The 72,089-nt window shown below is 37.8% G+C and overlaps 5 protein-coding genes across 5 annotated transcripts in view; 3 read left to right on the top strand and 2 right to left on the bottom strand.

Moving 5' to 3' along the window:
- LOC121374621 (beta-1,3-galactosyltransferase 1-like) overlaps positions 1-154 on the top strand; it is a 765-nt gene extending 611 nt beyond the window's left edge. Inside the window, exon 1 of the mRNA XM_041501726.1 lies at positions 1-154. This exon is cut by the window's left edge and continues 611 nt beyond it. Within this exon, the coding sequence (XP_041357660.1) occupies positions 1-154 (154 nt within the window).
- An 8,719-nt stretch (positions 155-8,873) lies between these two features.
- On the bottom strand, positions 8,874-11,566 carry LOC121373985 (beta-1,3-galactosyltransferase 1-like). Its single transcript, XM_041500839.1, has one exon. It carries the CDS (start codon positions 11,414-11,416, stop codon positions 10,265-10,267), a length of 1,152 nt encoding a protein of 383 aa, XP_041356773.1. The 5' UTR covers positions 11,417-11,566; the 3' UTR covers positions 8,874-10,264.
- LOC121373984 (beta-1,3-galactosyltransferase 1-like) lies at positions 11,459-17,626 on the bottom strand. The gene is made up of 2 exons (XM_041500837.1): positions 15,484-17,626; positions 11,459-11,581 (listed from the first exon to the last, which is right to left on the bottom strand). Exon 1 carries the CDS (start codon positions 16,743-16,745, stop codon positions 15,486-15,488), a length of 1,260 nt encoding a protein of 419 aa, XP_041356771.1. The 5' UTR covers positions 16,746-17,626; the 3' UTR covers positions 11,459-11,581; positions 15,484-15,485.
- Positions 17,627-28,174: 10,548 nt separating this feature from the next.
- On the top strand, positions 28,175-32,056 carry LOC121374619. The gene is made up of 2 exons (XM_041501725.1): positions 28,175-29,296; positions 30,102-32,056. The coding sequence occupies exons 1-2, from the start codon at positions 28,175-28,177 to the stop codon at positions 31,719-31,721; spliced, it is 2,742 nt and encodes a 913-aa protein (XP_041357659.1). The 3' UTR covers positions 31,722-32,056.
- Positions 32,057-43,201: 11,145 nt separating this feature from the next.
- Positions 43,202-70,012, top strand: LOC121374618 (leucine-rich repeat-containing protein 74B-like). The gene is made up of 13 exons (XM_041501724.1): positions 43,202-43,448; positions 45,158-45,209; positions 49,921-50,158; positions 56,404-56,514; positions 58,121-58,214; positions 59,020-59,069; positions 59,684-59,765; positions 61,008-61,093; positions 63,696-63,890; positions 65,529-65,624; positions 67,341-67,634; positions 68,498-68,583; positions 69,868-70,012. The coding sequence occupies exons 1-13, from the start codon at positions 43,202-43,204 to the stop codon at positions 70,010-70,012; spliced, it is 1,776 nt and encodes a 591-aa protein (XP_041357658.1).
- Positions 70,013-72,089: the final 2,077 nt, after the last annotated feature.

Genomic DNA, 72,089 nt, shown 5'->3' with positions numbered 1-72,089 from the left:
GTGCTATCTTGAATCAAAGAAATGTTCGTACCTGGCGGTGATCGCTTGGACAAAGGAAAAGGGCTACTTCGACCAACTGTGGTACGCAGCATTGTCACAGCTGAGTCCAGCAATGAAAAAGGAGGTGAATCCTTTACTATTACCAGAAGGGTGAAAACATATCCTTGCTAAAAGGACAGACCCTAGTTTCAACTCGTGAAAATTAACACTAAGTTTAGTTAATCTACAAACCTGTAACACATTTGGATAAAGTTACAATTGAGAGAAACATGAGTCTGTGACTTTGAAATGGTGAATACCTCTAAAAATAGACTAAAACTCGACTTCATAACTGTTACTTCTCAGAAATGTGAGAAATGCATTTTGTGATATTAAAAACACCAGGATGACCAAAGACACTTCGAATTTACAGACATTGATAATCTAAACCATAAAATCTAAGTAAAGTATGATATCGGTTATCAAAAGCGACTATAATAGTCAAAAACATGTCTTAGTGTTTAAAAACTAGGGTATGTCCCTTTAAATGGTCACACTTTAGTTTTTAAAAAAAGCCATACGAAAACTATTATGACAAATTAACACATTGTGAGTTGTTTGTCAGACTTGAAAAACCAACATGAACAATTTTTGAAGAAAAAAAAAACCCACGTTGAGTGTGTACAATTTTTACTCACATATATTGACTTAAATGTTTTATAAATTCATAAAATAAAGTTCATATTTGAATCGGTAAGTATTATGTTCGTGGATTTTTCTATTTTTTTTAATGATATTTTAGATCAGTTAATGTTTAATAAAATTAGGCAAACAACTTAGGCGTTTACTTACCGGCATTTGTGGCCAGCTGTCCAATATTTATGTCAATTATTTCCAATAACAACGGTTTTCTGACCAGAATCTTTTTGAAAAACGAACTACGATTCATATCCCAATATTTGGTGATTTTCGTTGTTGGCAAAACGATCAAATTTATTATCAAATTAGGTGTCACAATTAGTTATCGATCCCTGAAAATGATCGCGACGTGCGCCCAGTTGTTGTCAAGCGAAAATACTTGCCGAAAAAAACACTTTTTCAACTAAGGTCTCGCTACACAGATGTCTCTGCCATTGAAAACCCATTTTAATTGCCCAACTTCAAACTAAGATTGCCAATAGAACGGGAACTCGTTGGCACTAACAACATACACCAATGCGAACATACATTTAATAAGCATTATTTTCACTCCAAAATTGAGAACATTTTTGTCTCCGTTTTTTTGCTAGATGACCGCATCTGGCTGTAGTACTGGTCCTAACAGGTGGTTCATTAACCGATTCACTCCGGCTGTCACTTGCGCTATATACCCATGTCCCGAAAGGTCGATGCACAATATTACAAAATAACATGGGCAAAATACAGCCAGAAGGCTTACCATTAAACATACATATTGTTTTAATTCTTCACCATTTCCTAGAAGTGAATATGTGAACCATAACATGTGTCACAATTAGGAACTATAGAGGACCGTGATCAATGAACTCTCACCCGGAAGTCATCTGTGTAGTGAGACCTAAACATTCGAAGGTATTGTCCATTGATAAACCAAAATCTAAAGACACAGGAAGCGGAGTTGTCTTTCATTTCCTGTTAATAAATCGATTCCGGTGAGTGTCGTGTACAAAACGGCGGGAAATGCACTGTACACAGTGTACAGTATGTCGACTGGCGAGACGTTGGGTGAGATATCTCGATTGCAGTAGTCAGACGATTAAGCACCAACACCTCTTCTCGTGAAATGAGCTGGTTCCTACACTTGACTGTATTTTGTTTGACACTGTGCGGGACTTCGAATGATGACAACAGAATGAATCTCTTTATACGCTAGACAACGCAGTCTGATTAAACTAAGCATTACGTTTTATTATGATTTTCATGCCTACATCCAATTGAGGTTCATGGACCGGCCTCGATGGTGTCGTCGTTAAGCGATCAGACATAAAGCTGGTAGGTACAGGGTTCGCAGCCCGGTACCGGCTGCCACCCAGAGCGAGTTTCAACGACTCAATGTATAAGACCACTACACCCTCTTCTCTCTCATTGACCACTAACAACTACCCACTGTCCTGGACAGACAGTCCAGATAGCTGAGGTGTGTGCCCAGGACAGCGTGCTTGAACCTTAATTGGATATAAGCGCGAAAATAAGTTGAAATGAAATGAAATAAATACGGTTCAAGCACGCTGTCCTGGGCACACACCTCAGCTATCTGGACTGTCTGTCCAGGACAGTGGGTTAGCTGTTAGTTGTTGGTGAGAGAAAAAAGGGTGTAGCGGGATGTCTGTCCAGGACAGTTGTGCTGATGGCTGCTAGTGATTGGTGAGAGAGAAGTCGTAGTAATTGAGTTCAGTTGTACCTCCCAGTTGAGCCGTTAAACCCATTCTGAATGGGAGCCGGTGCAAGGGTATGAACCCAGTACGTACCAGCCTCAAGTATGATGGCTTAACCACTACCCTACTAAGGTTGATGACAAAGGAGTGCATTGTTATATTCATTTTATACCCAATCTGGAACACATTGATTATTGTTAATTAATAACATCAGAAACTTCATATAGAATACACGTGGGACGTAGCCAAGTGGTAAATCGCTCCCTCGATGCGCGGTCGGTCTGGGATCGATTCCCGTCGGTGGACCAATTGGGCTATTTCTCGTTCCAGCCAGTGCACCACGACTGGTATATCAAAGGCCGTGGTATGTACTACCCTGTCTGTGGGATGGTGCATATAAAAGATCCCTTGCTGCTAATCGAAAAGAGTAACCCATGAAGTGGCGACAGCGGGTTTCCTCTCTTAAGACCTGTGTGGTCCTTAAAAATATGTCTGACGCCATATAACCGTCAATAAAATGTATTGTGTGCGTCGTTAAATAAAACATTTAATTTTTCTTTTCTTATCACCGTCTACACGTAGATCCTGTCCCTAATAGCAGCGGTCGTCCCGTGGCTTTGTCGGTAAAGTTATAGGGGTATTGAATTTCTCACTTTTATGCTTTAATTAATTCGGAAAGGTGGACCATTATTCAGCGGTGTTTTTGTGTAATTGATAGTATCTAGCTTGTCATTAACATAGCTCTGATCACAGTATGAAGTCGCCAGTTTCAATTTGTTATCGCTCGGGTGCATTATATTCTTTTAAGAATAAAGAAAAAAAACTTGAAAAAGGTTTCTGGTATATTATAATGTTGCAGTGTTCAGTGTGTCATTGATATAAACCAAGGCATACGATCGTTCAAATCATTATCCGCATCCCGTCGCTTAAAGGTACAGTCTCTGGTTACCATATTATAAAATCATGTACAAATATGAAATGCATATAGAATACCATACGAGTTTTCGCTAGATATCATTTTTACGAAACGAGTGAACTTCCCAAGGTATCTGACCGAACGAAAGTGAGGTCAGATACCTTGGGATGTTCACGAGTTTCGTAAAAATGATGTCTAGCGAAAACGAGTGTGGTATTTTATTTATTACCTACCTTCAAACAATTGAATATTTGTCATAAAAAATAGAAATTCCTGCATTTCGAATATGTAAACATTTTGCACTGTGGCGGAATGATATCACAAGACTGTGCACTACGGTATGTCCCAAAGGTCGCTGCTTAACAAAATAGTTTGTTCAATTCCGGGGTTTTTTTAAATCCATATTTCGTCCCCAAACCAGTTCGCTACCTGTCTGGTCGTCCCAGTTTTACATATATACATGTATATTTTTATTACAGAAATTTTTTTAATGAAATATATAGTAAAAGTTATGGAATGTTGACAACGTAATTTTTCATGAATGAAAAAAAAAGTCCCGGTAAACTTACTGTCCAACCAATGAATCCGGTACGGCCCTCGTGGTGCGTACCGTATTTGTACGACACCGCTATACGTTCACCAGGTGGGTGATAAAATCTCAAATGTACTTTCAAAAAACTTTCGCTATCAACGGTTGAGCCGTCAGGTTAGGCCCCCCCCCCCCCCCCCCCCCCCCCCCCCCCCCCCACCCCCCCCCCCCCCCCCCCCCCCCCCCCCCCCCCGTGAAGCCATGGGTCGCCTGCTCCTTCTTGTACTTGTTAACAACGCCGTGACGATCGCCGAGCCTCCATTGTGCTCCACGCGGTACTTAGACAAAGGCCCAAGTACCCGCAGCACAGCTCCTGGGGGATCTCCACATTCGCACAACACAACTTCATCGTACGAGATTTGCTAGTAGAATCCAGTGGTAAAGCGCTCTATCGATGCGCGGTCGGTCAGTACATCACTACTGGTATATAAAAGACCGTGGTGTGTGCTATCCTGTCACGATGGCATTGTACATATAAATATCACTTGCTACTAATGGAAAAATATAGCGGGTTTTCTCTAAGACTATATGTCAAAATTACCAAATGTTTGACATCCAATAGCCCATGATTAATAAATCAATGTGTTCTAGTGGTGTTGTTAAACAAAACTTCATTTTTCATAATAGAAGTATCGTATAGTCGGGTTCGCAGTTATCGCAGGCTCGCAGACTCCGTGGACTTGGTTATTTTCTTAATAAACATTTGGAAGCGCCAACTAGCGTTTGTTAACATATGCAAATGCATGTAGACAGAAGGAAATGTGTTTTTGACAAGTGCGAACAAATCTTTGTGAAATGTTCCGTTCTCTTGTAAGTTAAAGAAACAAATATAAATCATGCGTCATTTTCACAAACTTTGAAACAGTAATTGACCCCCGTCCCATCTTGTAAAAGTGTTTATTATTTCCTTCCAATCCATTTTCCAAAATTGCCACGTGTCCCAGATCTGTCGTCTGCTATTTGAGTTTGTCAGCTGACCAGCCTAAAATGTTTGTGCGCGAGTGCGAATAATTTTTACATGCTCATATACCACTAGAGTTTCGAGCATGTCCGTCCCGGGGCCTGTCTCTGGATAGCCAGGGGCTTGTCAATCTAATTAAAATTAGCTCAACTATTACACGTGGATCTAACACCAGCCAGTTGGAGCTCATGTCCACCAATCAAAACCTTACTTGCAGAATCCTGTCAGTGATTTAAAAATAATTTGAAAACATTCCGAATTATCCTGAGGGTATACGATATGTTTCATGTGAATTACGAATGCCTTATTTAGACCAGTAGAACTAATTTTAATCGGATTGCTAACAACACTGCGTAGTCCCCAATGTCCAGGTAACATTTCGTTTGTAAATAATAATTTAAATATTGACCAATCACACTTCGCCTTTTATAAACAACAAAAGTGAAGGATCCCCAAGTCGAGCCACGAAAACACGTACAGTGTGCACAAACACGTCTTACCGCGTCGAGCTCCAGACTGGGAATCGAAAATGTTTGTAATGACGTCTTACATTTTGTATGGAGGCATATAAAGGCCACATGATATTAACACAAATCTCTAACGTCACACATTGTTGGTTGACTGAATCACTTAGGGAATGAGCGAGAGCATCAAAATATTTGTTACTTTAAACATATTCTGGTTTTTTTAAAATTATAAACTGAACACAAATATAAATAATATGGGGTACTGATAATAATATTTAAATAAATAAATAAATAAATAAATAAATAAATAAATAAATAAATAAATAAATAAATAAATAAATAAATAAATAAATAAATAAATAAATAAATAAATAAATAAATAAATAAATAAATAAATAAATAAATAAATAAATAAATAAATTAAAAATTAAAATAAATAATAAATAAATAAAGCACTGAGAAGAAATATAATTGGAAAATAAATAAATAAAATAAAATTAAATTAAAATAAACAAAGCACTGAGAAGATGATAATTGGAATGAATACAAAAACGTCCCCATTCTAGACCATCCACCTTATTGAAAGCAATTTAATTTTAATTTCCCACGAGGAAAGTGAAGGGTCTGATTTAGAGGAATCGAAATGCTGTGTAATTTGAAAACAGTTTTCTCTACCACCACACATAGGAAATGTAAATCTTGCGAGTGTCAAGTGGGTACAATGTGATAAAGGTGATCACTAGAAATACACTATTTAAGAAATTTGATGAATGTTTTTATTAGCAACCCTCATGTTTGCTGATAATCGCAGATCTATTTTTGGGGTACCCTGCACTGGTTTCAATCTCTTGAGACGTCTGCATAACAACTGTATAGCACAATGGATAACGGTTTTTGCACACATATTCGATGTTATATTACTACCAATCAGATCCGCATCTGTTTTTTACTCCGTAAATCTTTGATATGATACTTTCTTCTTGGGTTCAGTGCAGTCCGTGTTTTTATGACTGTCAGAATCTTATGTGTTCTGATATAATATGACAACCTAATTGAAACTGTTGTTTCTACATTGCAGCCTGATATAATGTACAACTTATAAAGCATCTGTGATTTAAACATATTATGTTTATTGTTTAAAAAACAAACCCACCCAAAACGAATGGATTAGTTACAGGCATCGGTGGCGCAGTGGTTAAGCCATCGGACTACAGGCTGGTAGGTACTGGGTTCGGATCCCAGTCGAGGCATGGGATTTTTAATTCAGATACCAACTCCAAACCATGAGTGTTCCGCAAGGCTCAATGGATAAGTGTAAACCACTTGCACCGACCAGTGATCCATAACTGGTTCAACAAAGGCCATGGTTTGTGCTATCCTGCCTGTGGGAAGCGCAAATAAAAGATCCCTTGCTGCCTATCGTAAAAGAGTAGCCTATATGGCAACAGCGGGTTTCCTCTAAAAAAAGTCTCAGAATGACCATATGTTTGACGTCCAATAGCCGATGATAAGTTTAAAAATCAATGTGCTCTAGTGGCGTCGTTAAATAAAACAAACTTTACTTAGATATAAGTTAAACAACTTATTAGGCCTTCTCCATAATACATACACGTCACGACAGTAATAAACAAAAATTAAAATGATTGAAAGACAGAAAGAAAGAAAGAAAGAAAGAAAGAAGGAATGAAAGAAGGAATGAAAGAAAACAAGCACAATTGTGACAAATAGTAAATAGAGAAGATTACACGACTTTCAGTTTAATCGCTCGCTAGATACCATTTTGTAATGTACGAGTTCATAAAACTGGTATTAAACTGAAAGGAGTGTAGTATTTTATTTATTACCTACCTATAATTATTGCTTAGAACTCATCTAACAAAAGTAAACATTCAGAGCAGCTGGTGTCAGCATATGCCCCGCCCACAATCGAGGTTAACGACCCAGATTTTGATTTCACAAATAGATTATTCGACGGAGCTTTTAAAACTAAAAAGTTCAGCTAGCCGTTTATCGCTAACGTTTACGAGCTATTTTGACTGGTTTCTGAAATGGTCATTTTTTTTTAACACGAAGCGCATAAACCAGTTTCCCGGACGTTTTTCAGCTCGGTCTGGCTGAACTGCTTTCAATAAGTAATGTATCAAATTTTACGTCACATTGTGTTGACCCCATTCTCCCTTAATGTGCTTTTGGCGTTAGCGTTTATATCTTTGGTAAGGAAAGCGATATCTCACAATGTGACGTACGATTTTGTTATTAAATTTCGTTATCTCTCACAGGTATGTAATAAATAAAAACATACTACTATACTCTTGAAGGTACTTAATATGGGCTGATTGTGTAAGCTCAATTATATAAGAAGTGTGAGCATGCATAGTTAGTCTCTAATGTCCAATAAATCATTCCCTTAAATCTCATTTACTGAACGCACCATGTTTTGATAGCCTTTAATGGGCATGGTAACTCTACTACAAAGGGTATATTACACGTGACAAGTGAAATGAACACCATTGCGTCTATAAAGAGTAGTGAAGTAATGCGACACACGTCACGGTGTGAAAATACCCCCAAACAAATCCAAGATGTTGAGATGCTTACAACTCAACTCACCGAATGCAATATTTTAAAACCTCAAGCCAAGTTAGTTTTCATATTTATTAAGTACTATCAAAACCGCTGGCATCTACCTACATTCCTGTTGATATTTCCTTGCTAATCTCCAGTCATTGTGGGGTTCAGTCGTGTGATGCTTTTGCATATTAGAGCTTTTATTTGTGATAAGAAAAGCACATTTAAGCGACAAAAGTTTACAAAAATATATTTTCTTTAAAGGAACATTCCTGAGTTTGCTGCAGTTTTTAAGATGTTATTGACTAACAGAGACTTTTTAACGATTGTAATTACATATCAAATATATGTTTCTGCCTAAAATATTAGTGGCTGTGTATTAAACGTGTTTCTGATCGTTCTAATATTCGTACTAGGTTACATTTAATTTTATTTCCTAAAATAAATTTTTGAAGACAAAATTAAGTTTGGGCTTCTTACGAATATTATGCCGACCAGAAACACATTGAATATACAGAAACTGATATTCTAAACAAGAAAATATATTTAATATATAAGTTTAATCGTAGAAATATTTTATTAGTCGGAAACATCTTACAATGCAGCAAATGTCCCTTTAATAATGTTTTTGTTCTAAATGAGTATAACTTTGGATGCTTTACTATAATTCTGTAATGTAACAAATCATTTACATAGTAATATTGAAAACTAGTGAAATATAACATCGACAAGTGTGGTAATAATGGAAGAAATTACCAACAAACTATTAGGCAAGATTAGCCGATCTGCCAAAATTGTTCTTGTATCTAGTACATAATTTAAATTCCCTTTATTATAGAAAATTCAATGAATATGTAAACATGATTTGATGAATAGACCTAAAACTGTGATAAACAAGCTTATATTTGTGTACAAAAGAAGGAATGAAAAAATGGCTACACAGAACGCAATTTTGTCTTTTCAAAAATGTTTTTTTTTGTTCCACAAAATTACAAAAACATTATTTCAAATTCTATATTTTTCAAAAACATTTTAAATATAAACAAATAATTTATTACTAATATCTTATTCCAGCTTGCCTAAATTTATTATTCCAAATAAGAATTCTTTTTTACTGTCCCCAGAAAAATATGGCCATACCAAGGTTGGGGTGCCTTGGGACCATGACCGTACAATGTCAAAATATCATCACATATGTATATGGAAAGAGTAATAATAATATCTTGATATATAGTATTAACATAATACAATATTGTTGAATATCTAACATAATATGGGAAGTTACATGCTCCGAGTTCGACATGAAAATGACGAAAAGAAGAAGGAAAGAAAGCAAAAGGAGTAAGGATTAAAAGAAAAGGAAAGAGGAATAGAAGAATCTAGCTGAAAGGAATATAATTTGTACTGTATCTGTATTTTCAAGCAAGCTGTGTTTATAAAAAAAATTCACTCATTGATATTTATTCCAGCTTGCCTAAATTTATTATTCCAAATAAGATTAGTTTTATATAAGATGTCCATCACCTTGGATAGATAAACTTGTAAATATAAAATAGGAGTCAAAAGGTCCAGTTTATCAACATTGATTTTTTTGTCAAACTCAGTTAAGAGCAATGCACAGTTTATGAATGCCAAGGTCAAGATCATTATGAACACCTCGTCAGAGTGTGACCTAATTAAGCAATTATTACGGTCTAATAACCGTAAATGACATAAAATGTAAAATATTGATTATATAGTGAACATCTCACATTGAATGTACCTGCAAGAAAATGGAGCGGGGGGGGGGGGGGGGGTTCACATACTATGTAAGGAATTTGTGGAATGTTTGTATTAGCAAACATCATTTTTTCTGGACGTCACAGTTCCATGTTATGGGGGTACCCCACATTGCTTTCATCCATTTGTCTAGACTGCATAACAACTGTATAACAAATAAAAGTGTATTTTTAAAAATGCAATGGGCAGTAGTAGTTGCACTTTTTATTTCCTTACACCAATAGAATTTTAGTTTTTATTCGAATCTCAAACGAAAGAAATTACATATAACAGTCCTTGGGCAACCATTAATTATTGATGGAATTCAGTCCCAGGCTGTCAAGCGATAGACCACTGTGTATACCAGTTACGCATCTTTCAAATGACGTACAACGGAATCCATTAACTCCGTTCTCAACTGTGCTGGCGTGTCGCTAAACAAATATTCCTTGATTTTCCATTTCTATGTAGATAAACTACAAGCACGGCGGAGCAGGGGAGGGGAGGGGGAGGGGGTTGGCTCTCTCGACGATAGACATTTGCGCATGTCAGTTAGACATCTTTCCTTGATTTTCCATTTCGACGTAGAATAACTAGATTATAAAAAATATGTATAACGCTGATACACGTGTCTCATGGCGTTTCTGGTAATAGTAAAGGATTCACCTCCTTTTTCATTTTAGGACTCAGCTGCGACAATGCTGCGTACCACAGTTGTTCGAACAGGTGTTTATTATCTTTCCAAGCAATCACCGCCAAGTACGAACATTTCTTTGTCTTAAAATAGCACTCGAGGCCCTTATTAGTTTTTTTGTCCAGACTGTATCTAATATCTCCGTACTTAACGCCTCCCACCTTGTTCGGTAGCAACCCGTACAAATACACATCGTCTACCCAAAAGAACGGCGTCAGAAAAGAGGCTCGGTACATTGGTCGGATAAGATCACGTGATATGAGCACGATGTAACCCAGGCAATGGTTGACGGGATAGAAGGCGAAGCCAGAAAACAGATGCTTGTCCACTATCCATTTGGTTCTATTCCTGTGAATGGCACTTTTATTTTTCCTGACGAAATGACATAGTATGGAGCGATTGTTAGATTGAAACTTCGGGTAATACGTTTCCAAGAGAATAAAGACATTGAGGAACACGTCGTCGTCTACTTTGACAATCATCTCGGCCTGCTGACAGAAGTCCTGAGTCCACCTGTACGCCAGCACGCCCTTGTGGGTCAGGTTGTGGTAGGTGTCCAGGAAATCCCCCTGAACAACGTCGCCGTAGACGATACTTTCGTTCTCTATCAACTCCTGGGTGGTTTTGTCTTTTGTCAACCCAAAGAAGAAAACTATCCTCAGATTAACAGTTTTAAATATATTCTTATTGGCCCACGTCTCTCTCATTATTCTTCGTCTCTGAAAATGGTCCGTCGAGGTGTGGACGATTATTAGGAACTTTAAATTGCTCACGTTCGTACATACATTACGACTGTTTATCACATAAGGAGAGTCTATTGTTAGAGGATACAGTGTGCGTTTTGCAATTTTTCTGGTGTATTGTCTTTCATGGGCTGTATCCGCACTTGTCGAGGGACGGTTGAAGTCTGCTGTGAGGTCTTTGGAGTCATAACCTGCATCCGGATTGGAAGCTGACCTGCTGACTGTATACGTTACAGAGAGAGTGTGATAAAGAATAGGTGTCACCAGTAATAAAACCACGGCCGAATAGCAGATGCACGTTTTTAATCGAATATTAAAGTATTGCTTCATGTCTACACTGGGTGCCATTTTGCTTTTATTATGATTACTCTACGTTTTGCTTGCAAAGTACCTTTCGCTACTGGAGACTTTATGAGTAATTGACCAAGTATCCTTCCAAAGTTCTCATCGTGTGATCAATTTGCCATCGTGTTTTTTTCTTTTAACAGTTTGGTTGATTTTATAAGGTTATTCCTGCAAAAAAAGAAAGAAAGACAATTGTATTTATAATAATAAAATAAAAATTAAAACAATATTTGCTTTTAATAAAGTGTCAAATACATTACATGATGGTATCGTATGTAGGAAAGTGACTCTTGGTGAAGGAAGGAAGGAAGGAAATGTTTTATTTAACGACGCACTCAACACATTTTATCTACGGTTATATGGCGTCAGACATATGGCTAAGGACCACACAGATATAGAGAGAGGAAACCTGCTGTCGCCACTTCATGGGCTGCTCTTTGCGATTAACAGCAAAAAATCTTTTACATGCACTATCCCACAGACAGGGTAGTACATACCACGACCTTTGTTACACCAGTTGTGGAGCACTGGCCGGAACGAGAAATAGCCCAATGGGTCCACCGAAGGGGATCGATCCCAAACCGACCGTGCATCAAGCGAATGCTTTACCACTGGACTACGTCCTGCCCCTGACTGTTGGTGAATAATCCAAATCTCCAGGGTGGTAATAAATACTTACAGCAGACATGCAATTGTAATTATTTGTGTGTTAAACGTACTCCGCCCTCAAAATAATTTGATTAACGGTAATATTCTTACAGTTCTTTACGTATATGTATATACATCCGTGTGCACACTGAGAAGTACCTTTTGTTACGCAGGCTGTAGTACAGGCCTCTGAAAATTGCAAGAGCGATCGCTCGCGGAAATCTAACTTGCGTAACCTATTTTTTCATTCGCGCAAAATTTGGAGTACCATTTACTTGGATATAACGGGTTATACAAAAATAAATTGGTTACCTGGATTCCGTTTATGCGTAACCGATAAATGGGTTACGCAGATTTTCAGTTCTCATAGGCCTGTGTAGAATTTTTTTTGGCATCTACTTGTACGCGTTATAAAAGTGGCAGTCCTCCTACAGACGGAGTTGGAACCATATATAGCTACATTGTAGTCACGGTAAATTATACACTGTAAACAAAGCACCCGACAGTGAACTATAATGACGCTATCATAACAGGGGCGGGACGTGGCCCAGTGGTACAGCGTTCGCTCAATGCGCGGTCGGTGTAGGATCGACCCCCGTCAGTGGGTCCATTGGGCTATTTCTCGTTCCAGCCAGTGCATCACGATTGGTATATCAAAGGCCGTGGTAAGTACTACCCCGTCTGTGGGATGGTGCATATAAAAGATCCCTTGCTGCTAATCGGAAAGTGTAGCCGATGAAGTGGCGACAGCGGGTTTCCTCTCTCAGTATCTGTGTGGTCCTTAACCATATGTCTGACGCTATATAACCGTAAATAAAATGTGTTGACTGCGTCGTTAAATTAAACCTGTCTTTCTTTCTTTTTCTATCATAACATCTTACAGATGTTACGGCTTCTGTTACACACTTTAAAATTGTATACTGTTTTGACGTGTTACTGGTATATTATCGTCACTCCACCAACTTCTTTCTCACAACCCACTGACATTTATTCTGAACAGAAAACTGTGATAGGTGAATTAAGTTGAAGTTTGCTTTTGTTTAACCACACCACTAGAGCAAATTGATTTATTAATTATCGGCTATTGATAATTTTTCACAGGAAGTCTTGCAGGAAACCTGACTTAGTAATAGTACACGACACACCGCCATCCCATGTTGTTCCTATATGTGAGGCTTGATGGTCCTGTATGCATCTGTATGTAAAATATGGTCCGGACAAGAAAAAAATAACAGACGGACGTATGAACGGATGGACGAACGGACAACGCCATACCATAATAGACGGGCGTATAAAAAGCTGCAGATGTGGTTCAGTCATACTATTGGTGTGGAACACGAAGAGAACATATATTAAACACAAGATTACGACAAGGATGTCGACCTACTACAGATCCTTCGTGTAAATGTGGATATTATACATAGGATCTTATACTGAAAACAGTATTCACTGCTTCTTTCAATGTGAAAAAATATGAGCAACAGAAGCAGGTTCATTGTAACTCGTTACATGTACAACGAATACATTTACAACTGCCTTTTATATGGATGAACGAAATACCGTAAGTGATCTCAATAATAATTTAAAAAAAAGAAAGAATTAATTGTGTCCAAACATTTATTAAACAAAAATATCGTTTTGGTTAAAATAGTCTTAATAGTTTGACTGCACATGTACTTCTTTGTGCTGAATTTTTAACTTGATGATGTTCATCACTTACGTTTTGCCTTTAGGGTGTATACTACCAAATCAATTCCCATAGACGACAATAGTAACATATGCGGCTAAAACTCCTACCTGCAACGTATCAACCGACATAAACGCCACGGATATAAATACTACCACCCCTTACACTTAAAGTGAATAAGAAAAAAATGGGGGTCAAGCTGCTCGTTTCTGAGATAACGGGTAGCGTCTATGACTACCCTAGTTTCGCACAAAATTTGAGTACTTTTTTTTACAGGTACCCCATACATGTTTCAAGCACAAGGCTACTTGACACATTGGTACTAGATGAAATAAAATTGAACATTTATTTTACCCAGATGAAACTATTATTTTTTACAACCAACACACTCACATTTATAACCAATCACAGGACTTGTGGTGTTCACTTCTCTATCAAAAGTTCGGTGCACCTCGAACTTTGACCCAGCCGGAAGTTATTTGGTATAGTACTACCTATACCATAGTTTGACACCCACTTGCCGATGTATTTCTTTTGTGCTGGGGTATCGTTATACATTCATGCATTCATTCATTCATTCATTCATTCATTCATTCATTCATGTACTTCTTTGCTTCTTTTCGTGTATCTATAGTTTTTATCAAAATCCAGCTGAATACAATACTCTTATCCTCAATTTGATTGTTATTGAAATAAACATATAAATTTTATATGAATGAATTAATGTTTAACGACACCCCAGCACGAAAAAATACACCGTCTATTGGGTATCAAACTACGGTAAATGCAAAAATGATATGTTATATGTAAATATATGTATCTATTAAAGGGACATTCCTGAGTTTGCTGCATTGTAAGATGTTTCCGACTAATAAAATATTTCTATGATTAAACTTACATATTAAATATATTTTCTTGTTTAGAATATTAGTGTCTTTATATTCAATGTGTTTCTGGTCATCTTAATATTTGTAAGAAGCCCAAACTGGATTTTGTCTTCAAATAATTTCGTACGTACGAAAAAAACGTTTTTAGGAAATAAAATGAAATTTAACCTAATACAAATATTAGAACGATTAGAAACATGTTTAATATACAGCCACTAATATTTTATTCAGAAAAAACCATATTTGATATGTAATTACAGTCGTCAACAAATCTCTGTTAGCCCATAACATCTTCAAAATTGGAGCAAACTCGGGAATGTCCCTTTAAAATTATATAATAATTGTGTAACAGTCGTCATTATATCGTATTGTCTGTATATAGAAGACACGACTGTCATATCAAAGGCCGTGGTATGTGCTATCCTGTCTGTGGGGTGGTGCATCGTTTTAAAGGTACTTAATCCTCGAAAATCAATGCTCGATGCGTCTGATACAAACCTACTATCTATTGATCAGAATGTTCAAGTCTATACACCCGGTGTGTTTATAATATATAATTATTCAAATACCTGTAGGATCTTAAAAGAGTTTCGTGATATGGAAACTGTGGCCCAAACAACACTTTTGATAATGCCTGATTTCTGAAAGTATCTTTAGAAATAAATCTCACTATAATGTCAAGACAGTTTAAAATTCAGAACACTTCAAATGATCACCAACATAAGCATTTACTCGTCTCCCGATAATATTTTAATTTAAATTAATTTAATTTAATATAAACTGTGAAGAAGTTACTATTTATGTAATCGACTGACTTTTAGCATCAGTAATGTAAGGGGTCCAAGTACCTTTAACACACGATAGTTTGACACTTGTTTTGCCTCAGGTTTGTTAACCTGGATTGTCTGGAAGCCCACGATGACAGTTTGGATATCGCCGCAAGCCAATAGGCGTGCATGTTGCCATCTTCCCAGGCGTTTGCCACAACATACGTGATCTCTGACGTTGAATGTTGGTATTGTTTCAGCGCTACTTCCTTATTTAGAGTACAGTTTTGCTTTATGTCAATGTATTGTAAGGATTTAAAAAACTGTGGCAAGACACCGAATATGTAGACGTCATCGATGGGGATAAACGGAGCCCTGAAGGATGCCTCGTACAGCTTCGGTATGACGTCACTTGTGAAAATCACCGCATATCCAGTGCAGAAATCTGGAAAGTGTTTCTGACCAGGAAACACGTCATTTGACACGAACCATATACTCTTTTGATCTCTAACAATCACACTTGTTCCTTTTTTCTTGAAATGACACGCAACTGTTGTATGTTTAGACGATAACATTGGCAGAATATGTTCAACTACTTTAAAAATATTGACAAATATACTGTCATCGGCTTTGATGACATATTTCGCATGTATACAGTAATCATTGATCCATTTTAAACACGTCAGAGCTTTCATTGACTTATTTTTAAAACTGTCTATAAAATCTCCTTGGACTATATCACCGTATGCCGCTGCCTCTATTCGAATCTTTTTCTGATCACTTGCAGAGTTTGGCTTTCCCAAAAAGAAGACGGTCCTGATGGTCAAATTGTGAAACGTATTTACACTGGCCCAAGTTTCTCGTAGTAATCTCCGTTTTTCACAATTGGTCCAAGCACTGAAGAAATATATTAACAAGTCCACCGATTTTTCTCTACAAACATCTATGCTTGATATGAGCAAGTTACGTAAATATGGATGACGTTTTGTCGACTTATAACCGACAGCTGTTAATCTGTTATCAAATAAGTGTCTGATTTTCTGGTCTGTTTGTATGGTTGAAACTGTAGTGGTACTAAACGTCAAGTTTGATGTTGTGCCATTTATGAAAAGAATTCTCTGTTTGAGATCGAATATTTGAATTCGTGTCTTTGACCGCCAGTTGTGTACGGAAGTTTGATATACAAGAATAATAGAGAATATATAAACACAAGCTACAAGAGAACATAGTATTACTGTTCTACAGGGTAGCAATAGGACTATGCATTTCTTTATCATCCTCACACACATTGCTGGAAGGTGAACGAGGTTTGAAACAACTATGTTGTTCAGTTCATTGGTCATATGATTGCCCTTGTTTAATTAATGGTAGGACACATTACTTCTTCTTTGAAACATTTATATAGATACGCAGATATATGTGTATAGAGGTCTCCTAACAACAGCCGTTAGTGGGACGTCCCAGATTAAAATTAAATTGCTCAATAAATCAATTGATATTTATCCAGAATATCCCTGATTAGAATCATGCCATTAATATATCCGGTAACTCTTGTTTCCACTCGTATGATCCTACAAATCTAATAATTCAAGTACATATCTCTATCAATGGTTTGGTTTGTAGAAAATATGTTATTAATTTTTATGAAAGAATTATAATGTTAAACGGAAATCGGTTAATATAAGACAGAGTAGACCTAAGCATTAGAAGATGCACGAAAAAAGCCTTCCATGTGGACACAGTTGTTTTCATAACTTGGAACCAAGAAGTAAAGATATTTAGGTTTCGTTTTATTATCCACGTACAACGACGTCCTGCAATCCGTTGAGTGTCGAAATTCCCAATGAGATGCCAATGTTATACTATATAAACAGCAAGGACTCTGGCAGTGATATTGAAGGACATCCTCATCATCCAGGCTTTCAAGGCTCCGGACTCCGGACTGAAAAAGAACGTCCATGTCAGTCCAACGTTGATCAGCACAGAGGAAAAATCACTAATATATATTCTTATATATTTATATGTTCGATATTACTGATGCGAGTGATGCATTCTGATATGGTTTTATCATTTAATTTAGGTTTATTAAGAACATTATTAAATAGTTCAGAAACACCTCAGTAGGAAATTGTTCTTCCATATTAAAACATTTGTATGCATTCTGTCTGTGTGTCTCTGTCTCTCTCTGTCTGTCTGTCTCTGTGTCTCTTTCTTTGTATCTGTCTGTCTGTCTGTCTGTCTGTCTGTCTGCCTCTCTCTCTCTCTCTCTCTCTCTCTCTCTCTCTCTCTCTCTCTCTCTCTCTCACACACACACACACACACACACACACATTCTGTGTGTGTGGGTGTGTGTGTGTGTGTATGTCTGTCTGTATGTCTGTCTGTCCGTCTCAACATTCTCAATTCTATTTCACAGTATGTATGTTCAACCTTAAAGTAAATCAGAAAACAAATTGGGGATTAAGCTGATCGTTTTAGACATAACGGTAAGTGTCTGTGACTACCCACTGCGGAGCAGGGAGGGGGTGGTGGGCTGGGAGTATTTAGCCCCCAATAATTCTGAAAAAAATAGTATTATTATCCTTTACCTGCCTTTGCCATGCAGACAATTTCATTTTAGGACATCTAGTTTTTAATATTCCTAGAATTATTGTCAGTGAGGTACCACGGGAGTCAACTCAGTTCTGTTGAAATTTTAAAATAGAAAGCGCTATATAGTAACTTTAATATCCATTGCAAAATGAATGGGTTTTTTTGGTGGGGTTTTTTTTTGGGGGGGGGGGGGGGGGGGGGGGGGTATTATTCGTGATATTTGCGATTGTTATTGTAACGAATTACTTTATTGAATATTACAGTTGTTTATTGTTTAATTATATATTTAATTTGATCAAACAATTTGCTACATGGCTGCGTTATTTCTATTTTCAAATAGATATATAGAATAGATGTTTAACAACACCCCAGCACGAAAAATATATCGGCTATTGGGTATCAAAATCTATATTCAGCCAACACAACTTCTATATCGTGAAATATGCATTTACCTGCATTTGACTGTCATGATGAAAACAGTTGCTTTTGTTATTTAACGCCACCATTAATCATTGGCTATTAGTTAAGTTTGGAGAGGATCCCCGCTAAAGTTTTCCATTAGTAGCAAGGGATCATCCCACAGACAGGATAGCACATACCACGGACTTCAATATACCAGCCGTGGTACTCTGCCTAGATCAAGAAATAGCCCAATGGGCCCACCGACGGGGATTTATTCTACACCGACCGCGCATCAGGCGAGCGCTTTATCGCTGGGCTACGTTCCGGCCGCAAGTTAAAGGGACATTCCTGAGTTTGCTGCACTTTTTAAGATGTTATCGACTAACAAAGACTTTTTAACGATTGTAATTACATATCATAAATATTTTTCTGAATAAAATATTAGTGGTTGTATATTAAACGTGTTTTTGATCGTTCTAATATTTGTACTAGGTTATATTTCATTTTACCTCCTAAAAAAAGATTTTTTGGTACGTACGAAACTATTTGAAGACAAAATCTAGTTTCGGCTTCTTACAAATATTAAGACGACCAGAAACACATTGAATATACAGACACTGATATTCTAAACAAGAAAATATATTTAACATGTAAGTTTAATCGTAGAAATATTTTATTAGTCGGAAACATCTTACAATGCAACAAACTCGGGAATGTCCCTTTAAGAGGAGAGGTTGTTTTAATACCCATGGTCAAAGGTGAGAATTGTTGATTATTTAACCTCGAACGTTTCCTCTCAAAATTTAATGAAATGAATTGTTTACAAAAGTTGTCTTTAGATATTTAGATAATAAAAAATGGAAATTATTTACATTCAGATTGGGACTCTTTTTTTTTATATCAACATTGGGAATAAGAAACGACATAGTCTTTAAAAAATGACGGGGAATGGTGCCGATGAAATTTAATCTAGTACAAATATTAGAACGATCAGAAACACAATATACAGCCACTAATATTGTATGCAGAAAAATATATTTGATATGTAATTACAGTCGTCAAAAAGTCTCTGTTAGTCGATAACATCTTAAAAATTGCAGCAAATTGAGTTTGCCGCAATGTTTTAAGATGTTATCGACTAATAAAATATTTCTACGATTAAACTTACATATTAAATATATTTTCTTGTTTAGAATATTAGTGGCTGTATATTAAACGTGTTTCTGATCGTTCTAATATTTGTACTAGGTTAATTTTCATTATATTTCCTAAAAAATATTTTTTCTTACGTACGAAATTATTTGAAGACAAAATCCAGTTGGGCTTCTTACAAATATTAAGACGACCAGAAACACATTTTATTAGTCGGAAACATTTTACAATGCAGCGAACTCGGGAACTGCCAGTTCAACCAGTTGGCAAACAACGGCACAATGAGCTATAGAATCGTTACGTGCCAGTTCGTTGGCACCTTCTTTTGTGTTTGGTCCTATTCCCATATGCAACATACGATCGAATTTCATTCCTGTAGGCAACTGAGCGGTTAAACTATAACTTATATAAAGGGGGAGTCCCTAATATATAGGCAGATGCATATTGGCAGCTCCCGGTAACTAATGGCGTTTAAACTATTTTTAATAAACGTGGGTTGTTTTTTGCATCTTCTTTGTACTGAATTATTTTATTTCCTATTACCTATTCATAAAGGCGTACCTAGGCTTTAGAAATGTGCACTCAGTAGCCTGAGTCATGTTTTAGAGAACTAAGCAGTCCACAGTAAAACAAGAAGTACACGTAAGCGTTCCCCAGTAAAAAATTTTGTTTACAATAGATATTCTAAAAGATTTCTCCCCAATCCATATTATATTATATGCACAATTTTAAACTCCAGCAAAATCAGTCATTTTGTAAATAGTTTCCTTCTTGATTTCCCAATTACCGTCCATTGTTGGAGAAACACGCTAATTCTTATGTTTGAAAACAAAACAGTTTTGGGTTACGAATATTTTTTTTTTTTACTGGTACCACTGGTCAATAGGCACTCTCCCCCCCCAAACAAATTTAAAAATCCCACCAAAAACAACAACACCACCCCCCCCCCCCCCCCCCCCCCCCCCCCCCCCCCCCCCTAAACCAACAACAAATCCTCCGGCACCCAAAACATTAACAAAGGAACATGATTGTTTTGATTGATTGATTGACTGATTGGTTGATTGATTTCCAGGAGAACGTAAAAAATGTTTTAAAAATGTACAAATATAATATAAATGATAATATTGAAGTTATGAACTATCAAGACTTAGATGAAATGATGATTTAAGCTATAATTAGCAGTTGGGTTTTCCCATTTATTTGTATTATTTTATTTTTATGTTTTGCTATCTAACCATATAGGCCTAGTTTTTTAAAATAATTATTAACGGTTTAGGAACAAGATGTAGCTCAGTCGACAAGGAAGGACATTTTTATTTAACGACACACTCAACATTTTATTTACGATTATAAAGTAAAGTTTGTTTTATTTAACGACACACCCAACATTTTACTTACGATTATAAAGTAAAGTTTGTTTTATTTAACGACACACTCAACATTTTATTTACGGTTAAAAAGTAAAATTTGTTTTATTTAACGACACACTCAACATTTTATTTACGGTTATAAAGTAAAGTTTGTTTTATTTAACGACACACTCAACATTTTATTTACGGTTATAAAGTAAAATTTGTTTTATTTAACGACACACTCAACATTTTATTTACGGTTATAAAGTAAAGTTTGTTTTATTTAACGACGCCACTAGAGCACATTGATTTTTTTATCTTATCATCGGATATTGGACGTCAAACATATGGTCATTCTGACACTGTTTTTAGAGGAAACCCGCTGTCGTCACATAGGCTACTCTTTTACGACAGGCAGCAAGGGATCTTTTATTTGCACTTCCCACAGGCAGGATAGCACAAACCATGGCCTTTGTTGAACCAGTTATGGATCACTGGTCGGTGCAAGTGGTTTACACCTACCCATTGAGCCTTACGGAGCACTCACTCAGGGTTTGGAGTCGGTATCTGGATTAAAAATCCCATGCCTCGACTGGGATCCGAACCCAGTACCTACCAGCCTGTAGACCTATGGCCTAACCACGACGCCACCGAGGCCGGTATTTACGATTATATGGCGTCGGACATATGGTTAAGAACCACACAGATACTGAGAGAGGAAACCCGCTGTCGCCACTTCATGGGCTACTCTTTTCGATTAGAAGCAAGGGATATTTTATATGCACCATCCCACATACAGGATAACACATACCACGGCCTTTGATATACCAGTCGTGGTGCACTGGTTGGAGCGAGAAATAGCCCAATGGGCCTCCGACGGGGATCGATCCTAGACCGACTGGTAACCAATGTTCTTACGTCTGTATTAGATATCCCCCCCCCCCTCCCCCCCCCCAAAAAGGATTGGTGTCTGACCACATACACGGACAGAATATATGGCATTGCTAAACAAATAGCACAGTAGATGTTTGAACATGAGCTTATAACAGAATGTTGACCAGCCCCACCCTATATATATATATATATACTATATATCCATAGAAAAAGCCGTTTAACCCAGCCATTATATTCCTTGTTGGTAGTTCGGATTCAAGAATGCCGACTCGAGCTCATTATCCTTGTACGCTGTATTGTGTCAGCAGTAGTAAATTTTCCCTGGAATGAATAAATACAACGTTCACACGCTCTAAGAAGCTGTGAAAAAAACGTTTTTTTTCTCTCTCTCAATACCCTACACTGTGAAACGAATTTGAATCCGTTATCTAAAGATATTATGATTTGCCGAGCAACCAACACCTGGTTTCATAGGTATTCCTGGGACGTGTTTTCAATACTATTGACCTCGGCGGTGTCGTGGTTATGCCATCGGACGACATAAGGCTGGTAGGTACAGGGTTCGCAGCCCGGTACTGGCTCCCACCCAGAGGGAGTTTTAACGACTCGGTGGGGTAGATGTAAGACCAGTGGAGTAGATGTAAGACCACTACACCCTCTTCTCTCTCACTAACCCACTGTCCTGGACAGACAGCCCAGATAGCTGAAGTGTGTGTGTCCAGGACAGCGTGCTTGAACCTTCATTGGATATAAGCACGACACTAATTTAAAAGAAAGAAAGAATGAAACACTGTTGTTGGAGGTGGTCGAAGTACACGAGAGAAAACGAGTAACTGTATCTCTAAACAATTTTGAATATCCATAATTAAAACAATTAATATTCTTGTACCGCAGACTAGTGCTTTGATCTGGTTAATTAAAATATATATATATATATATCTTACAATGGCAATGGAAGTATCTTTAATATTATTAAACTCTCTATCTCTCTCTCTCTCTCTCTCTCTCTCTCTCTCTCTCTCTCTCTCTCTCTCTCTCTCTCTCTCTCTCTCTCTCTCTCTGTGTGTGTCTTATACACACACGCGCACGCGGATACATACACACACACACACATACACACACGCGCGCGCGCGCACACACACATTAAAATACAACCGAAACTGAGCTAATTTATGCAAAAAGTTAGTTTGTTTTGTTTAACGACACCACTAGAGCACATTGATTTATTAATGTATTTATATATATATATAGCTATATATTATGTTTAAATAGTAAACGTACGCATTAACAAGAACAATAAAGACACACACAGAATGTAAATGCATTAAATTACTCCTTTTCTTGGTGTTTCTGCATTAAATATATACATCCAAATCATATAATTGTTGTTAGGTTTTTCTGCAATAATATCACAAAATAATTACTCCGAGATGGCAGGCAACACTTGCACTCAACACATTAATTTTGGCTATATGGTATTGTAATCGGCATGCAAACATATCACTGTAGTCTGAATTCTTTAAGTTAACTCTTCATTTTCTTGAGCGTTATGTAACTTATTAAATATTAAATTGTCCCTATGCGTGAATCAGGAGTATTACTAAGAAGATCTTATTTACAAAATGTATGTCATTTGAAATGTTCCGACCTGAATGCTAGATATAAAATATTTTGACACGTTTCTAAATAAAACTTCATTTTAATTATATATAAATCTAAATTAACTTTAACAAACAAAGTATGCCACAAAAAGCAACTGAAATTTTAATTTCTAAGTAGATGAAATAACCTGAAACATTGATTTAGCCATTCATTCATCCATCCATTCACTCACTCACTCACTCACTCACTCACTCACTCACTCACACACTCACACACTCACTCACACACACACACACACACACACACACACACACACACACACACACACACACACACCAAATCCATTTGGCCATAATATTATCCGTTATCAGTTGAGTGTTATTGTATTTGACAAAAAAAAATTCTATTGAATTCTGATATCTTGACAAGCGCCGTTATTAATGTCTTTCTGTTAAGACTACGCGCAAAGAAAAACGGCAACTTCATCCATACAGATATATACACATGCATATATATATATATATATATATATAAATCCTGGCCATACTACTAAAATATTATACGACTGTTTGGCATATTTAAAACAGTTTAACTTACCTTTAAAGTTCGGTTTGCCACACTAATAAAAACAACTTTTACAAACTTCATAAACAGTTGGTCTATCCGTCTCTGCGTTGAACGAGTGCGCCTGCGCCTATATCGATTTCCGCTCGCTGTAGTCAGCAGACGTAGCTAAAGAAAAGCGGCAGACGGGCAGTCTTTCAGAGCCACTCGTATCAGGACTGAAAGAAAGAAAGACATGGGTTTTTTTTTTAACGATGCACTCAACACACTTTATTTACCGTTATGTGGCGTCGGACATATGGTTAAGGAACACACAGATATTGAGAGAGGAAACCCGCTGTCGACACTTCATGGGCTACTCTTTTCGATTAGCAGCAAGGAATCTTTTATATCCCACAGTCAGGGTAGTACATACCACGACCTTTGATATACCAGTCGTGGTGCACTGGCTGGAACGAGAAATAGCCCAGTGGGGTGCCAGGAACGTATCTAGCCTACAGTATGAAAAAAGGAGTAGGTGGGTGAATAAGGCATAAGACAATATATATGTATGCATGCATGTATGTATGCATGTATATATGCATGTATGCATGTATGTATGTATTGATGTGTGGATATCTATATGTTGTATCTATGTCGAGCATGACTGTTACATACATAGATATTAACGCACTGGCGCAGGGGATAATTAAATCCTTTCTGGCCTCACAAATTGTCCCATGCCGTTGCTGGGACTCGAACCTATGGCACAGAATCGTCCGCAATTTGCAGACTTGCCACGATACGTTCTGACCTATCCAGACATCCATGTATGTATTTATGTGTGTATGTATGTATGTATGTATGAATGTCTGTCTGTCTGTCTGTCTGTCTGTATGTATGTATGTGTATTTATATAGCTATACAAATAAAAACCAACAAACACACAAAACAGGGCAGAGTAATATAATCTAAGGCAAATAAACGTGCACTTATTCATGTGTTTTGTTTATCACTCGTAATATTGATCCATTCATCCATCCTCCAATCCATTCATTTATTAAATTCATCCATTCATATCTTATTTTCTCTGTGTCTGTTTATCGGTCTCTTTCTGTCGGTCTACTCTCAGAAGAAACAAACCAAAAACAATAATAAAAACAATTACCCACAACAACAACAAACAAACAACGAAAAGAAAACAAGGTAATCACCACCACCAAACCAAACAATAAAAAACACAAAGCAACAGCAAGACCACTCCCCCACAAAGAAACATAAAAACTAACAAGAAAAAGAAAAAAGAACAACCCAACCATTTACCATTCGAAGGGGACGGGATTTAGCTCAGTCGGTTGAGCGCTCGCCCGAGGTGCTTGCGTCCCAGGATCGAACGACCTCGGTGGATCCGTTCAACTGTCTTTTTTTCTCGTTCCAACGAGTGCACCACAACTAGTCGAAGGCCGTCGCACGTGCTTTCCTGCGCATGGGAAAATGCATATACAAGATCCCTTGTTGCATTAGGAAAATATAGCATGTTTCCTTTATTGACTACGAATCAGGATTACCAAATGTTTAACATCCAATAGTCCGTGATTAATTAATCAATGTGCTAGTAGTGGTGTCATTAAACAAAACAAACAAACAAACAAACAAACTTAACATCCAAAAACCCTTCCGTATATCAATACATGTATTCATCCATCCTATGTCTTATTTTTGTGTCTATGTCTCTCTGTCTCTTTTCCCTCTTAAAATGAACAACAAAAACACAAATAACAACAACAACCAAACAACAAAAAGCAAAATAACATAGCATCAACACACATACACACGCACGCACACGCGCGCACACACACACACACACACACACACACACACACACACACACACACACACACACACACACACACACACAAATCACACACACAGACACACACACACACACACACACACACACACACACACACACAAATCACACACACACAGACACACACACACACACACAGACACACACACACACACACAGACACACACACACACACAGACACACACACATACACACACACACACACACACACACACACACACACACATACACACACACACACACACACAGACACACACACAAATCACACATACATACAAAACACAAAACCCTACCAAAAAAAATAAATAAAATAAATAAAAATCCAAAACAGTAAACATCCAAAATGATCCAAATTAGGAATTTTTAAAGAAATTAGACACCCCCACCCACCTGCAACCACACCTGCATAACATAGTATGTTGTCCCAAAACAACAAACAAACATCCAAAATAAGACAAACAAACAACAACAAACATCCAAAATAAGACAAACAAACAACAACAAACATCCAAAATAAGACAAACAAACAACAACAAACATTCAAAATAAGACAAACAAACAACAACAAACATTCAAAATACCAAACATCCAAAATAAGACACAAACAAACACAACAACAAACATTCAAATATTAAGACACTCTCTCTTTTATTTAACGCCACAACTAGAGCACATTGATTTATTAATCATCGGCTATTGGTTGTCAAACATTTGGTAATTTTGACATATAGTCTAAGAAAGGAAACTGGTAATTTTTTTTCCATTAGTGGCAAGGGATATTTTGTATGCACCATCCAATAGATAGGATAGGACATACCACGACCTGATATACCAGTCGTGGTGCACTGGCTGGAACGAGAAATAGCCCAATGTGCCGACCGACGGGGATCGATCCCAGACCGACAGCGCATCAACCGGACGCTTTACCACTGGGCTACGTCTTGCCTCTATTAAGACTAGGGTCTCCACGGGTACTGGAGTACTCGGGCACGGGCCGAGCCAAGCAAGACTTGAGTCCGTACACAGGACAGGACTCGAGTACCTGTGAAAGGAAGAGTACTAGATTATTTAATTATATTTGTTGCATAATACTATTTTACTTTATTCCTTAGTCTCATTATCGTCTAGTATAAGTGTCGGGTACTCGGGGTCCGGTCGAGTTTGACCCTTGAGTACCCGAGTCCAGTATAGTAGGTGCCGGACTCTGGTAATATTTACTAATACGCTCACATCAGGTGCGAAGAGTCGCAGGATCGATTGCGTTTAATGGACTTTGTTTTTCCCGTTCTAACCAGTTCACTACGACTGGTATATCAAAGTCCGTACTGTCTTGTTTATGAGATAAAGCATAAATACGACCCTTAATGTTGTTTTGATGGGGATAACCTACCTTGCGCAGCGGGTTTCCTCTTTCTTTCCCGACCAAATGTCAAAATAACCTAGTATATTACATACTAAGAGTTTTAATTTCAAATGTACCCAGATTTGTTTAAATATATATTCCTTTTTCTTTTCTTTATACGCACATACCCACCCCACCCCACAAAAAAAAAAGAAGAGCAACAAAACAACAACAACAACAACAAAAACACCCACATTATTTCTGAAACACTCCATTTTCATGAAATACCCAATCGTTTCAGCAAAAAAAAGAAAAAAAAGATGACTTAATCACAATCTGAGGTTCACAACCCACTTGTTGTCCCACAAGAGCGCATTTAATGCAACTCATCATAGATATATTTACCCCATACTGATTTATACCAATCGTACCTCATTATTTATCGGCTCGGAGGAACCGCAATAACACTTGATATGTAATGAATTTGCAGCCATTAATGGTTTTTTCCTACATTTAATCATCTCTACATTTCCAGTCCTGATATAAATATCCAATTGGTGTTATTCGTTTTGTTAATAATACATGTACTTGAGGTATCAACAAATAATGGTTCATGTGTTGCCAGTGTATCATACTAAAACTTTTTCTGGTGATTAAAATATTAATGAGCCGCAATTTACGTAAGTGACAAACATTTGCAACTAGGTATAAAAGATTGCGTTTGAAATGCTACATGAAAAGAGCCAGACATGAATATTCTGCGTTGCATGCAGACATACATTTTTGGTAAGATTTAAGAAGTAGAAAGAAGCATCGTCTGTTAAACACCGAAGGCGAAGTTTCGATATTAGTCTCAGAGCATGATTATTCTGAGAAACTGGAATAATTGTTTTTTTCTTGCCTGAAAACATTTCCTTCTAGAAACCTAGACATCTTTGCGAATTCAGCAACTGTTCTAAGGTGATCATAAAGTACGAAAGGACACAACGCAAAAGCGGCCACATCCAAGAGCAAACCAGAAGCATGTCACGTGGGTGGTTTGGAAAAAACCTATTGTGTCTACTTCTTGTGACTTTTGTTGGCAACAAATGCTTGGCAGAGGGTGAAAAACTAAACAAACCAACTTTACCTCCGTGTATGCTTTCTGAAGGTTCAAGTACGTCTGTTCTGGACTCACAATCGTACGAGTTTCAAAACAGACGTGTTCGCGTAAAACGGGACTCTCCAAAGTCGTATGCTTCTCCGTTTGACAACGTCACTTATTATTTCGATGATTTCAAAAAGCAAATGGCCGCCATCGACTCTATGTACTGCGGGAAACTGTGTACGATGACGTTTCCTCACGCTGCCTACCCCTCGAATGGATACTGTGCGAGCTGCAACTGCGACGAGTATTGCCAGTGGTACGGCGACTGCTGTGTCGACTTGAAGTTGGCCCAGACTCGCAATCAGACGACAGACATGCCACTGGGATGCGAGACCGATTCCATTAGACCTGCCAATTACGAAGACTTCTACATGATGGTTAATGCGTGTCCAGAGACGGCAGAGAAACCAGAGAAAGATAAGTGTAGCAGACGTCAAAAGTGGGACTGGCTGTCCAATATTCCGGTCACGGGCAAAGATACCGGAATGACTCTTGTCTACAGAAACGCGCACTGCGCAAAATGCCACAATGCCGATGACGTCATAGCTTGGAAAACGAGAGTCGTCTGCAGTAACACAGTAGTGTTCACAAATACCTCTTCGGCAAAAGCCGTGTACAAAAAGGCAGCGTATGACCCTAGATGCAGAGTAAGTTTCTTTACAAACGCAAAGCATAGGAAACATTTGCGCTTTTGTTCCGAAGTACGTGAACCACTCGTAAAGGAGTGCAACATGTCTGGTGTTTGGAAAACGTACGACGAAAGAATAGAAACCGCTTGTCACAGTTACAAAAACGTCGTGCATAAGAGATACTGGAATATTTTCTGCTATCTTTGCAACATCGATGTTGACTGGACTATTGTATTCCTGGAACGGCCAGATGCATCAGATGAGGTACGCGTCGCATCTATGATGGCTCTACTGGAGGTGGAAGGCGACTCGGGACCATCCACGGACAAGTCGCCGTGTCCGCCACACGAAGTATTTGATCCGTACAAGGTATGTAGACTCAGTACTTGTCGCATATTCACGTGAATACTTTATAGCTATGCCATGAACTGAAAGCATTCGTACACGTACCACTAGCAGTCCAACAGCCTGATGTCGGTGGCGAAGCAGTAGGTATCTCAGGTGTGTGGACAAACGGTGAAAACAATAATATAAGTTATGTATGCAGTTTGTTTACCATCAATCTAACATAACAAGACTTTTGCAGCATGACCTCATATAATAATAATAATAATAATAATAATAATAGTAAAACCAATGAGGTCTCACAACACATATGCTATCTACCATTGGAATATATGTCAAATCACCCAACTTCAAATAAATATTGCTAATAGAACAGATTATCCTTAGTATATTATACCATTGCTAATATATATATATATATATATATGAATTGATTTTCACTCCAAAATTGAGAACATTTACACATCAGTGTTTTACTATATGACCGTATCTTGTAGTATGAGTCAGTATTGGTGATGCAGGAATCAATTCACACATACCACCTCTTCCGCTTTACACCCATGTCCCCTAAAAGTCAAATTACAGTATTACAAAATAACATGAGCATTCAAAATTCAGCCAGAGAGCTTACTATTGAAAAATACAAATCATTTTATTTCATAGCAAGTTGCTTGAAGTGAATATGTGAAGATATATCACAATTAGGAACTATAGTGGACCATAATTAATACTTACTCGAAAGTGTGTAATGAGACATTGAAAAAATATCTCACTCTAACCTTTTTGCAGTCAACATTTTTATTAAATTCAACTTTTATGTGCTTTTCAGAAAGTATGCATACATCTTGAGTGTTCTATTGGAAAGCAGCTTCAGAATAACCGTTGTTCCAGTGTCGTCAGGACGACCAACATATTCAGCTACAGGATGCTCCTTCTGGTCAGAGTGTACCCACCTCACCCTCTCAATGCGGAGGACGTAGAACAAATGGCAGTGGGCATATCACAATCCCTGAGGAAGCACATCCCCGAAGATGCACGGAGACTAAATACAACCCTTGAAATTCTGGATCTAAGAAACTGCGAAGGAAGCGATCTCCGCATACTGTGGAAATTACAAATGTTCTTGTACCTCCCAAACATGGTAAAAAGAGACGAGTTTGAGAAAGAATTGCTCAATATTACACGACACGCGAGAGACAGTGTTCTTCATTTGTATAACAGATCCGACATTATTGCTAGTCCGATTTTGAACTATGAGGTTTTGAAACCTGCACTATTGTGCAAGGCTCCATTTACAAACACTAGGTTCATTTTTAAGGAAACTATTCCACCGACATTGAGTGACACCGTAGAACAGTCGATCACTCTTGATGTTAACGATTTGCTAACCTGTCCTCACATCCACCTACAAGAACAGGAGGTGCATCCACCATCTCTCGATCTGGGTACTTCCTACCCAACATTAACCCTTTACATAATAATCAGCGACACCATAGTGGAAAGCAACAATTACGTCATCCTGAACGACCGTTCCGTCCGCATGTGCGTGCGCAGCTACATAGGTTTACTTATCGGGCGTCCTTCAGGAGATTCCACACTAACAGTGGTATCCATAGTCTCCGACATATGTACTTATCTGTCACTGTCCTTTCTGACTCTGTCCTTTGTTCTGTACTGCCTCTTCCCACAGCTCAGGACGTCCAGTGGCGTGTCCAACATGGGCCTCATCGTCACACTGTTCGTCGCCCAGGCCTTGTTTCAGTTCGGCATGGAAAGGACTCAGATCGTCTACCTCTGCACGGCTATCGGCATCTTCATACACTTCTTCTGGCTCGCCACTGTGTGGTGGATGAACGCAGTAGTCATCTACCTCTTCTACACCCTCTGCTTCCCGTTGAGGTCCATCTGCCTAGCGCGGGCTGTGAGGGAGGTCTTTCTCGTGTCTCTCCTCTACGCCTACGGCTGCTCGGCCCTGGTGGTTCTGTCCACCATCACGGCCAACCTGGTGACGTTCGGCGACACCGGATACGGCTCGACCGTCTGCTACATGAAACGCGACCGCTTCAGAATGTTTGCCTTCTGTCTCCCCATCGGCGTCCTCGTCTTCTTCAACATTCTGATCTTCACCATCACTGTGTGGAAACTGCGCAGTCGCAAGTCCATCAGCTCCTCGAAGGAGCACAAGATCAGCATGTTCGCCTGCGTGAAGCTGTCCACCACCACGGGCCTGTCGTGGGTGTTCGCCTATCTCTTTCTGTCCACCAGACTGCAGGCCTTCTCCACCGTCTTCTCCATCCTCGTTAGCTCCCAGGGAGTGCTTTTCTTCGTCGCGTTCTTCGCCAACAGACGAGTCTGGAGTCTGGTGCAGCAGAAGTGTAAAAGGATGAAGCATCACCAACCGAAGTCGGATTCGTCGTCTCCGCACAATACTAAATCCACTCATATGTGATTTTCTTTTTTTAAACCGAAATAAAAATCTAATGATGGAAATGAAATTAAAGGAACACATAAATAGTAGCAGCAAATATTATCTAAGACCTGGCCAAGAAAAAGAAACACCTGCGAGTAGTGATTAATTGCTCCTTTAATTTTAGTATGGGAGTTGCAGTCCTCTTTTTGGCGGCGCAAGAGGGATGAAATCTCCAGTAAAGGATTTCCTCGGAAGTGGCTGTCCTCCTGTAGACGAGACACTAAATAGAGTTAAAGTGTTTTTGTTTTATTTAACGACCCCACTAGAGCACATTGATTTTTAAATAGAGATTCATGAAAGAAAGAAAGGTTTTATTTAACGACGCACTCAACACATTTTATTTACGGTTATATGGCGTCAGACATATGGTTAAGGACCACACAGTTTTGAGAGGAAACCCGCTGTCGCCACTACATGGGCTACTCTTTCCGATTAGCAGCAAGGAATCTTTTATTTGCGCTTCCCACAGGCAGGATAGCACAAACCATGGCCTTTGTTGAACCAGTTATGGATCACTGGTCGGTGCAAGTGGTTTACACCTACCCATTGAGCCTTGCGGAGCACTCACTCAGGGTTTGGAGTCGGTATCTGAATTAAAAATCCCATGCCTCGACTGGGATCCGAACCCAGTACCTACCAGCCTGTAGACCCGATGGCCTAACCACGACGCCACCGAGGCCGGTAGAGATTCATGAAGTCAAGTACTATTTTACCAAATGCCCATTCGTATCATATAAATACCATATAAATTCATATTCTAAGGCGAGTTCAACATTACTCGCCCTGAACTAGTCTCAGAGGAGTGATTTGTAACGGCAGTGATAGCTTCTTTAAAGTGACATGCCCTAGTTATTAAACAATACCGGCCTCGGTGGCGCAGTGGTTAGGTCATCGGACTACAGGCTGGTAGGTACAGGGTTCGCAGCCCGGTACCGGCTCCAACCCAGAGCGAGTTCTTAAGGGGTAAGGCCACCACGCCCTCTTCTCTCTCACTAACCACTAATCCACTGTCCTGCACAGACAGTCCAGATAGCTGAGGTTTGTGCCCTGGACAGCGTGCTTGAACGTTAATTAGATATAAGCACGAAAATAAATTGAATTGAATTGATACGGTTACCGAGACGAGCTCTAGTTATTTTATAGACGGTATTGCCCTGTTTAAACATCATAGACTTTAGCTTGTCATTGTTATAACTTTATCCAAATATGTGTTGCAGGTTTGTAGATTAACCAAATTTTGTTTTCTATTTTCACGGGCTGAAACAAAGGTCTGCGCCTTTAAACGGCGAGATCTGTTGACTGCAACCACAACCAACATCCACAGTGTCAGGAGTGTTAACTGTGTTACTGACGATCAGTCCCACACTACATCTCTGTATGACTGCAACCACAACCAACATCCACAGTGTCAGGAGTGTTAACTGTGTTACTGACGATCAGTCCCACACTACATCTCTGTATGACTGCAACCACAACCAACATCCACAGTGTCAGGAGTGTTAACTGTGTTACTGACGATCAAGCCCACACTACATCTCTGTATGACTGCAACCACAACCAACATCCACTATTTAATTTATTCTGGCTCCTGGAACTTGAACACAAACAGCTCCAACCAGCATGCCAGAGCAAGCTATTTTATAAACAGTTTTTCTTACAGCCCAGCATATGTGACAAATTGTGTAAAATCTAAGTCAAGAATAATGTTATTTTGCAGTGAGTCCACGTGGCATACAGTAAATGTTTAATTTCGCAGCAGCTCTGAGACACCTAATTGGGTCTGTGTTGTTAATACTTTGAAAATGTACTGGCGGCAGGAAGACACTGGAAATGGTCATGGGTGTTTCCAGCTGTGTGCACAGTAACCTTATCCTACACTGAGATGGTGAATTGGGGTCCTTGGTATTGTAGCAGGTTGCTAGAAGCTCTTAACAACTTTAGAAAAACAATTTGTCAAACAAAGCAAAGCCTTAAAACCAGTTATAACAGATACAATTGTTATACTAATTAAATACGAAATGTAAGCTATCAGAGTAAACTGCTCCATCTGTAGTGTTGAGCTACTGACTGAATTAATAATCAACCGTTAAAATAAGTTAATACGTTTAATGATTTTTAATACACAGTAATTTAACAAAACAAAATGAATACAGGGCCAGTAACTATATTCGGCATTTTTCCTTAAATGTTTTCATTCGTTCTAAAGTGTCTACGTTTTGACAGGTTCTAAAACAAATGTTCTTCAACTTAATGATTTAAACAGCAATTTAGAGATAATAAAATGACAAATATATTTACAATCAATGTGTAATAATTCCTAGCAGAATGCGCATTTTCGTAGGTTTTACAAAAATGCACAAAAATCTCATCGTGTGTAAGATGTTTGCATGTAACATAGGTCAGATGTTACTGAAACAATGTTTAGAAGTTATATGTGATAAAAACTTACTAAAATAATATGACATTAGCAAATAATTACCACAATTCTACTGTCCTTTAATTCATTTTGTTGAGTACATTTTAAATATGCAAGTAATACTACTAAAGGTACCCGTGTTGAAACCAAAATCTGTTGATTGATATACTTTAAATTGCACAGATATGCACTGGCGTATCCGGGTAGCCAGGGATTGGGCACAAGAAGACCTTGCCTTCTCGAATATACCTCTTTTTTCACAATACCAACTTTTATAATGCATGTCACCCCATAACATGTGTAAAAGCAGTGCCCACTATCTCCACTCCACCCCCAATAAACAATCCTGGCTACCCTAATATATATATATATATATATATATATATGCCCCGTTAGGGTTTATTGACTAGTTGGATATTGGCATGGACGGGAAAGAAATATTTAATGACACGTCAGCACATGATATTTTTAATGCCTTCTAGCCTGTACTTGAACAGACAAAAACGATTCCTAATAAAACTCGCCATATTATTGACACTGGTACTCAAACATGTGTTATTCTTAGTAATACAATGTAAGCGAAACGCAAATGGTCAACAGTCAAATTCACAAAATTAGATTTCATTGTTGATAATGTAAACATTTTGTAATAAAACATTTATCTGGTCAAAACAATGTATCGATTTACTCAGGCAAAACATATAACGTGTGGTACCTTGCATTTTATTTTACCAGCAAAACGTAGGGTGTCTCGTGGCATTTAAGATAAAATAAATGTGTTAATTAGAAACCCCCAATTTTGTAGAAAGTAAAGTTTGTGTTTTTAAATGTTGTCTTAAACAAATGTCAATCTCAGGTGAACTGTAGATGCATTGCAATTGTACATTAAATGGAATTAATTTACTGGGATAGTTTTAACATGGTATGTGCACAAATATTTCACAAATTGCGTGCTAATTATTAGAGTGATTATAAAAGTGTTTTCGTCATGCTGGATTCTGGTTTTATGTTCTACTTGTAGTATTATTAGCACCAGTGTACAGTACACACAGGAGAAGGGCTGGTAGGTGTTTTACTATGGCTAATGAATTGTTAAAATCACATATTCCATGTTCAGTGCATTGTTTTTTTTAAATCCTCAAACTCTAGGCGTTTGGTGCTTGTGGATAGTTGTGTATCAACTTTTAACTGTTATTTTTGTTCCCCTAAGAATTCAATTTGGCGTAGGTGGGAAGGTGTGTGTGTCCCGCCATGACCATGACTATGTGGATCTACAAAACAAAGCTGGCTATGACACAGCACAACTCGAAACGAATCCGGCAAGTGATATCTTAAAATCTGAGCTGGATTATCACATCTTAAGCCAGTGTCTTTCCGCAACGTTATTTTTTAATCCAGACCCCGGCAACCTGATCTGGAAGTTGTTTAAACCATAGTTATCACGATCTTAAATGTACAAGTCCTGGGCACTGGTTGAAGTAAGATAAAAGGCGATCGGTCCACTAAGGGCAATCAATCATATATCCCATCGCATCTACCTGTACCCCTGAGCTATGCTGACATGGGTGATATACTGTATACAAGAATGAACTATTCTACTAGTCTTATCATATATAAATTGCAAATACATTGCGGTAAATGTAGATTAAAAATAAGACATGTTCAGGTATAGTTTCAAGTTTTGATTGTCAATGTTTTGAAAACATTTTAATTTGTTAACTGAATAAAGACATTAAGTACAATAAGACCAGGTGTAAAAAAATATCTAAATACAGTTTAATGCATTCGTCATCAGCATTGAGCTGGTGCGTGATTAAGTATAATGTTTGTCTAATGCGCTCATAGAATGATATACATGTACACACACATTTTATTTAAATAGCAGTAACCACTTTGTTATAATGACCAGAGATCCCTCATCATTGGAACATCTGAAATGTTACAATTATTCCAGTTAATGTAGTAATATCTAGATATTTTAGCCCAGAAAATATGAATGTGCATACATTTCAACTACTACAATGAACAATATTTATTATTAGTATGCATATTTATTTTATGCCATTTATATAAAGGGGTCGCTTCTTCTAACCAATTAGTAATATATGAACTACCATGAACGGACTCTGATTTAAAGAAAAAATACTTGACCTTTATCTACTAATTCATGTTCAACAATATGTCAAATAGTATATAATGTCTATAAAATATACAATGACTAGAAAAGTTACAATCATGTGATGAAAGAAAGAAAGAAATGTTTTATTTAACGACGCAATCAACACATTTTATTTACGGTTATATGGCGTCAAGCATATGGCTAAAGACCACACAGAGTTTTGAGAGGAAACCCGCTGTCGCCACTACATGGGCTACTCTTTCCGATTAGCAGCAAGGGATCTTTTATTTGCGCTTCCCACAGGCAGGATAGCACAAACCATGGCCTTTGTTGAACCAGTTATGGATCACTGGTCGGTGCAAGTGGTTTACACCTACCCACTGAGCCTTGCGGAGCACTCACTCAGGGTTTGGAGTCGGTATTCGGATTAAAAATCCCATGCTTCGACTGGGATCTGAACCCAGTACCTACCAGCCTGTAGACCGATGGCCTAACCACGAATCATGTGATGATGCCTTTGAAATAATATAAACTAATTTCCCTCTATGCTAAGTAAATTAAAATATTTTATTGCGTATGGTCATAAAACATTTATCATCTTTGGGCCCGCATCCTTTTTACAATAAACAATTCCCAGGCATTTTCATTTTAAATTGCAACTTAAATTTATTTTTTATATAATATTCAAATTATCGACAAAATACAGACATAGCTCGACCATAATTTTTAACTAAGGTTGTTGCATATGGGAACCATGTTTAAAAGAAAGAAACAAAGAAACAAAGAAAGGAATTTTATATTTAATGATAAACTCAACATATTTATTTATTTATTAGTACTGTAATACCCACAACGTAACCAGCGATATGAATTCGTACTAGTAGGTGCGGTATTAAGCTCGATCGGTAGAGCGTTCGCGTGGGATAATTGACACATAGGATCGAACCTCCTTAGTGGACCCATTGGGTGTTTGTGTGTGTGTGTGACAGTGGAGGCATTGAAGATGAATTCCATTTTGTATCAAAATGTTTATTTTATAATGATATTAGAGTATAATTTTTAAAGAAATATTTGTATACAAGACCATCTACTTTTAACATAATCAATCTTTTGTCTTCAGAAAATATAAAAACTTTAAGGAATCTTGATAAATATGTAATTTAATTTGTAACTACATATATATAACAACTATATGTTTATATTTTTATTATCCTAATTCTTACGTTTATTTTTTTTCTTCTGTATTTGTATACTGTAACCTATTACACAACTGTTTCTGTTTTATAACTATATTCTTGTCTGTTGTGTGTGTATAGTCATGCTCACTTTGGCAAATAAATAAATTGAACTGAAATTGAATTGTAGTAATAGTAGTAGTAGTAGTAGTAGTAGTAATAGCTGCGGTACAGTATCATCTCGTTGTTACCTTTTGACTGCGCACACCGTCAACCAGGTAAAACGGCAATTTTGTTCGGCAACAGTTTTCCTACTTGAACCAATCAAGACTTTTATTGTTTACAAGCTTATACACTTAGAGAAGGTGCTGACCGTAGTTTTTCCTTAATCCTCATAATTGTTGTAAAAACCGAAACCGAAACCAAAACGAAACGAAATTTGAAGGCACAAGCTACTAGTGCTCAGTAACTGAGTTTGATTGGTAACAATACTAGTAATAAATTGCCGTCAAAATAATAATTAAAAACGATTTGTGATTGGCTAACAGGCAAACTCTTTAGTGTAAAGTCTCGACGTGCATTATGAATGTAGCGCTTACATTCATTTCGAAAATGTATCTGCATTGGTAAAGTTCTAAAATGTCGTTGTTAAAGTGGCTGAATACAGTTCAGAAACCAAAATTATCGGGTTTACCAAATCCTAAAGAATGTTTGTCTGCAGAACAAGAGATATAACATTTTGAAACTGAACATCTATCAATAATATTTGTGATAAGCTTAGTCCGGATTTTTTCAATTCCACATTTTAACATGTGTAACTTCCGTCGTTCAACACGTGTAGTCACTATTTGATGAACTGATTGCTCGCACTTGTCAACTTGAAAACGGCATACAGCTTTTTAATGTTAGTATTGTTTTATTATCGTGTATGTACTTTGCATCGTGTTCTTGATTTAAAGTTTTAAGCATATTTTGTGTTTTGTGTTGTTTTTTTCCGTGACAGGAGGGACATTGCATTGTTACTATTAGCCTCGATAATTACAAACTAATGAGTTAAAGTTGAACGAGACTATATTTTTTTAGTCGGCCTTTATTTTCACGTAGAATATATTTCGCGAATTTCATTCACACGCGAAAAACGCGAAAATAAATTCCACGCGAAAATAAAGTATTATACAGTAATGAGTACCGGGAAATCGACAGATCATCACTGGTACATTTCAGCTTGTCCCTAAGTAGAAACAATTTTAAGATCATTTATACAAGTTGTCGACTTCGCGGGCCATAACCGTTCCAGCTCCCCGCCCCCATTGTCGGCAGTCCATCTCAGATTATCACCATCGGACTGGTCATTGTCATGCGTAAACAATTACTTCTAGCTACTTCTGCCAGCGGTGTTATTTCTTTATAAGCCAAAACACCCCCCAGCCAGAGATAGTTTACACAAAACACCATTGCTGGATGTAAACATTTAGAGCTAGCATGTGTCATTAGGTGTCATGCGGTATGGCACCTAGGATTCAATCTCCTCAGATAGTTTACAGCCCACAACAATCCAGTGTTATGTCTGTCAGCTATGGGTAATACTACACAATTCTAGAGATACAGAATAAGGTAGTGCTGAAAACATGGTTTTGCCCTTTTGTGGAAATGGATATAAAAGATAATTGGTCTGGGTTCTCATGTATAAAATAATAAATAAATGATTGGTTTGAATGAGACATTGTGAAATGATAGTACACATTCCCATGATGCTGACAAGGTGATTAACTCATTTTTGTATAATTAATATGTATGTTTAAAGGGACATTCCTGAGTGTGCTGCATTGTAAGATGTTTTCGACTAATAAAATATTTCTACGATTAAACTTACATATTAAATATATTTTCTTGTCTAGAATATCAGTGTCTGTATAATCAATGTGTTTCTGGTCGTCTTAATATTTGTAAGATGCCCAAACTGGATTTTGTCTTCAAATAATTTCGTACGAACGAAAACATAATTTTTAGAAAATAAAATGAAATTTAACCTAGTACAAATATGAGAACGGCCAGAAACGCGTTTAATATACAGCTAGTAATATTTTATGCAGAAAAATATATTTGATATGTAATTACAATCGCTAAAAAGTTTCTGTTAGTCGATAACATCTTTAAAATTGCAGCAAACTCGGGGAATGTCCCTTTAAAGCTGACTTTCGCTAATTGGTTAGAGCGCTCGCTCTAGGTAACCATTTGGGTGTTCACTGTTCTAACCAGTACTCCACAACTGATATATGAAACTTGAACGATAAAACAATCAAATGGACTTCATCCTCAAAGGAAGGATAATTTTCTAGAAAATATGCGGTTAATCTATACACCAGCAATGAAGTAAAACAATGTAGAATGTTTAAAATATGCGGTAATCTACACACCAGCAATCAAGTAAAACAATGTAGAATGTTTAAAATATGCGGTAATCTACACACCAGCAATCAAGTAAAACAATGTAGAATGTTTAAAATATGCGGTAATCTACACACCAGCAATGAAGTAAAACAATGTAGAATGTTTAAAATATGCGGTAATCTACACACCAGCAATCAAGTAAAACAATGTAGAATGTTTAAAATATGCGGTAATCTACACGCCAGCAATCAAGTAAAACAACGTAGAATGTTTAAAATATGCGGTAATCTACACACCAGCAATGAAGTAAAACAATGTAGAATGTTTAAAATATGCGGTAATCTACACACCAGCAATCAAGTAAAACAATGTAGAATTTTTTAAATATGCATCGTCCACTGCTTCCAACACTGATATTGATTGTGCAAAATAAGTTTAAGATTGTTTTGTTTAACTTCATCACTAAAGTACATTGATTCATTGATCATCAACCGTGGGATGTCAGACGTTTAGAAATTCTGAGTAGGGTTTAAAAGGAAAGCCGCTACATTTTCCCACTGGCAACTAGAAATGTTTTGTACGCATTTCCCCCACAGACAGGACAGAACATACCACGGACTTTTATATACCAGTCGTGGGGCAATGGTCGTAATGTGAAAGTTGTTACAATGTTTGTGCAAAGGCATACGCCTGATTAAGGAAACAGCAAGGCGTCTTTGGCCTTCAAAAGCAGATTAGAAGCCCAATATGAGCTTTCAACATTTAGCCAACCGAAGTACGAGTTTACCAACTAGCCGAGTTGGTAGCATAACCCCATAAAAGTTGCTGACTGGAAAACACTGGGTTTCTTTTACTCTCTCTCTCCCTCTCTCCCTCTCTCTCTCTCTCTCTCTCTCTCTCTCTCTCTCTCTCTCTCTCTCTCTCTCTGTCTCTCTTTGTGTGTATTTCCCTCTGTCGATCCGTCTCTCTCTCTCTCTCTCTCTCTCTCTCTCTCTCTCTCTCGATCCGTCTCTCTCTCTCCCTCTCTCGATCCGTATCTCTCTCTCTCGATACGTCTCTCTGCACACACACACACACACACACACACACACACACACACACACACACACACACACACACAAACACACATATATGTTTGACATCTTATAGCATTTGCTTAAACAGTGCATTAATATTGCTTTGTATGGAATTGTTACGTAAGAGCATTACTTCTGCGTTTTCTGCCAAACACTGGCTTATAACCAGACTGCTGGTTTTTCATAAAGTCCTAGCCGTTGGCAAATGGCAACTAGGATATTGGCTTACAATCTTTGTTATCTTACTTAGTTTTAACTGATTCACTTCTTTTATGAACACAGATCAGACTATTTCCAGAATGTTGTTATATACCTGTGTTATATGCATCTTGAAGTAAAAGGTGTTTTTTGTTGGTTTTAAACCTGGCTACGTAACTACATACAAGGACTGTTTTGTGTACTAAGACAATGGAATAAGACAATGGAATAAGACAATGTCAGTGGTCTGTTGTGTGTGCTAACACAATGGAATAAAACAATTACTGTGTTTCTAGGCTGGTGCATTATTTCGGACAGCTCACGAGGTTAGTATATAGTTTATGTCACAGACGACTGTACTAAACCAACTTTGGTGGCGTAGTGGTCGCGACGTGGTGGTCGTGACGTTGTGGTCGTGATGCCGGGGCGGGACGTAGCCCAGTCGTAAAGCGCTCGCTTGATGCGCGGTCGGTTTGGGATTACCCGTCGGTGAGGCCATTGGGCTATTTCTCGTTCCAGCCAGTTGACTACGACTGGTACATCAAAGGCCGTGGTATGTGCTATTCTGTTTGTGGGATGGTGCATATAATAAGATTCCTTGCTAATAATGGAAAAATGTAGCAGGCTTTCCTCTATATGACTATATGTCAGAGTTACCAAATATTTGACATACAATAGCCAATCATTAATAAATCAATGTGCGCTAGTGATGTCATTAAACAAAACAAACTTTAACTTTGGTCGTGATGCTGGTAGGTACTGACTTCGAACCCCGAAACCGCCTCCAATCCACATTAAGTTTTCAACAGCTCAAATGGGAGGTGTAAGGGCTTAGGCAATTGCTTCGTCTTTCTCCCATTAAAGGGGCATGCCTGAGTTTGCTGCAATTTTTAAGATGTTATTGACTAACAGAGACTTTTAACGATTGTAATTACATACCAAATATATTTTTCTGCATAAAATATTAGTGTCTGTATATTGAACGTGTTTCTGATCGTTCTAAAATTTGTACTAGGTTAAATTTAAGTTTATTTCCTAAAATATTGTGGGTTTTTTCGTACGTACGAAAATATTTGAAGACAAAATCCAGTTTGGGCTTCTTACAAATATTAAGACTACCAGAAACACATTGAATATACAGACACTGATATTCTAAACAAGAAAATATATTTAATATGTAAGTTTAATTGTAGAAATATTTTATTAGTCAAAAACATCTTACAATGCAGCAAACTCGGGGATGTCCCTTTAACCATTATCAGCTATCGAGAAACCACCGCCATTAATCACTGTCTTCGACAGTCAAGATTGCTAGTTGATCTATTAGCACGAACATAATATTATAAACATTATTCAAAGTGGTTAAAATCATCTCGAAGATGTTCGCGTTCGCCCTTTTATCACAAAATGTTGGCGCCTGTGAGCCTTGTTTATAACACGTTTACATCATTACACGAACACATGCTTGTGCAATAGATAAGCAAAACAACGTATGTGATGTTCTGTATAACATTATATCTGACGTCATCTAACTGCTGATTAAACATTGTTATGAAAGGAGTCGTTTAACGAACATCTCTTTGCTTAAAGTTGCACGTTTTTGTCTGTCTATTCATCCTTCCATCCATCCATCAATCCATCCAACCACCTCTCAATCCATCCATTCATCCATCCATCCATCCATCCATCCATCCATTTATTCAGTTATACCAATCAACACTATCACTATTCCACAAATCCAGCCACCCAAACCCCATACACATCCACTTTCTTACCCATTCACCCACTCACGCATCTATCAAATTGGAAAAACAGTGTCAGAATGACCATATGTTTGACGTCCAATAGCCGATGATAAGATAAAAAAAATCTATGTGCTCTAGTGGCGTCGTTAAATAAAACAAACTCCTTTTTACTATCAACTTGACCTATCCATTCATCCATTAATCCGTCCTCCTAACCACCCAACTATCCATTCGTCATCCATCCATCTGTGCACCCCCACCTACCTATCTATTCACCCATCTATTTACTAATCTATTCATCCATTCATATGGTTGGCAATAAGGTATCTTTTTCAACAGATGAGTAGTTTAAGAGCTAAACGTCGACCGGGAAATGTGAAAACACTAGCGACACAGTATCGCCTGTCCATCGCTCCCAAACGGGTTTCCACGAAGAAGGTCGACAGGACCGGAAACAAAGAGTCCACATCATTGGACAACAAACAAGCCGAAGATGACGCAGCATCGGAAACACCCGAGAGGAAACGAAGCATACGTCGAATTCGACTTTCCGAAGTGGCTGATGCTGAGGACTTCAACTTCGAAGGTAACATCAGTGGCGGATCTAGAATTTTTATTAAAGGGACATTCCTGAGTTTGCTGCATTGTAAGATGTTTCCGACTAATAAAATATTTCTACGATTAAACTTACATATTAAATATATTTTCTTGTTTAGAATATCAGTGTCTGTATATTCGATGTGTTTCTGGTCGTCTTAATATTTGTAAGAAGACCAAACTGGATTTTGTTTTAAAATAATTTCGTACGTACGAAATAAAAGTATTTTAGGAAATAAAAGGAAATTTTACCTAGTACAAATATTAGAACGATCAGAAACACGTTTAATATACAGCCACTAATCTTTTATGCAGAAAGATATATTTGATATGTAATTACAGTCGTTAAAAAGACTCTGTTAGTCGATAACATGTTAAAAATGGCAGCAAACTCAGGTATGTCCCTTTAAATTTGAATTTGTCGAAGGCAAAGGAGCATTGCTCCCACAGTGACTAATCTTTTGAAAGGTTCCCTGGTAAATTTTGAAATACGTATGCCCAGAGAAGCGTTTTCGGGGCAATTTAATGATGTATATTATTGTGAATGATGAATTTACAAAAAACAGTAATTAAAAAGAGCATTTCATAACATATATTACTGCCTTTAATTTGCTGCTGTTCGGCAGTAGCCTATATGAAACCTTCGGGTTTGTTCGGCAATTATATAGACTGTGTCGCAATAATAGACAATATACAGTCGTCGCTGGGGTGTCTGTTAACAAAACAGTTTTTCTTTGATATCATTTGTATTTGGATTGCCAATGATCCAGCAATTCCGGGAATGGAAGCCTTGAAGCTAAGCCGCAGACAGTTAAGCTAATAAATCTATAAAGCTATTAACTAATTAAGCCGAATGTAAATATGGGCAATGCGCTACAAAGACCAGTCAGTATATAATAAGATCATTTTTGTTATAAGTTCATGGTTTAGTCCAACTGAGATATAAAGGAAAGGTCTCATGGCGGTTAACCCACTAAACGCCTAGTCCCGGGAATTACTTGACTTGAAATATACATATTGAGTATATATGTGGAATTACTTGACTTGAAATATACATTTTGCGTATATATGTTTTTATACTAGGAAAAAACTACACAATATAATGTGAATATTCCGTACTATCACGCACACTATCTTTCACACTTCCGCGCACACGTATAATACAAATTCGCGTTTAAAATGAAATATATCAACGACTTATTATACTCGATATACTCGATATAAAATACAGTTATAAATAAATATAAATGTCTTATCAGACATCCGCAATGTCTATTTGCTTAGACACTCAAGATATGCAGCAGTGTACAAATTATAACTGAATATTTATATCACTTCTTAACTATTTTATATTTAAAGTATGAAATCTACAAATTAGTTTTAAGAAAAACAATATATTATAATTTACTGGCCTATTGAAAGAACAACTAGGAAACAATATATTATAATTAATATGTAACTGAAATCTTGTCTAATTAATTTAACACCTGTTACAACAAAATACCGGTAACAAGATGGATATGACGACTATTATAGAATGGATATCATCATTTGATGACATCACAAAAACCACACCAGTAAAATTTGTGCCTAACACTGCTACACACAGCATATACGCCATGGTTATACATACTACCGCCTCTCACCCTTAAATTAATTTTTTTAAATAAATATGGGGGGTTAAGCTGATTGTTTCAGACATAAGTAGAAGCGTTTTGGACTACCCTATTTCCACACAAACATTCTTAAGGTTGTCCTATATTTACTAGGACCCAATACATGTTTCGTACACAATCGTAGTTGGTACATTGATACTAAATTTAGTTCAAATTAAATTAAAACAATTTACTGGCCTATTGAAAGAACATTTACTAGGACCCAATACATGTTTCGTACACAATCGTAGTTGGTACATTGATACTAAATTTAGTTCAAATTAAATTAAAACAATTTACTGGCCTATTGAAAGAACATTTACTAGGACCCAATACATGTTTCGTACACAATCGTAGTTGGTACATTGATACTAAATTTAGTTCAAATTAAATTAAAACAATTTACTGGCCTATTGAAAGAACATTTACTAGGACCCAATACATGTTTCGTACACAATCGTAGTTGGTACATTGATACTAAATTTAGTTCAAATTAAATTAAAACAATTTACTGGCCTATTGAAAGAACATTTACTAGGACCCAATACATGTTTCGTACACAATCGTAGTTGGTACATTGATACTAAATTTAGTTCAAATTAAATTAAAACAATTTACTGGCCTATTGAAAGAACATTTACTAGGACCCAATACATGTTTCGTACACAATCGTAGTTGGTACATTGATACTAAATTTAGTTCAAATTAAATTAAAACAATTTACTGGCCTATTGAAAGAACATTTACTAGGACCCAATACATGTTTCGTACACAATCGTAGTTGGTACATTGATACTAAATTTAGTTCAAATTAAATTAAAACAATTTACTGGCCTATTGAAAGAACATTTACTAGGACCCAATACATGTTTCGTACACAATCGTAGTTGGTACATTGATACTAAATTTAGTTCAAATTAAATTAAAACAATTTACTGGCCTATTGAAAGAACATTTACTAGGACCCAATACATGTTTCGTACACAATCGTAGTTGGTACATTGATACTAAATTTAGTTCAAATTAAATTAAAACAATTTACTGGCCTATTGAAAGAACATTTACTAGGACCCAATACATGTTTCGTACACAATCGTAGTTGGTACATTGATACTAAATTTAGTTCAAATTAAATTAAAACAATTTACTGGCCTATTGAAAGAACATTTACTAGGACCCAATACATGTTTCGTACACAATCGTAGTTGGTACATTGATACTAAATTTAGTTCAAATTAAATTAAAACAATTTACTGGCCTATTGAAAGAACATTTACTAGGACCCAATACATGTTTCGTACACAATCGTAGTTGGTACATTGATACTAAATTTAGTTCAAATTAAATTAAAACAATTTACTGGCCTATTGAAAGAACATTTACTAGGACCCAATACATGTTTCGTACACAATCGTAGTTGGTACATTGATACTAAATTTAGTTCAAATTAAATTAAAACAATTTACTGGCCTATTGAAAGAACATTTACTAGGACCCAATACATGTTTCGTACACAATCGTAGTTGGTACATTGATACTAAATTTAGTTCAAATTAAATTAAAACAATTTACTGGCCTATTGAAAGAACATTTACTAGGACCCAATACATGTTTCGTACACAATCGTAGTTGGTACATTGATACTAAATTTAGTTCATTTACTAGGACCCAATACATGTTTCGTACACAATCGTAGTTGGTACATTGACTAATTTAGTTCAAATTAAATTAAAACAATTTACTGGCCTATTGAAAGAACATTTACTAGGACCCAATACATGTTTCGTACACAATCGTACAGTTCAAATTAAATTAAAACAATTTACTGGCCTATTGAAAGAACAATACATGTTTCGTACACAATCGTAGTTGGTACATTGATACTAAATTTAGTTCAAATTAAATTAAAACAATTTACTGGCCTATTGAAAGAACATTTACTAGGACCCAATACATGTTTCGTACACAATCGTAGTTGGTACATTGATACTAAATTTAGTTCAAATTAAATTAAAACAATTTACTGGCCTATTGAAAGAACATTTACTAGGACCCAATACATGTTTCGTACACAATCGTAGTTGGTACATTGATACTAAATTTAGTTCAAATTAAATTAAAACAATTTACTGGCCTATTGAAAGAACATTTACTAGGACCCAATACATGTTTCGTACACAATCGTAGTTGGTACATTGATACTAAATTTAGTTCAAATTAAATTAAAACAATTTACTGGCCTATTGAAAGAACATTTACTAGGACCCAATACATGTTTCGTACACAATCGTAGTTGGTACATTGATACTAAATTTAGTTCAAATTAAATTAAAACAATTTACTGGCCTATTGAAAGAACATTTACTAGGACCCAATACATGTTTCGTACACAATCGTAGTTGGTACATTGATACTAAATTTAGTTCAAATTAAATTAAAACAATTTACTGGCCTATTGAAAGAACATTTACTAGGACCCAATACATGTTTCGTACACAATCGTAGTTGGTACATTGATACTAAATTTAGTTCAAATTAAATTAAAACAATTTACTGGCCTATTGAAAGAACATTTACTAGGACCCAATACATGTTTCGTACACAATCGTAGTTGGTACATTGATACTAAATTTAGTTCAAATTAAATTAAAACAATTTACTGGCCTATTGAAAGAACATTTACTAGGACCCAATACATGTTTCGTACACAATCGTAGTTGGTACATTGATACTAAATTTAGTTCAAATTAAATTAAAACAATTTACTGGCCTATTGAAAGAACATTTACTAGGACCCAATACATGTTTCGTACACAATCGTAGTTGGTACATTGATACTAAATTTAGTTCAAATTAAATTAAAACAATTTACTGGCCTATTGAAAGAACATTTACTAGGACCCAATACATGTTTCGTACACAATCGTAGTTGGTACATTGATACTAAATTTAGTTCAAATTAAATTAAAACAATTTACTGGCCTATTGAAAGAACATTTACTAGGACCCAATACATGTTTCGTACACAATCGTAGTTGGTACATTGATACTAAATTTAGTTCAAATTAAATTAAAACAATTTACTGGCCTATTGAAAGAACATTTACTAGGACCCAATACATGTTTCGTACACAATCGTAGTTGGTACATTGATACTAAATTTAGTTCAAATTAAATTAAAACAATTTACTGGCCTATTGAAAGAACATTTACTAGGACCCAATACATGTTTCGTACACAATCGTAGTTGGTACATTGATACTAAATTTAGTTCAAATTAAATTAAAACAATTTACTGGCCTATTGAAAGAACATTTACTAGGACCCAATACATGTTTCGTACACAATCGTAGTTGGTACATTGATACTAAATTTAGTTCAAATTAAATTAAAACAATTTACTGGCCTATTGAAAGAACATTTACTAGGACCCAATACATGTTTCGTACACAATCGTAGTTGGTACATTGATACTAAATTTAGTTCAAATTAAATTAAAACAATTTACTGGCCTATTGAAAGAACATTTTATGACAGCAAACACTGTTACATTTATGACCAATGCCATTAAAGGTAGTGTTAAATGCCGAATGAAAAGTTGGGTACACTTTGAACTTTGACCAGCGGAGATACTATTTGGTATACTACTACCTATAGTTTGTTTAATGAGGTACATGTGCATGTACTTATCTAGAAACGTTAACTATATATATATATATATATATATATATATATATATATTATATTCTGAGGCAATATTTTGTCGGGCCATTTAGTAGGCCAACTGCTCTGACAACCTACTTTTAATGTAGTACTAAACCAAATAACATCCGACTGGGTCAAAGTTCAAGGTGAACCTATCTTTTGATAGAACAGTTAATACCACACGTCCTGCCGTTGATGATAAAAGTGAGAGTGTTTGTTGTAATAAAATGTTGCCAGTAAATGGCCAGTAAATTCCTGTAATTTGACGTGAACTGGTGTCAATGTACCATCTACCAGGTCAGGTCAGGTCATAGGGTTTTACGTGCAAATTCAGAACAAGCTGTTGTAGCGCACGCCTGTCGTGGGCACAAGAGCCGGCTCCTCCGTCCATGACAGAACAGGTGGGAGAAGGGGAGAGGAGGGATCGCCTGCACTGGCAGGTGCAAGGGAGCACCAGCAGCCCGATCAAATCGGTAGCAGGCGGGTGTGGGTGGTGGTGGTGCTATGGAATTTGAATGGAGCAGTTAAATGCCAAAGAGAAAAGGGTGCGCAATTTTGATTGAGGGAATTTGGCGCAATTTTGAACGGTCGGTCGAAAGGTAAACCAGCTACCGTTGTGTGGTAGTATTTATATCCGTTGTGTATACATATCGATTGATACGCTGCAGGTATGAGTTTCAACCACATATGTTACTATTGTCGTCTATGGGATTTGATTTGGTGGTATACACTTAAGCACGATGTCCTTTTGGTACACACCCATGTCAACAAAATAACTGCTTTATATTTGTTTTTTGTTTTTATTCTTCTGCAGATTTGGGGCGGGACGTAGCCTAGTGTTAAAGCGCTCGCTTAATGCGCCGTCGGTGTAGGATCGATTCCCATCGGTGGGCCTATTGGGTTATTTCTCGTTCCAGCCAGTGCACCACGACTGGTATATCAGATACCGTGGTATGTGCTATCCTGTCTGTGGGATATTGCATATAAAATATCACTTGCTACTAATGGGAAAATGTAGCAGGTTTCCTCTCTAAGACTGTATGTAAAAAAAATACCTCCAAATGTTGACATCCAATAGGCGATGATTAATACATTAACGTGCTCTAGTGGTGTCGTTAAACAAAACAAACGTTTTTTTCCTTCTGCAGATTCGGATGACGATACAGACAGCCCTGGTGCGAACACAGACTACTCTCAAAAGGCGTATGTTTGCGCGTGCAAACATCTGCAAGTGACTGTGAATAAGAACTTTCACAGGAGTCTGATAACAAACAAAGTGACCTTTCTTAACCAGCGGCTCTCTCGCAACGACACCAAGGCGTCTGCCATCGCGTTATTGGTAAGATAGATAATGTATGGACTCCCCCTACCTCCAAACCTATGTTTAACGTTTGGACCAGGGATGATACTACACCAATCACCCTTAAATACATTTATTTTACTCTGAATTTTTATCTATTGATCGATGACGAGTTAGATTTATTTTAAAACTAGTTGTAAGATAGATGTAACTAAAGGACACGCGTGTATTCTCTTTTTTTTTATCTTACGTATAATAATAATAATAATAATAATAATAATAATAATAATAAAATAACAATAATAATAACAATAAAAAACAAGTTTAACTTATACGAGTTGTAGATAGGCAAAAGCCCATTATACTAGCTATTTCATCATCTTTGTTGCAAAATATTATTTTAGTTTGTATTGTTTCATTATACTAGCTATTTCATCATCTTTGTTGCAAAATATTATTTTAGTTTGTATTGTCTCCCAGATAAATATAAATGTAAGGGTTAGGGTTAGGGGCCCCGAATCACTGCTGTACAAAGTGGCTTTAATTACATCGAAGATATGTTATGACATTTTCTTGGGTCTCGCAGTTCACTACCGTAGTTGGTCAGATAAAGGTCACAACAGGTTGATCACCTGAATCACGTGACTGGTTGCAATGAATGTCACGTATACCAGACTCTTAATGATTGATAATTATTACGACAGGTTCTTGTTTTAATTGCAAAGTCTACACTCAGTCGGTAACCCCTTGAAATAAATATTGTATACAGATGCAAGTATATTGACATCCAATAGCCGATGATTAATAAATCAATGTACTCTAGTGGTGTCGTTAAACAAAAACAAACTTCTTTTTGTTCGGTTAATAATATCCTTACGCCTTCGATCATGCAGTGACGTAGGGATACTCAACAGTCTGTGACGTATACATCGTCCTTAAATCGGACCTAATCTTGTGTTAATTTTTACCTACCCCCCCCCCCCCCCCCCAGTACCTTGAAAGGGGTGGAACGATAAAAAAAAAAAACCCAACAACAACAAAAATAACAGGTTACAAGATTTTGATATCGTGGTAAAATGGCTCGGTTCGATAACGGTATAACGGGCTCGTTGAAGCTCGCCTGTTACACCGTTAACTAAAACGTATTAACAGGGCCGTACCCTGATCAAAATATAAACAAATGAAACACTTTACAAATTAAACCATGAGATGTGTATGCTTTTTCTGGAGTAAAAAAAAATCAAAAATCAATGTGCTTTAGTGGGTGTCGTTAAACAAAACAAAGTTTAAACTTTTTATTTAAACAAAAAAAATTGCTCCAATCTCCACAGATGGAGTAATAAAGGGGAAGCAACTCTTGTTAACAATACTTAACATAGGCCGTGTAATCAATGATCTTGCATCCGTCCGGTTGTTATACCCTCGTGTAATGGCTGGCGGTATGTCCAGGACAGCGCTCTTCATCATTAAATAACATATAAAAAAACGAGAGGTAAACATGAAAAACAAACATATTATTGTTATGATACCCAGTTATGTTTCATTGAGTAAATACAGAAAGTCCAGACTCAGTCGGCAACTCCCCTGCGCGTGCTGTAACCCCACCGTGGTGCAGGGGTGTAACGTTCTCTTTGAGAATGGCCAATACAGCACAAATTGAAATTTTTAGTAAAAGTCAGTATCTATCTGTGATATTTGTATTTTTAAACAGTTCTTTACACTGTGTTTTATCTGACACTTGAATTTTTATATTGATGTTGATCATCACATTGTTTTTCCATTACCACAGTTTTACACCCAATAGCCGATGTATTTTTCGTGCTGGGGTGTCGTTAAACATTCATTCATTCATTCAGTCAGTCGGTATCTACTGTTGAGAGAGAGAGAGAGAGAGAGAGAGAGAGAGAGAGAGAGAGAGAGAGAGAGAGAGAGAGAGAGAGAGAGAGAGAGAGAGAGAGAGAGAGAGAGAGAGAGATATATATATATATATATATATATATATATATATATATATGACAGAACCAGTGTTTCTGCCAGAAGGAAATATTTTGGGTGTGGCGCTATTATATTGAATTGAATGAAACCGTTTTGCCCGAGCGGCTATTTCAGCCGCTAAGCGGTAAAAATCAAATGCGTTGATTTGCACTGACGTCTGTATGGGGAATCCATAACATGACGTCATTTTGGGGGGTATTACCCAGTTCCCGCACTTGTGCAGTGCCGTAGCTAGGATTTTTTGTTGGGGGGGGGGGGGGGGGGGGGGCAAATGAGTAGTTAATAGTCTAAAACTCCTTAAACAGTCAAGAGGAGAATTTTCTTTAAGTTTCTATAATGCTTTCCGGATTTTTTTCGGGTGGGGTTGGGGGCAATTGCCCTCCTCCCCCCCACTCCTACCCCCGCTAGCTACGGCCCTGTTGAGTATTTTATAGTGTTATTTAATTTTCAAGTTTTTGGAGCAGGCATTTTTATCATTCTTCGTGCAATAGGCGAGGAAAGTTCACACATGAGCAAATTGAAATTGTAACCGACTTGGTAATCGAAAACCCGGTATTTATTACCAATCCTTAAGAGAATATAGGCCTAAGTACCAGCAGATCTGAACTAACAATTGATGGACGAAAATCGCAAGAAAATTCAACGTCCAAGACATGGCAGGTACAATAATAATAATAATGATAATAATAATAATAATTTAATATTATGCTACTAATATACACGCATATCAATGGAAAGTTGATAAACACAACCATCATAGTGAATTAAAAATCATATTAGGTTCACTAAACTAAAATGATATTAGGTTCACTATAACTACGTCTACACAGATCGGTGACGGTCCGGAAATTTTGTAATGTTTTAATTTTGTCCATTTAAAAATTATTTATTGAAAAAAAAAGGTGATTAAACAGGGTCGTAGCTAGGATTTTTTTTTTTTTTTTTTTTTGGGGGGGGGGGGCGGCAACTGAGTAATTAATAGTCTATAACTCCTTAAACAGTTAAGAAGAGAATTCTATAATGCTTTCCGGATTTGTTTCTGGGGGGAGGGGCAACTACCCCCCTTGCCCCCTCCCCCACCAGCTACGGCTCTGTTAAAGCGAATCCGGACCCCATATCTCCCTCCTGAATCATGTTAACACCCTTTATCCTCGCTTAATAATGCAAAAAGCAGTACCGGTACTATAATAACATGAAATGAGTTCAAATAACTTCACCAACTTCTTACTAACAATACGACCGGCCTCGGCTGGTAGGTACTGGGTTCGGATCCCAGTCGAGGCATGGGATTTTTAATCCAGATACCGACTCCAAACACTGAGCGAGTGCCCCGCAAGGCTCAGTGGGTAGGTGTAAACCACTTGCACCGACCAGTGATCCATAACTGGTTCAACAAAGGCCATGGTTTGTGCTATCCTGCCTGTGGGAAGCGCAAATAAAAGATCCCTTGCTGCTTGTCGTAAACGAGTAGCCTATGTGGCGACAGCGGGTTTCCTCTAAAAAACAGTGTCAGAATGACCATATGTTTGACGTCCAATAGCCGATGATAAGATAAAAAATCAATGTGCTCTAGTGGCGTCGTTAAATAAAACAAACTTTACTCTTTTTTTTTTACTAACAATAATGTTTACTTTAGTAACAACGAATAAAGAGACCTTTTGTAGCAAGAATTAGTGTTATTTTAGGAGGTAAACTATTGTGTTTTTAAAGTAATGGGTTACCCATTTCTGCTTACGGACCTGTTGTGGCAGTAAAACATAATCGGTAACTCATTGTTTTATGTTCCCTAAATATGTGTCATTTTTCATGTGTTAGCTTTCGTATCTAATAGTCCGTCCGTCCTACAACTTTTTTTTTTGGTGGGGGGGGGGGGGGGGGGGGGGGTAATTAATTTCAGTTTGGTTAGCTTTCGTATCTACATACATACGTCCCATCCTTCTACAATTTTTTTTTTTTTTTTTTTTAAATTAATTTCAGTTTGGTTTGATGTAAGAAGAAAACTAGGCCTAAGTGTTTTGGAATAGGCCTATAACAAACAAGAAAAAAACCCCACAAACTATTTTTGTGTCCAATTTAGAAAACAATCGGCTCAGAAATAAATAATATGTAGTAAATTACATAGTATGGAGTGGTAGCGTTCCCTGTGGGTAGGACCTAAGTAATAGTTCAAATCTCGATTTGATAAAATGTTTTTTTTCTCTCTGCAGTTTCATTAGTAATAGATCTAACTCATTTGACAATGACTTATTTCAATTTGCACATGGCAGCTTAATTAATTAATGACGTCACATGGAAGAAACCGTGTTGTATGTACGCCTCAATGGAAATGTGCTAGCCGCGCAGGTAAAACCGCTACGCGGCTAGCCGTGCGGCGATAACCGCACCAATGGAAAGGTAGCCTAAGCCTGCCTTTCCATTGGCACGGTTTTACCCGCGCGGCTATTTCTGCCGTTGAGCGGCAAAAATCAAATGCGTTGATTTGCATTGACGTCTTTCCATTGACACGGGTGCTAACCGTGCGGCAAAAAAAAGTCGATCATGTATCGATTTTTTGCCAGCCGTGCGGCTCGAACCGCATGGGGAATCAATAAAATGACGTCATTTTGGGGTATTACCCATGATTACCCATCTCCCGCACAATTTTCAAGTTTTAGGAGTAGGCAGTTTTAGCATCCTTCGTGAAATGGGCGAGAAAAGTTCACACGTGAGCAAATTGAAATTTTAACTGACTTGGTGATCTAAAACCCGGTATTTATTACCAATCCTTAAGTGAATATAAGTACCAGATCTGAACTAACAATTGCTGGACGAAAATCGCAAGAAAATTCAACGTCCAAGACATGACAGGTCATATAATAATAATAATAATAATAATAATAATAATAATTTAATATTATGCTACTATTATAAACGCATATTAATGAAAAGTTGATAAACACAACCATCATAATGATTTAAAATAATATTAGGTTCACTAAACTACGTCTACACAGTATCGGTGACGGATCCGGAAATTTTGCAATGTTTTAATTTTGAAAGATTTCAAATTTGTCAATTTAAAAATTATTTATTGAAAAAAAGAAAGGTGAATAAAGCGAATCCGGACTCGCATGTCTCCCTCCTGAATCCGCTTATGTTAACACTCTTAATCCTCGCAGTGGCGGATCCAGAAAATCCATTTAGGGGCGCCCCCAGTGACATGAGGTGGAATGCCAAGGGAACTTTGGGGGAGGTATGGAGGTGGATCGTAAAAAAGAAAGATAATTAATATATAATAAAATTATAACTATCGCAAAATTTAGGTGGGGGCGGGCCCCTGCTCTCCCCCCCCCCCCCCCCTAGATCCGCCTCTGACTCGTTCAATAATGAAAAACGCCGTACCGATACAATAATAACATAAAATGAGTTCAATAACTGATGTGCATGTTCACCAACTTCTTACTAACAATAATATTTACCGTGTTCACTTTAGTAACAAAAATATTTAGGAGGTAAACTATTGTGTTTTTAAAGTAATTTTTATGATACGGTGGGTTGTTCGGTCCCTCTTACCCACCCCTGCCTACGGACCTGTGATGTCAGTAAAATATAATCGGTTCCTCATTACTTTATGTTCCCAAAATATGTGTCATTTCATTTTACATATGTTAGCTCTCGTATCTAATAGTCCAGTTTATTTTTGTTTTTTGTGGTTTTTTGTTGTTGTTTTTTAAAATTAATTTCAGTTTGGTTTGATGTAAAATGAAAAGTAGGCCTATGTGTTTGGGAATAGGCCTATAACAAAAAACAACAACACCCAAAACAACTATATTTGTGTCCAATTTAGAAAACAATCAGCTCAGAAATAAATAATATGTAGTAAATTACAATGTATGAGGTGGGAGCGTTCCCTGTGGGAAGGACTTAATCAGGCATACTAGTTCAAATCTCGATTTGATCAAATGTTGTTTTTTTCTGTAGAAATTTCATTAGTAATGGATCTTCCTCATTTTACAATGACAGTTCAATTTGCATATGGCCACTTAATTAATTAATGACGTCACATGGAAGAAACCGTATCATAAGAACGCCTCAATGGAAATGTGCTAGCCGCGCGGATAAAACTGCGCCAATGGAAAGGTAGCCTTAGGGTTAAGAAAATCATGCAGTAATGGTAAGAGTCATTAATTTTTTCAAGAGGTTAATTAAATAAATAAAACCTGCAAAAACATTTGGGTATGGCGCCATACCTGTTTTACCCTCTGGTAGAAACCCTGAACACGAATATAATTTTGGAATATTTTGCTCAGAGAAACGCCAAAGTGGAAAGTCTGACGCTCGATGCCAACGACCTAGGGAATACCGAAGGAGTCACGGTGATAGCAGACATACTACCACAGAAACCAGAGATCACAGAATTGGTAAGAATTCATTGAGAACATTTTATTATAGTCTCAGACTTTAGAGTGATTAATTGTAATTGCTCCCCTATTCTGGGGAGCCTTTCAAGATATTACAACAAAGATACCATATTTCGCCTTCTGCGTTCAACCAAGATTTGGCCGTATTAGATCAATAATCCGGATGTGATGACGAAATGTGATGTCTTCCGGAGGTCGTCAAGAAGTCCCCAGAGTTTGATATTGAGGGGTGCGTCTGGTGTCCAAACTTTCTGACGTTCTCTTCCAGGTGTGTGCAGTTTTGTAGGATGTATTCTGGCGTTTGTTCTTCAGCACCACATTCACATTGGGCAGTATCAGCGAGACCCATCTTTTGCAGGTGTTTTTTTTAGGGGGCAATGTCCAGTTTGCAGACGAACAAGTATGGTTTGTTCTTTCCTGTCTAACTGGTTTATGCAGTCTTTGTCAGGGGTGTATCCACTGTTTCCCGTCATCCAATCACATTTGAACTTTCGTTTTAGAAGAGTCTTGGCTTCACCGTATGAGATGGAGGATTGGATTTGTGGAAGGCAGCTACCACATATATATATATATATATATATATATATATATATATGGTATATATATACCATATACATTCACATACTAAGGGAGGGGGGGGGGGGGACTGGACATAGCGCAGTGGTAAAGCGCTCGCCTGTTACGCGGGCTATTCTTGTTCTAACCAGAGCTCTATTGTTAGGATTCGGTTGGAATTTCATCATCGATCATCGATTGTAATCGAAATGCACCAACCAATCACCTTTCGATTATATAATTGGTTATAAATATAAGAACTTAAAAAAGGATTTGAGTCATAGCCATGTCCATCGGGTCGAACCTTACAAATAGTTAATTTTACCTTTAATATCTATTCAATATTAGTTTTCTTTATGTACACATCACTTCCATCGTCTAAAAGCCACAGACAATAGAAGGAAGGAAGGAAGGAAATGGTTTATTTAACGACGCACTCAACATATTTTATTTACGGTTAGATGGCGTCGGTTAAGCACCACTCAGATACTAAGGGAGAAAACCCGCTGTCGCCGCTTCATGGGCTACTCTTTTCGATTAGCAGCAAGGGTTCAAAGAATAGAAAAACCCCAAAGCAACAACAACAACAAACAAACACAAAAACAACAAGGAACAACACCCCCCCCCCCCCAAACAAAAACCCACACCCTCCAAAAAGAAAAAAAGAAACAAAACACATAACCCTCTCCCCCACAAAACACCATCCCCCCTCTTCCCCCACAAAACACCATCCCCCCTCTTCACCCACAAAACACCATCCCCGTGTGCTACACATTTTTTAAATACTGTTCTAAATCCAACGTTCCTAAAGTTGGTAGGTACTGAGTTCGTATCCCTTCCCAGGAATGTGTAATACCTCTGCACCGACACCGACGTCTTTTATCACTAACCATAAACAAGTGACTAACCATTAAACCACGCCCTGCACATACAGCGTACTTGAGCCTCTATTGAGTATAAAATGCAATCAAGATAAAATGAAGAGATGATTTGTGTGTTTTGTTCTTCTTGATCTCAAATGAATACAGTATATGTCGTTTATAATTTTCAGAACATAACAAACAATGCAATTGGATCTGTGGGCGCCAGGGAACTATGTCGTGTATTAATGGATAATGTTTACATCAGAAAACTCAACCTAACAGGTAAGACCAATGGATACATACTGATGGAAATAAAAAAAATTGGGGGATGGGGGGGGGGGGGGGGGGGGTATGGGGGAGGATTGAGGGGCTCAATTTACCAAAAACTAAATACGACCATGACATCTGAATGCACGTAAGAAAAATTACAAAAATAAAAATAAATATTACTAAATGTAAGAATAAACTAAAACAGCAGCAGCAGCAACAACAACAACAACAACAACAACAACAACAACAACAACAACAACAACAACAACAACAACAACAACAACAACAACAACAAAAACCAAATAATTAAATTAATGTGTTTCAGTCTTAGCATGCTGACATCGTTTTGGCTTTACTTGTGAAAGAACAAATTTCCACTGGACCTATCAGTCATGAAAAATAATTCGTATGGACTGGGGGCGGGACGTAGCCCAGTGGTAAAGCGCTCCTCGCATGATGCGCGGTCGGTTTGGGATCGATCCCCGTCGGTGGACCCATAGGGCTATTTCTCGTTCCAGCCAGTGCACCACGACTGGTATATCAAAGGCCGTGGTATGTGCTATCCTGTCTGTGGGATGGTACATATAAAAGATCCCTTGCTACTAATGGAAATATTGTAGCGGGTTTCCTCTCTATGACGGATTCATAATGACCATATGTTTGACATCCAATAGCCGCTGAGTAATAAATCAATGTGCTCTAGTGGTGTCGTTAAACAAAAACAAACTTTCGTATGGACTGTCCCACGTGAAGATACAATTTCAGGCAGTAATATTCCTAATCAAACTACGATATATATATTTATGTTTAATTCCAGGAAACGGCTTTATAGACGATGACGCAATTTACTTCCGAGACCTTATGGAGGTGAGTCTCAAACATTTACGTATCTCAGTAATTCGATATTAAATAAATACACAATTAATTTAATGAGTGAGTTGGTATGTGAGCGAGTGAGTAAGTGTATGAGTCTCTTCGTCAGTCAGTCATTTTCATTTCAACTTATTTTCGTGCTTATATCCAATTAAGGTTCAAGTACGTTGTTCTGGGCATACACCTCAGCTATCTAAGATGTCTGTCCAGGACAGTGGGTTAGTTGTTAGTGGTTAGTAAGAGAGAAGAGGGTGTAGTGGTCTTACACCTACCCATTGAGTCGTTAAAACTCACTCTGGGTGGGAGCCGGTACCGGGCTGCGAACCCAGTACCTACCAACTTTATGTCGGATGGCTTAACCACGACACCACAGGGATAGTCAATAACAGCCTGTCGGTCAGTTAGTCATTGGACAGAGGTCCACTCACTGGTCAGTCTATTGGCCAGTATTTTGGTCAGTTAAGCATCCATCCATCCACCCACATACCCATTCCATCCATATATCCATCATTTCATCCATGTGTACACACAACACACAAAATAATAATGTATATAAATTGTTGATTATAATTTGCTATACATATGAGACATTTTATTTATTTCTAAAGGAAAACCACGGCTTACGTCACTTGAACCTAAGCAACAACGACTTCAGAGAAAGGGGAGGAGAGCTGCTGGCCGAAGGGATATGTAATATATTTAGTTATGATTAAATATTTATTTTTCTTACACACCCATTGGTGAGAACACCATACGTCATTTTTTTGATAACACATGGTTTTTACACATGTACGTGTGTTAACAATTTCAAGACATACGACTGGCTGCTCCTAGACGATGACCAGGTCACCACTGCCATACATCCAATGAAAAATTACACGATGGAAATCGATTACATTGTGACGTATAGTTAACCTGACAATCATGGGTCTGGGACGCGTAAGTTAGCTACACGTGCAACGGCTGTAAATAACATTTAGTCGAAAAAGATGTTAACATTTGCTTAAAACCTGGTTTTTGAGGATATGTAAGAAATAGAATAATACATTCGTGTCCGTTAGATACCATTTATCTCACAACTCGTTGTTCAAAAACGAATCAAACTCGCTTTCGCTTGTTAGATATATTTTAAAACAACTCGTTGTGAGATAAATGGTATTTAACGGCCACTCATGTATTATTCTCTATGAACTTACACTTTACAACGTGATGTCAGCAAATGTAAATCATGCAACAAAACCCCCACAGAATTATTTCTTATTTTATTAGGTGGGGTTTTTTTTTACAGTGCAATATTCATATAGGTGTCCAGGGCAAATGTAGACAAAGGGGTTCGTTCGGTTCATATTCGAACCGCCCCCCCCCCCCCCCCCCGTCTAGGTCCAGGTATTAGACGTATTTTAAAAATGGCTGGTTGTGTATTTACAATTTAAAATACTGGTTACATTTGATTCTGTTTTTACTGAAAGCAAACTACCCTATCTCTAGCTACACTTCTGTGCGAGAATTTGTAGAACACCCAATACTGGCCGTTTTGGGTATTGACTGTATTGTTCTGAAAATTAGAGATGGGTATTTCCTAAAATTTTACAGGAAAATGAACTGCGATACGTACCACGATATATCGCGAAGACTAATTCTTATTTATTAGAATTTATCAAGTACTTTAATTGCGTGTACATTTTTTTAAATAACTTAATAAAATGACTCGTACACCAGTCAATGATGATTCGTTCCGAACAAGTAAAGCTAGTGTTTCTTTTCTTAACCTGGTAGTTTTTGTTTAAAAATATAATCGTGTGAAACAAATAAGCTCAATATACCGGCACAGTAGAAAATATCGCGATATGTATTGTTCAACATTTATTTTGCGATATACTGGTATACCGGATATACCAGGCATCTCTACTGAAAATGCTTATTTATTTGCAGCGAAAAATGACTTTTTGCAGTCCTTGGATCTCAGCTGGAACCATCTGCGTCTTAGTGGGGCTGTGGCGATAGGGAAAAGCATGCAGGTAAACACACAGAAAAAAAAGAATTGTGTTTAAGCTACATATCCGCATAGTAGTATATATTGATGGGAAGATAAAAGTAGTAACAGCAAAAATTGACAGCAATCAAAACCCTCATCCATAGAAGAAAAAAAAAATGTTTTGTTTAACGACACCACTAGATCACATTAATTTATCTATCATCGGCTATTGAATGTCAAACATTAGTCATCCAGTGTCAGTAAGCTAACTATAGGCTAATAGTGACATTCAATCATCCGGAAAATATATAAAAAAGAGAAAGTTCAATTTGTTTGTAGCGGTTTGTCGACACCCAAAACACCTCTCTGCCCACACACATCTGCAACTGTAGGCCAAATTTAATTCATTATAAAACCAATAAAGGCATTATATTAATTTGCTAAATACTGGATTTTTTTTTGATTTTTTTTGGGGGGGGGGGGGGGGAGAGTGGTCTAACAGGTTTTACTAGGGTGGAGGTTTGCCCACCCTCATCCCTTATAAAATACTGGCTGTGCGAAAAAAAGAAGAAAAAAGCTGGCTGTGCGAGTGTTAACATCATAATTTCTTATGTATTTTTAAATTTCCCTTATGCACACTGGCATAACCGATGGAGGACATGGAGGTCATGCCCTTCCTGTAATGACACCTCCTCTCCACCATTTACACCCCCCCCCCCCCCAACAAATTTGCCTGTGAGCGTGGGTGTCACCTCTCCCATATAAAATCCTAGCTATGTATAAAATCCTAGCTACGTATGAAATTCTAGCTACGTACGAAATCCTAACTATGATTCCTATGCACTCCTCCGCCAAAACTGTCCTAATAATTTAAATAAACAAATAAACAAACACTTACCCCTATTGATCTATCCATTCATCACTTCAAGAAAATATTATAACAAAACAGCACAGTAGTTAGCCGTCTGCATTAGGTAGTATTAGATCCATGCACATTTTATATTTAAAATAAATATGCTTATAAATGTCAAACAGCGATTCTGTTCGCTTTGACATCAATAATCATATTAAAACTAAAAGTATTGTTGACGTCACGTCAAAGTATTGTTGACGTCACGTCGCTTGCATGGTAACGTTTCTATTTCGGCAATTTTCGTAAGTTAACGGAACATATCGAGATGCCATTGAAAGATGTGTGGTCAGAGCCGGTTTGAGGATCCGCGGGGCCTCAGCACAAATAACAGTGGGAAAAATGACCTGGCGAAAATAAATGTACACATCACCGCGGGGCCCCCTGAAGTGCGGGGAACGTAGAACGTGCTACTAGGATAAACAAGCTCTGTGTGTGAGTGAACTTGCAGGTCAGGCCCGTACGCAGGGGTGGGGGGGGGGGGATGCGAGGGGTGCGTACGCACCCCTCATAGTCTGCCGGAGATCCGTTCGTGGATGTGTAAAAAAATTAATAATAATAGTCCGACGATGTGAAATAATTTCAAATTTACTTCCCAGAATGCAGGAAAATGCATCTCCTGCATTTTAGACATAAAAACATTTGGGGGGGGGGGGGGCATGCCCCCGGACCCCTCTAGCAACTCCGGTCCATTAGGCCCTCGATTACGCACCTCCCCACACACACCCCTCACCCCCCCCCCCCCCCCCCCCAATATAAATTTCTGCGTACGGGCCTGCAGGTATACGTGGAATGAAAACTGTTACATATTATAAGACAGAGAGCAATCATAGACACTTAGTTGTTTTTGTATAAAGACACTTAGTTGTGTTTTTATAAATACACTTAGTTAATAAACGGGATCGCTTACAGTTTGTGTGTGTTTGTGTGTGTGTGACAGAGAGAGAGAGAGAGAGAGAGAGAGAGAGAGAGAGAGAGAGAGAGAGAGAGAGAGAGAGAGAGAGAGAGAGAGCTCCCTCACGGCATTTAAATTATATTTTCAAAAAGAACGTCTTTTGGGCCCCCTCTATTAAAAAAACCTGGATCCGCGCCTACTCTGAATTACACGCTTTGTTTTTGGGTTTTTTTTTTTTTGTTTTTTTTTTTTTTTTTAAAATTAATATTCATGATACTTGAGATTGTGACTGTCACCAATTATTTGAATGGGTCATACTTGTTGTTCATTGGAAATATTTGACCGCATCGAACTTAGGTTTCCACGGAACCTTTTCCCTTATTAACTAGCTTATCAAGGCAACATTTTTTTTTTTTTTAAATCACATTGTCTTAAAGGGACATTCCCGAGTTTGCTGCATTGTAAGATGTTTCCGACTAATAAAATAGTTCTACGATTAAACTTACATATTAAATATGTGTTCTTGTTTAGAATATCAGTGTCAGTATATTCAATGTATTTCTGGTCGTCTTAAATTTTGTAAGAAGCCCAAAGTGCATTTTGTCTTGAAATATTTTCGTACGTACGAAAAAATCTTTTTTAGGAAATAAAATGAAATTTAACCTAGTACAAATATTAGACGTTTAATAAACACGTTTAATATACAGCCACTAATATTTTATGCCAAAAAAAATATTTGATATTTAATTACAGTCGTCAAAAAGTCTCTGTTAGTCGATAACATCCTAAAAATTGCAGCAAATTCAGGAATGTCCCTTTAAATTGTTTTGTTACTAACAGGAGAACCAGTTCCTGGAGAGACTGAATCTCGGCTGGAACGGGTTCCACGTGCGAGGCTGCGCGGCCCTGGGGGAGGCGCTCAAGACCAACTGCAGCCTGACGTATCTGGACCTGACGTGCAACAGAGTCACCGAGATGAGCCTGTCCCAGCTCCTGAAGGGGCTCATAGAGAACACCACACTCAGAGTACTCAAGGTTCGTACTGGAACTGAAGGATGGAAGGAAATGTTATATTTAACTACGCACTCAACACATTTTATTTATGGTTATATGACGTCGGAAGGAAGGAAATGTTTTATTTAACGACGCACTCAGCACATTTTATTTACGGTTATATGGTGTGGGGAATATGGTTAAGGACCACACAGATATTGAGAGAGGAAACCCGTGTCGCCACTTCATGGGCTACTCATTTCTATTAGCAGCAAGGTATCTTTTATATGCACCATCCTACAGACAGGATAACACATACCACGGCCGTGGATATACCAGTTGTGGTGCACTGGCTGGGACGATAAATAGCCCAATGGACCCACCGACGGGGATCGATCCCAGACCGATTGCGCATCAAGCGAGCGCTGTACCACTGAATTACGTCCCCCCTTGTACGGGAACTGAAAACAAAAATTTGTATGTACACATAAGGACACATTTTCCTATTATTGTGCTACCGGTAGCTATAACTCTGAAGGGGCGGGACGTAGCCCAGTGGTAAAGCGTTCGCTTGATGCGCGGTCGGTCTGGGATCGATTCCCGTCGGTGGGCCCATTGGGCTATTTCTCGCTCCAGCCAGTGCACCACGACTGGTATATCAAAGGCCGTAGTATGTGTTATTCTTTCTGTGGGATGGTGCATATAAAAGATCCCTTGCTGCTAATCGGAAAGAGTAGCCCGTGAAGTGGCGACAGCGGGTTTCCTCTCTCAATATCTGTGTGGTCCTTAACCATATGTCCGACGCAATATAACCGTAAATAAAATGTATTGCGTGCATCGTTAAATAAAACATTTTCCTTCCTTCTATAACTCAGAACCGGTAACCATAATCGGCCTGTCTCAATCACTGTAAGGACTGGTCTATGGTACAATCTCCAAAGCACGCATAGTTTATATCATTCTCATGCAGGACTGAAACATTTACCAACAGCTACACGAGGACGAGAAAGTGTTCCTGCCGACGTCTGCCAAGTAATAATTCTGAAATTTTCTTTCCTTTCTGCTTTGTTTTCGCCTTTTCTTCGGGAATTAATGTTCTGGAGAAATCATGTACATGTCTTGCTGACTATATAATATTGTAGTTTTTTTTTATAAAATGCTGGGAGAGGTCTTAAAAGGACATTCGTGAGTTTGCTGCATTTTAAAAATGTTTTTGACTAATAAAATATTTCTACGATTAAACATACATATTAAATATATTTTCTTGTTTAGAATATCAGTGTCTGTATATTCAATGTGTTTCTGGTCGTCTTAATATTTGTAAGAAGCCCAAACTTGATTTTGTCTTCAAATAATTTCGTATGTACGAAAAAACAATATTTTAGGAAATAAAATGAAATGTAACCTAGTAAAAATATGAGAACGAGCAGAAACACGTTTATTATACAGCCACTAATATTTTATGCAGAAAAATATATTTGATATGTAATTACAATCGTTAAAAAGTCTCATCGTTAAAAATGACAGCAAACTCAGGAATGTCCCTTTAAAATATTAGTAGACATCAACCTGTTGGCCAATACCAAAACTGTTTATTGTTACAGCAAAAAAAAAAAAAATGCTTAAACCAATAATTCTGATTTCTCCCCGATCGTTTGCTCTTTATTTTGTTTATTTTAGTTACCACTAAACCCTTTGTATCCTTCTGGAGCCTTGACTCTTCTCAAAGTGATGGACAAATATGACAAAATTGCCGTCAATGAGGTGGACCTTGGAGTGAGTGTAAAAATTATGATAATAATTTATAGTTGTGTCTACATACAGTTACAACTCAGTGCATACATTCATACATTCACTAATCATGCAGTCCCGGAAAACGATTATATCATCCTTCGCCGATGGTCGACAGGGAATCCGTCATGCACGTGTCCACAGACAGCTTAGCTAAATATCTTGGTGTTTGACATGCAAGAGTAGCCGTTGAGAGAGAGAGAGAGAGAGAGAGAGAGAGAGAGAGAGAGAGAGAGAGAGAGAGAGAGAGAGAGAGAGAGAGAGAGAGAGAGAGAGAGAGAGAGAGAGAGAGAGAGAGAAAAGAAGGAAGGAGATGTTTTATTTAACGACGCACTTAACACATGTTATTTACGGTTATATGGCGTCGGACATATGGTTAAGGACAACACATATATTGAGGGAGGAAACCCGCTGCCGCTACTTCATGGGCTACTCTTTTCGATAGGCAGCAAGGGATCTTTTATATGCACCACCCCATAGACAGGATAGCACATACCACGGCCTTTGATATACCAGTCGTGGTGCACTGGCTGGAGCGAGAAATAGCCCAATAGGCCCACTGACAGGGATCGATCCCAAACATACCGCGCATCAAGCGAACGCTTTACCACTGGGCTACGTCTCGACCTCCCCCCCCCCCCCCCCGGGAAAATAATGCTCAAATAGCGTATCCTTCAATATATTAAATGTAAAATACGTGTAAAACATACATTCATAAACATGTATGGATCAGTTTAAATAAGATTGCAGTTTTAATAAAAATTACCAACGAATATTAAAGCCGCACACCCTAGTTCCATCCAGCGAAAATAAATTATAATTTGGTTAATCTACAAACCTGTAACAAACTTAGATCACGTTTTTATCAAATGGAGTGGAAAAAGCAGGTTTTATATCGATAAATACCATGGGAATCCCCATGTCCCAATTGCTTGAAATAATTTTGAAAGTTTGTATTCTGATGTCACCGGTAGATGTCGCTCGAAGCACAACAATGCCTACGTCACGACAAATTTCACAGACTTGGGGTGCGTTCTTTTCACCTCTCCTGTACATGTTCCAACTGTTCTGTCCTGGTTGTATCCCCTCTCCAGATATCGTAGGACTTAGCAAAATTATTGGTTTTAAGGGTTTGTAACGTTTTATATTGAGATACTTACTTGTCTGAACTTTATTGTTACTGAAAATGTTCACGAACTGTGAAGAAAAATCTCACAAATGAACAACAACAAATCGGATGTTGATTGCGCGAACCGTGCACGAGAAAACAAACCGAACCAAAATGATAACGGGTACGTGATATACCAACGTCTGTGACATTGAAATGGAAATATCCCCTCTAAAAATAGATTAGACCTTGTCTGCTCAACGGTTTTTTCTCAGACGTGCGTACGATTTATGAAATACGAAAAATGCATTTTGTGGTATTACAAAAACCAGGATTACCAAAAAACACTTCAGGTGAATGGAAATGTATATTCTAAATAATAAACGGTAAGTAAAGTGCAATTTTATTTGTGAAAAAATGGGTTTAATAGCGAAAAACAACGCCGTAATGGTTAACAACTAGCCGTAACTAGGGTGTGTCCCTTTAAGTTTAATTGTTTTTGAAATTGTTGGGTTGGAAGCTAACACCCGTTCTTACGAGCTTGTTTCAAAATAAGAATACTGGAGATTTTTTTTTATATTGACATTTTTCAGACACAAACAGTGACGCGCGAATTTGAATCACTTCTATCATCCCTGCGAGAAAAACGTGCGCTGGACATCGTGTACGGACATGTTCTTCGAGACATGATGTCCATGTCGGCCGTACAGGACGAATTAGATTTGGACGGAGAGAAGACCATCGATGACCTCATGTCGGAGAACCCCATTCTTGTCCTCATGGAGTATGCGCGGCAGCAGAACTTCCGGGTCATCGACATATTCAAGACCATGGATGTTGATCAGAGTGGAAGTCTTACAAAAGAAGAATTCAAAGTGGGTCTGCAGGTAAGAATTGTATTGTTGTTCATGATGATGGTGATAATGGTAATGAAGAAGATGATGATGGTGGTGGTGATGATGATGCTGTTGACGATGATGATGGTGGTGATGATGATGATGGTGATGTTGACGATGGTAGTGGTGGTGATGATGAAGGTGATGATGATGATGGTAGTGGTGGTGGTGGTGATGATGATGGTGGTGATGATGAGGGTGATGGTGGTGGTTATGATGATGACGATGGTGGTGTTGGGAGTAGTGATGGCGGTGGTGATGATGATGATTATGATGGTGATGTTGACGATGGTAGTGGTGATGATGATGGTGGTGATGATGAAGGTGATGGTGATGATGATGATGATGGTAGTGGTGGTGGTGATGATGATGGTGGTAATGATGATGGTGATGGTGGTGGTTATGATGATGACGATGGTGGTGTTGGGAGTGGTGATGGCGGTGGTGATGATGATGATGGTGATGATGATGATTTTGACAATATCTTATTTTCTTGCATATACCAATCTATAGTCCATAACGTCAGTGTAATATCTGGCAGTCAGGCGAAGTAAACCAATTTTTTAAAGGATACTATTAGAGCACATTGATCAATTAATCATTTCGTAATTCTGACACGTAGTTTTCAGAAGCCACAAGTGATCACAAGATGCATGTTACCATAGACAGAACAGCACTCATGGTGCGTGGCCGTTGATATACCAGTCGTAACTCCGCGAACGGAGATGTCAGAATCCTCATGTTACACAAAAGGCACAAAAAGTCAAATTAGACTGAGTTGCCAGAAACTCGAATTTAAATGTACAAATGACAGGCGTTTTAATTCCGAGCCATATCTGTACTTGTCATTGTAGAAAGTGGACATCACTCTTCCCGGTGCAGCTCTTGGTCGACTGATCGATGGTCTGGATACAGACAAGAGTGGATCTGTAGATTTTAGGTGGGTTCACCACACACGTTAAACATTCAACCTAGCCAAATGGTCATCTCACCCTTTAAAGTTGATTTTTCGTTCAGTCGGTGTTTATTCCCAACAAACCCGTCTGTCTGTCTGTTATTTAAAGGATTGTCCGTCCACCGACACCTCAAGGCATGCCTTCGTACCTAACCGAACCGCATGCTAGCCTCGACGCCCATAGCAGATTAGAACTTACGGCCTTAGTGGTGTGGTGATTAACGACGCACTCAACACATTTTATTTGCGGTTATATGGTGTCAGACATATGGTTAAGCACTACGCAGATATTGAGAGAGGAAACCCGCTGTCACCACTTCATGGGCTACTCTTTTCGATTAGCAGCAAGGGATATTTTAAATGCATCATCCCCCACCAGAGCGAGTTTGATGACAATGTGTAGGTGTAAGGCCACACCCACCGAATTCTCTCTTACTAGCCCACTGTTTTGGACAGACAACCCAGATAGCTGAGGTGTGTGTGTGTGTGTGTGTGTGTGTGTGTGTGTGTGTGTGTGCCCAGGACAGATGCTTGAACCTGAACTGGCTATAAGCAAGACAATAAGTATAAATAGAAATGATTCATTGTCCATGCGTTCCACTCCGCAGGTAATTTTTTCATGAACTGTGTGATTGTTTGAACAACAAGCTCAGTGGTCAAGTGTTCCCCTGACGCGCGGTCGGTCTAGAATCGATTCCTGTCGCTATCGGTGGGGCTCATTGGGTTATTTCTCGTTCTAGCCAGTGCACCACGACTGGTATGTCAAAGGCCGAGGTATGTGCTATGGGACGGTGAATATAAAAGATCCCTCGCTACTAATGAAAAAATATAGCGGATTTCCTTTCTAAGACATCCACTAGTTGAGTTTTTTTCTCATTGCAACCAGAGCACCACAACTGGTGAAAGGCCGTGGTATGTGCTTTCCTGTCTGTGGGGAAAGTGTACATAAACGATTCTTTGCTGCATTAATAAAAACAAATGTAGCGGGTTTCCTCTAATGATTACGAGTCAGAATTACCTAATGTTACCTAATCTAGTAGTCAGCCGATGGTTAATTAATCAATGTGCTCTGGTGGTGTCGTACACACTTCAACTGTAACTTTCCAGTAATCGATGCTTAATAAATCAATGTACTCTAGTGGTGTCGTTAAACAAAAAAAAACCCACCTTTAGACAAATTCTGAACATCAATGAGCATTATTACGCTAAGCTGTACTATAAAGGCGTACAGTTGTATAGTAAGAAGGTATGTTTGTGTTTTGTTTTCAGTGAGTTATTAGCTGGCTACCAAACCTACAAAGCTGTGGTGAGAGAAGCGGCCAACTCGAATTCCACTGAATCCTCGGAAATTGGACAGATCGGCGAGAAGATTCGTCAAGTTATGAAGAAGAAATTCATCATGAGACATTTTTAAAGAAGAGAAAAGAAAAAAAGCTGATTAAAACGTTCTGAAAAGAGAGAGAGAGAGAGAGAGAGAGAGAGAGAGAGAGAGAGAGAGAGAGAGAGAGAGAGAGAGAGAGAGAGAGAGAGAGAGAGAGAGAGAGAGAGAGAGAGAGAGAGAGAGAGAGAGAGAGAGAGAGAGAGAGAGAGAGAAACAACCTAAAGAAATAACGAAGCTCAGTAAAGAAAACAAAAGCTATATCCAAATTTCAATTAATACTCTTGTTCTCTGTTAAGACGCGCACCGGCCTCGGTGGCGTCGTGGTTAGGCCATCGGTCTACAGGCTGGTAGGTACTGGGTTCGGATCCCATTCGAGGCATGGGATTTTTAATCCAGATACCGACTCCAAACCCTGAGTGGGTGCCCCGCAAGGCTCAATGGGTAGGTGTAAACCACTTGCACCGACCAGTGACCCATACCTGGTTCAACAAAGGCCATGGTTTGTGCTGTCCTGCCTGTGGGAAACGCAAATAAAAGATCCCTTGCTGCCTGTCGTAAAAGAGTAGCCTATGTGGCGACAGCGGGTTTTTTCAACAAAACAGTGTCAGAATGACCATATGTTTGACGTCCAATAGCCGATGATAAGATAAAAAATCAATGTGCTCTAGTGGCGTCGTTAAATAAAGCAAATTTTACTCTTTTTTTACTGTTAAGACGTATCTCTATACAAAACATTTAAACAGAAGTCATCCCAGTTTACTCCTCTGAATCGTTGTAAAACAGTAGTGGTATATTTTGTGCGGAATAATAAAAACATTAAAAATACAAAATAATTATTGTAGACAAATTCGCTAGACCGGTTTTTGTTCTTCATGTTAAACGTAATAGCTACATGAAGGACAGTCCATGGATACGTCTGAACGTTTAAAAATCTGCATAAAATAAAGTTTATTAAAATGTTCCCGGAGTTTCTATATACTACTTAGGATATTTGGAGAAAATCAAGTCAAGCGACTGTATTTATTGTGTTCGATGGATGTAGTCATGTGTAACGATGGTGATGAATGGAACATCCAAACAGATAGTCTGATTGATATTGATATCATATTGCACAAATGTTACATGTGAACAAAATGTTTATCATGACATATATTTGGTAATTTGGTATATATCTAGCATAGCTTGAGTAGTATTTACTACACACAGAGAGAGAGAGAGAGGGAGAGAGAGTGAGAGAGAGAGAGAGAGAGAGAGAGAGAGAGAGAGAGAGAGAGAGAGAGAGAGAGAGAGAGAGAGAGAGAGAGAGAGAGAGAGAGAGAGAGAGAGAGAGAGAGAGAGATATGCTGTGACGAATGTCGTCCTAATGTTATTGGTTAATTATTAATAGTTATGTAGCAAGTAGTTTTTGCTATATTATTTTTGAAAACCAAGGGCGTTACCTCTGTTGCAACAGGTGCCCAAAAGTGAATGTCTGTCGTTTCAGAAAAAAACAACAACATGTGATCAATTCCCCAATTTGAGTTGAGATTTGTAAACCAAAGGACAATCCCGCAACGATATATATATATATATATATATATAGAGAGAGAGAGAGAGAGAGAGAGAGAGAGAGAGAGAGAGAGAGAGAGAGAGAGGACAATCCCCGGTGAGAGAGAGAGAGAGAGGGAGAGAGGGGCGGATAAGGTCGAGAGAGAGAGAGCAGAGAGAGAGAGAGAGAGAGAGGAGGGGAGGGGAGGGGAGGGGAGAGTTTAATAATATGAAAGAGACTTCCATTGCCATTGTAAGATGTTTCCGACTGATAAAATATTTTAACGACTAACATTACATACTAAATAGGGGCGGGATTTAGTTCAGTCGGTTGAGTGCTCACCTAAGTTGCTTGCGTCTCAGGATCGAACCACCTTAGTGGGTCTATTTAACTGATTGGGTTTTGTTCTCGTTCCAACCAGTGCACAACTGGCCAAAGGCCGTGGAATATGCTTTCCTGTCTGTCGGAAAGTGCATATAAAAGATTCCTTGCTGCATTAGGAAAAATGAAGCGGGTTTCCCCTGGTGACCAAATGTTTGACATCCAGTAGCCGATGATTAATTAATCAATGTGCTCTAATGG

This window comes from Gigantopelta aegis, chromosome 6 (genome assembly GCF_016097555.1).
Source record: "Gigantopelta aegis isolate Gae_Host chromosome 6, Gae_host_genome, whole genome shotgun sequence".
Lineage (NCBI taxonomy): Eukaryota > Metazoa > Mollusca > Gastropoda > Neomphalida > Peltospiridae > Gigantopelta > Gigantopelta aegis.
The sequence above is the reverse complement of the archived record's forward strand: the minus strand, read 5'-3'. Positions and strand labels throughout refer to the sequence as shown.

Coding starts and splice junctions, on each gene's coding strand:
- LOC121374618 (XM_041501724.1), top strand. CDS start 43,202: ATGAGTAGTTTAAGAGCTAAACGTCGACCGGGAAATGTGAAAACACTA. Junction 45,210..49,920: donor TCCACACAAACATTCTTAAG/GTTGTCCTATAT, acceptor TACATTAACGTG/CTCTAGTGGTGTCGTTAAAC. Junction 63,891..65,528: donor CCACACTCAGAGTACTCAAG/GTTCGTACTGGA, acceptor TGTTTATTTTAG/TTACCACTAAACCCTTTGTA.
- LOC121374619 (XM_041501725.1), top strand. CDS start 28,175: ATGTCACGTGGGTGGTTTGGAAAAAACCTATTGTGTCTACTTCTTGTG. Junction 29,297..30,101: donor AAGTATTTGATCCGTACAAG/GTATGTAGACTC, acceptor TGTGCTTTTCAG/AAAGTATGCATACATCTTGA.
- LOC121373984 (XM_041500837.1), bottom strand. CDS start 16,745: ATGACCAATGAACTGAACAACATAGTTGTTTCAAACCTCGTTCACCTT.
- LOC121373985 (XM_041500839.1), bottom strand. CDS start 11,416: ATGGCACCCAGTGTAGACATGAAGCAATACTTTAATATTCGATTAAAA.